At 45.9% G+C, this 71,930-nt stretch overlaps 1 protein-coding gene across 1 annotated transcript; it reads left to right on the top strand.

The window, feature by feature from the left end:
• Nucleotides 1–21,822: 21,822 nt before the first annotated feature.
• On the top strand, nucleotides 21,823–48,453 carry LOC120846563 (lamin Dm0-like). Its single transcript, XM_042287684.1, has 10 exons — nucleotides 21,823–22,354; nucleotides 25,931–26,042; nucleotides 26,864–27,013; nucleotides 29,738–30,034; nucleotides 35,316–35,553; nucleotides 36,765–36,958; nucleotides 38,831–38,935; nucleotides 42,525–42,644; nucleotides 45,588–45,692; nucleotides 47,567–48,453. The coding sequence occupies exons 1-9, from the start codon at nucleotides 21,888–21,890 to the stop codon at nucleotides 45,687–45,689; spliced, it is 1,785 nt and encodes a 594-aa protein (XP_042143618.1). The 5' UTR covers nucleotides 21,823–21,887; the 3' UTR covers nucleotides 45,690–45,692; nucleotides 47,567–48,453.
• The last annotated feature ends 23,477 nt before the right edge of the window (nucleotides 48,454–71,930 follow it).

Below are 71,930 nucleotides of genomic sequence, written 5' to 3'. Positions count from 1 at the left end.
TAGAAATGAAAAATAAAGCAACAAAAGCCTTTACCGGCTTTCGCAGTTCTTTGTAATGTGAAGTTCCAGCGCTTTTGAGGAGAAGGAGGAGAGAGTATGCCCTCCTCCTCTCCCCCTCCAATTTAGCTAGAGATTTGGCGAAGATTTCCCGCTAAATTTAGCGTGAAATTTATCGAAAAGTTCACCGCTAAATTTAGCGAGTTCAATTTCCCCGTTATACTCAGCTGGTTAAGATTCCCCGCTAAACATAGCTGGTTAAGTTTCCTCGCTAAATTCAGCGGAGAAATTGACGTCACGAGGGCTCAACGCCAATTCAGTTTCCCCACTAAATTTAGCGGGGAAACTGTAACGCCATAAAGCGACGCGCGCAGTTACGCCGACGCCGCTGAGCCCGGCATCGTCTGCCTGAGAGCTGCGCTCCAAAAGATACCCTGAAAAATTGAAACACGTTCTCTTTTTGCCCAAGAAAAAGACAACGCGCTCAACTACATTGCCCTCTACCCCCCCCCCCCCCCCCCCCGCGAAATGAGCCTTTGGAGTCTTTCTATGTCTCTCCACCTATTGGGAGAGACATATACACACGGGGGTCTAGGCCAACTCGTCGAAAGCCAACTCGTCGACGGCCAACTCGTCGACGGCCGATTCGTCGAATAGGCCAATTCGTCAGAGGGCAACTCGCCGAAGGAAAACTCGTCGAAGAGGCCATCTTGTCGCCGCTTTTTTAAAGCCAAATATATAATTCTTTTCTTTAAATTTTAAAGCAAATAATGTCCTATAATAATCCCTGTTCTGCCTTTTCTGTGTAACTCTTTCGTAAAAATATGTGTAAAATTGGCGCTCTCCTGCAAAAAACTGACCTTCAGTCTGCTCTTTCTTGTCGAAGGTAACAACTTGCCGCTTTCGCCACGGTGCAGTCGGGTAGGGTCACTACGTCGCTAGTGTATCACTGGGGCGCGTGTTAACCTACCCGGCTTATGAGTTGACGCCGCTTCGCGGCGTTGCGGCGGCTCATTACAAAATTGTCGACCCATCTGGCCCACCCATTCACGCCATTTGCGGCGACAGTCTGCGGCGGCTCATTACAAAATAAGTAATAAAAAAAGGTAACAAAAATACGATTCTGAGATGCCACATTTTTCAACTTGTCTAAAGGTTCTCTCCTGTCTTTGCCTTCTTGTAATTTTTCTTTCGATCTTGTAACCTAACAAAGGCGCTGACCCTAGTCCAAACACAAATAAAAATTTAGGTCAAAAGATCAAAAGGAAGCATGATCTTTTCCCTTGAACAGTCATTCAACCCATTCGACGAATTTCCCTTCGACCAATTTTCCCTTTCGACAAGTTGCCCTTCGACGAATTGCCCTAATACGAATTGCCCTATTCCACGAATGGGCCGTCGACGAGTTGGCCGTCGACGGGTTGGCTTTCGACGAGTTGGCCGGATCCCATACACACGGGCATTTCTTTTTTTCACATTTATTTACAACCACTTTTTTTTTACCTCCCAAGAATCAGCTATATGTGAAAAAACAGTGCTGTGGTAAAACGACTTATCTTGAAGTTTAAGGAGAAAGAAAGATAACAACAGAGCGTCGCGGGCGGCGAAGCAGCACGATCGAACGCTGAGGCGAAACTGACTCGACAAGGGCGCGGGCGGCCTCTTATGTAAGGTGAGTCCCTATCTCTAAGATTCGGCGGAGAAGGTTCGAGCGTAGCGCGCCCGGGTCGAGAATGAACACGCACTTTCTTTAACAACTAAAGCAGGGATAAATGATAGAAGTTACGTCTGGAACAAGAATAAACGAGAACTTTCTAGAGGTTCGTGATCAAGCGTTGCTTTCTCAGCCCTGCGCGCGGCAATGTCAAGTCTACGTTAGCCACTATTATGCTTCATTTTTAAAAATATCTGCTTGAGATAGGATGCGTCCTGCTGGGGTAAAAACAGGAAGAAGAAGAAAGGAAGACAATTACCATTTTCGAAGTGCTCGCAAAAAGCTAACTCACAAAAAGGGTAACTGAGGGGCAGATAACCTGGCTGGAATTCACAAATAAAGTGGCACAACCCTAGAAGTTGGACTACAAAAGAGTAAGTATCTTTTTAAAACAGGGTCATTAAGGTGAAAGAAACAGAAAAAAATACATCCTGTTTTCTAAGAGATGAGAAATGTGCAGCAACGAACGAGGAGGCTTGTGGCAATAACACTTTCACATATTATCACATCTCCTTAAGTGGATTTTAGGGTAGACACCAACTCATGTTTACAAACAAACTGGATCGCCCCTAGCGGACGCCACCGACGCCGCGCACGCGCGATAGAGTGTTGGCAAGAAGCTCGCCGTCGCCCATAAACAAACCATTGAAATGCAATGTTGGCGTCCGTGTGAGTCCCCCTGCTCTTTTTCGCGTTGGAATTGTTGATTCTACGACTTCGTGGCAATGTCTGACTGCATGAGCGGCCTCAGCGAAATTACCGAGGCTCGTTACACCGAAAAAGGTCGCGTGAATAATGTGACATGCGGCGATTCATTCTGCGCAAACGCCTCAGAATGTACGCTAAAGCCTGATTCGCATGATAAAATTCCGCTCGCAATTTTCAGTCGCGGCGTCGCTCGGGCTACAAGAGCGTGAACCATGGCTAAAATGGTCGACTCTGAAAATCGCAAGCAGGATACGACCAATTGAATCAGGCATAACAAGTCGGTGATGGCCACTGTAACAATGATCAACATCTCCTTGTGTCTACTGTTTACACCGAGCCGGTTTACCCCAGCCAACCTTCAAACTTAAACGTCTTTTTAGCCAGTTTTCTTTTTCCTTTTTATTAAAAAACCCGGCTGCCGGACTCTACCTATAACGGGCCTCCGACAGTTTAAATAAATGGATATTTATTGATTTAATAGCCGATTTACGCTCACATTTCGTCTAGCCTGCTAAATGTCTTTCATGTTTTTTTTTGTGTACTCGTGTCCGCGTCTATATGTATATGGGGAGTGAGATAAGATTGACAAGTGCAACTATAGTAACATTGTGAACGAAGAGGGGTGAGAGCATAGGCGTAGACTACAGGGGGCTGTCTCAGAATTGAAGAGGTCGTGTGGGCGTCGTATTTAAATCATTCAATAAGCGTAAAAACAAAACACAAACTGTATTTACACTAATAAATCAATCGAATATACATCATTACGGAGAAGTGTCTCAATCGGCATCTGTCGTTCGCCTCGTTCCGCTCGTGCCTCGAGCCTTCTTCCTTCTTCTCGTTTCTCGTGAGCTTCAAGTTCTTTCCAATCTGCAACAGGGGCATCGCGGCTCGTGCCCCCCCCCCTGTTTACACCCGGGGGAAGCCCCCCCCCCCCCCCCCCCGGGTTATGATTTTCACCGAGACGCTGTTAGCGCGAACATGACATCGGCGCATTTTCGCATTTTACTTAAAGATAGTATTAGCCAGCACGAAATTTCATTGCTTACATTATAGAACTCGTTGAGCTCTTTCCGTAGCATTCATAACGTGGATGAAATCATTTGGTTTCAAAGAGAAGAACTGAAAAAACCGGCGATCGCTTGATGGCGCTGTGTCGCGCTCTGCACCCCCTAAAATAAACCACTGATAATGACGGTGAAAAAAAAAATTACGCGGAAAAGCATCCCCCCCCCCCCCCCCAGAGAACCTTTCAGCCTGCCCCCCCCCCCCCCCCCCCCCGCCGAAAAATGGAAAGTCTACGCCGCTAGGAGAGAGTGAATCTCGGAGCCCGGTGGTGTCTTTGCATTCGATGCGATGACGAGTGAGATCAGTTTTTAAGGGGGCCCTGCAATCCTATTTGAGCGTCTACCTTTTTTGCAGTTTCCACGTCTCTTGGGGTTCGAGCAAGCCAGCGGGCGCGGAGAGAGTAATTAAAAAATCAGTGCGTGATATTTTAACGGTACGACGCGTAAACCTCCTCCACTTGCGGGGGCGACCCGCGGTGCCGAAAGCGCGCAATGTGTGACGACATCGTGACGTTTTAGGTCCTGGCCTTTCTACTGGTCGGAGCCGATAAAAACTTTTTAGTCAAAATACAAAATATAAGTGGCGAGAGCCGTTTCGATTATTTATAAAAGTAGTTGTTGTTCAGTATTTTAGATAAGAAAAGAAAGAAATTCAGTTTATAAAGTACGAAAACAAAAAATGACCCGTCGACATACCCACCACCAAGCGGTGGAAAAGGCGGCGCGTAGTAGAAAGGTGTAGTGGGATCAGGCACCGACGAACGGCGAGCGTAGAAAGGTCCCGGATGTACGCGACGGCGCTGCAGGCGAGGATCCAACCGGTTCCGAGTTCCGAAGGCCTTCGGCGAGCAGTTGTGGCTTGCGGTTTGGCCCTTTGACGGTATGGCGCGCGAAGTGGCTCCCGTTCTGATCTCAACATTTCCCCCGAGTTTGTTGCCGTTTTTTTCAACGAAGTGTCATGCCGAATTAGTGTTTAATCGCGCAGCAAATGCAATGCGAGCCGCCCTGGCTTCCCGCTTCATACAGCCTATCCAGAGGATGCTTTAGTGGCGCCCTCTCGAGCCGTCAACACGTAGTGCAGCCGCCTTTGAGCACTCGCTGAGCTCGCTACCCCTCATCTAGTTCATGGTCACTCACGCAACCCAGGACGTCATGAAGGAGGTTATTTTTTTTTTTTGCTTGTCTTTGTAATTTTAATTTGCCTATAACTTTCAAGAAATAAAGCGAAATTCAAGAAAAGAAAAGTTTCATTAAGTTACTACGTTCAGTGCGCTAAGGTTCGGTGCAAATGAAAAAGCACTAAAAAAGTCCTTGCAGTGCCCCTTTAACACTCTCACTGCGAAGTGCGATCCTGCGCACTTCGCAGAGCGGGGAGCCGGTTCTGCGAACATATCTTGATCGAACGACGTTTTGGGGATGTTTGGGAGTAGTTACCAAAAACAGGAGGTGAGCGCTTTCTCCGCTTCGCCGATTGCAGAAGGGACTGCCGTTTGCGCCTTTAGCATGATCGCGTAGCTGCCCGACATGTTTGCTCTATTTCGACCCGTGTCTATGCGGTTCTAACAGTCTACTCAAGAAATAATTTTAAAAATGTACTTACCCTACGAGAGTGTCGCGTGACCCTTGGGCGCAGCAACGCGCCGTGTGTGTAGTCCCCCTCACGGTGCTGGGTTGGCTGGGGTGACTCGTAGCGTCCGCAGCGGTCCACCATGGTGAAACACAGTAGGCAGAGTCTAAAGTCAAAGGAAATGAGCGGGAGTCACTTCAATGTAAAACCTATAACGCAGAAAGCATGCATCGGAACAAAAACCAAGTAAAAGGCGGACTTACACGTAAAAAAATGCAGTATACACTCTAAAAAAAAAAAAAAGAAGGTGTCAAAGGAGAGTAAGTGCCCCAACTTACTCTACTTTAACTCTCTCTTCATCAAAGTTACTCTTTTGCGACCACTTCCTTCGATGATACCCTCCGTTAACCCTCACTCGAACTCGAGAGTAACTGTAGCGAGAGTAAGTTTCTCCTCGCGATATCACGGGCTGTCAACAGATGGCGCCGCTATGGGGTCGGTGCATGTTCGACGCTGCTCGGCGCAGATTATTTTTTTTTTTTTTCCTATCCGCTTCCTTTTTTTGTTGGAGGAGGATGGGCAAGGATGTTTTAATAAGTAAGTTGGTGCGGCCTACCTTTCTTTAATTTTGTCAACGCGGAATTCAAATGTTTTTCTGCAAAGTAAAAAAAAAAGGTGCGGAATTTACGGGTGATTCTTTGCTGCTCCTTTGTGCATATGCGTCGCCAGCGATATGAGCTCATAGGGACCGCCAAATGGAGCCGCCGATGTCAGCGTCCATGCATCGCCCTCCCGTCGCGGCGAAACGCTTGGGACTTTTCGCTTTAGATTATTATGTTGACTCTATGATCTTGACAGAAAAGCTTCGTATCCTAACTATGGGTTTATGGACTGCACTTCGTGTCAGGTGAAGAACTTTTTTGCGATTGACTAAGTCAAGAAAATATTCTGAAATGTTGTTATACAAAGACGGCTTTATGACTTTACAGCACTACTGCTGTCACAATAAGACGCCGAATGCCTCCAACATGGCGCCAAGGCAGACGACAATGTTGGCTTTGACCTACAGTTTAGCCGGAAGTGACGTCAGCTGCAAGAAATCTATACTTAGAAGCGCAAGAAGAAACAAACAATTGAACTGTAAGAAGTAGTAGTGCAAACTCGGAGCGCTACTGGCAACTAAATTTTATTTGGAAAACAAGAACCTTTTTGCACACCAGTGGCGTAGCCAGAGGACGGCCTGGGGGGGGGGGGGGGGGGGGGGGTGTTCAAGAATCGGAACATTCCCCAAATTTCATGTTGTCCTCTTTACCTCTTCTTTACCGTTTCGCAACTTATTACGGCGAGGGGCCGTGCCCACAACATACCAAAGCAAAACGAAGAAAACGACGCTGTCCGTGGACTGGGTGAAAAACACATCTCCGGCTTCGGCTTTTGGAACAGCTAGCTCTCTCCAAACTCGGCCATTTTAGTAACCGAAGCTTTTCTTCAGGCCCGCAGATGCGAAAAGCTCAGCTCCCGACGTCACAAAAGCCGTGAAATCCTGACCTCGAAGAACACTGGCTTCGCTTCGGAAAATGCAGGCGGCTTAACTAAAGTTCCCCCACCCTTTGAGTGTCAAGGACTGGACGACAATTTCAGGGCAGCGCAAGAAAATCTCAAAATATCAATACTTTGACTTTACGAACCCTACAATGAGGAGGAAACGGGACGGCAAAATAGCAAACAGCTTAGCGGTTTTTTTTTTGTCCCGTTTTTTTTTTTTTTACGTTTTACTTGCCTGTACTCGTTTAGCTTCAATAATACACAAACAAAAATGCAAAAAAAGAACACACACACAAAAACATTCACATCTTTGAAAAAAAAACAAGAAAGGAAAGAAACAAGAGAGAAAAGCGACAGCATATGCGCTGTTGAAGGAGCTTTGGAACGCTCATAATCACTTGGTTTCAAAGCGCACCCATACCCATTTTCACCTCAAGAAAAAAGCAAGCTTTGCGCATTGTTCATATGCGGCGCGAAGTAGTTCTTGCGAGATTTGGTTGTCGGAGGAAAAAGCGATGCTTTTGGCGTTTGGAACGTGTATGTCTTGATAAGATAACACGTATCTAGTCTACGATTCACTTACATATATCTTAATTCTCTACATAAAGGGGGAAATCAGTAATACTGCGCGAAATGCCAGACTTTTTTTACTATGGTTCTTGAGGTGAAAATGGGTATAGTTGATTTGAAGCGAATTATGCGACGAATATCTGACGAACGTCGCCCTACGACACGGTAGCTTCGCGCGCGACGTGGCAGCCACTGTGCTGATGCCACGCGCTGAGCAAAAGCCGCCGGGCGTCGATTTTTTGCGGCGTATTCGTCCCATGGACTTCAGCCTTAAATCGCTGCAGTGGGTAATGTTTACATGCTTGCGTTTAGCATGTGAGTCGTGAAACTTCCTTTACGTATATAAACTTTCAAGAAAGAGTTCAAGAGCCAAGCTGTCGCTTGATGCTTTTTCAAAGAATGACTATTGACCTACAACTTCAAGCGTGCCATCAATATCTCCAACAGAGTCGGCACATTCACGTCAGGCAGCATCGTCCACCCTAGGCGGGAGCGATGTTGTGGCCAACGACACCGGCCTCTGTGTCGCAAGCCTCGATTTCGAGCTAACATCCAGCCTGTGCGGAGCATTCGTTTTGTTAAATGAACTTCCTGGGGAAGTACAAGTTTTGACACAGATGTGGAGGGACCCCACCACTTAAAGAGCTGCCCACACCAGCGAGAAAACGCGCGTCGCACGCCGATCGCGGGAAGACGCGTCCCGCATCCTGAACGCCACACTAGATAGAGTTCTGCCGCCGCGAATGTCACGTGACAGCACAGGAGGCCTCGCGCACTCTTGAAGCATTCGAGCGAACGAATGATTTCCCGCAAGATCTCGAGGATTCAACCGATTTTGCGCAACGCGTTTTCAACGCGATCGGCGCGCCGCGCGCGTTTTCTCTCTAGTGTGGGCGGCCCTTAACGCGTCTGGGCGGTACAGGCAACTTGCATTTGCCCAGAGGCCTTGTATCCTAATGTAACCCGCCTGCTGCAAATCGTGGCCACCATGTCCGTTAGCAGCGCTGAAGCGGAACGTTTGTTTTCGAGACTCCGAAGACTGGGACGTTGAAGCACCTGAGTGCTTAACGTCCCAGGGGCGCTTGCTACTCCGTTCTAAGCTGAGACCAGACGCTCCACCTTTAACGCGAGCTCGCTGGCTTCGGCAGTGCTTTGGTTGCGCGTGCCTGCGCGATCACACTTGTTTTTGCAAGGGCAGAAAGCTCGCGCTAAAAGCAGAGCTTCTAGTCTGAGCTTAGTCGGGAGCGCAGTATAGGGGCTGCGCTTTTGAACATTCACCGGAATATGCAAATCAGCACCGAAAGGGTACTCTCGCTTCTTTCTATCGACCGACGGCGGCTTCCACTAAATATTTAAACCACAAAAAATAATAGAAACTGGTATTTTTCTCTTTCACTTTCTGGTAAAACGACAACGAAGAACGGAAATAACCTAAAACATGACTATACAACGATAATTTCTGAAAAATGTGATCCGCGCTGGAACAATGAGCGTGACGCTTCACTAGCTCATTGCCCCAGTGCGCGTTGTAGTTTTTGTGTTTAATTGTATTTTAAACTTCGCTATTCTCTGTCACTTTTCCGTAGTTTTCAGTCGTTGGATACCCGAATGTTCCGCATTGAAGTGCACACACCGTAATTTTTCGTGACCCCGTCTGGACTTTTTTGTTCAAAGCCAATTATAATATTTTATGACTGCGTTCTTTCGTCGTTGAACAATAAATTTCCATTTTTTTAAATATTGTAAGAACGAGATGTGGCAAAAATGTTTGGATTTTTGTCGTCTAGGAAACAGGAAAATAGTAAACAAAATTGTGTTTGGACAGTTTCTTTTCCTCTCTTTTTTGTGTCTTTCAAACAGCTTAAGCAAAGAAAAACATCCCCTGCTAAAACTTTCCTGGCCATGCCACTGATACACACTTTATTATACCTGAAGCCAAATGAATCTGAATTCTTTATTTAATAAAAAAAGTGACGATGCACTGATGCAACTGTCATCTGTCTTTACACTGATATTGAACGCCTCAAAAACTTCCCCTCTGTTTTCTGTTCCTACTTGCCCGGGATCTGTGTTTTAGCCATCAAAGGGTCATACGAGCACTTATCACAGTGGACTGCCAAGTTTCCCAAAGGAGACTGCTTTACAGAAAGTTCATGCCCTATGTACGATCGCGTGGTGCGCACGGAAGCACCCGATGTCAAATGCCCCACAGGACTTGGCGTCAGTCGTGCAAGTGTTTTGGATATTCTTCTTTGTAATAGGTTTCCATCGATCACCTCCGCTTCAGTAGTCCCCGGAATAAGTGATCATGAGGCAGAAGTAGCGACTATGAAATGTTTGAATGTGCCTAGATATAGGAACCCACCCAAAAAGGCGTACATGTTCAACAATATGGTAGTTTAGGTTTTGACCTTATGAAGTTTTTGTCTGATTTCGAGGTGTAGAGTATGTCATGTGATGTGAATACCTTATGGAACATCTTTAAAAATAAAATAAAAGAATTTGTAGAAATTTATGCTCCAACAAAGATGGTCAGCGCAAAGCGCAAACAAGATAAGCCATGGATGAATTCAGAAATCAGACGTTCAATAAATAAAAATAAACGTGTTTTCGCACGGTATAAAAAAAGTGACGATTCACTGATATTGGGCCAGCTTAAAATCTTCAAAAAGATCTCAACGTAAAAATAAAAAAAGCTGAGTCAGAATATTTTCTCTCCCTTGATAGCAAACTTAAGGACTGTCCCAAAGAACTTTGGAAGTATGTAAAATCGCAACAAAAGGATGTGGCTGGTGTCCTCTCTCTTTTGGTTGATGGTAATCTAGTGACAGACGGTAGCGTCAAGGCAGCCGCTTTCAATAAATACTTCAAATCTGTGTTTTCAACTTTCGCACCTTCATCACTACCGCCGACGGTTGATAATGATTAGCGGTAAAATGAACGAACTCGCGTTCGATCACAATGGCATAAGGAAATTACTAGGCAATATTTATTTATTTATTGATACTGCTAGCCCTATCACAAGGCCATTACAAGAGTGGAAGGTACAAACGATAAAAAGCAAAGAGATACAATATGTAAATACACACAGTTCTCGCATTTCGCTTGGTTTCATAAAAAAATGCTGACACTTCATAGATAACTTCCCGTGCTGGCACGTAATCAAGACGATACACACGATACTCATTCAGTTACTCGCACATATCAAAACGTTTTCAATGCAGTGAAGGAATTAAGTTCGTAATGGATGATTATGTCACCGTTTCATTCGACAGTCTATTCCATTCCCTGACGGCTCTTGGGAAAAAACTAAATTTAAAGCAATCGTTTTTCACAGAATATTCTCTTATGTATAGACTATGCCGGTGCCTTGATTTTTCGTCTTTAAGAACTTGGAAATAATTATCTTTGTTTATCTTTACATATTCATTAATAATTAAGAAAATAAATTTTAATATCTCAAAATGCGTCCTAGACAACTCGGAAAAGCACCTAAGCCGGATGAATTCAAAATATCGTATTGAAGTCTTGCGCCAACATTATAGCATCATACGTATTACTAATATTTACGAAGTCGCTAGAGAGTGGACGTCTACCTGATGATTGAAAGTTTGGTAATGTGGTCCCAATACACAAGAACGGTACAAAAAATAGAGTCGAAAACTATAGGCCGATTTCCCTAACGAGTGAATGTTGTAAGATAATGGAACATATAATCCATTCTAATCTTATTAGTCATTTAAATATCAACAATTTCTTTTCCTCGGCACAACACGGTTTCCGCAAAGGGTTATCATGTAACACTCAGCTCCTAGAATTTTATCATGACCTTGCTTGTGCATTTGATAGATGCTGCCAAACTGATTGAAATTTTCTAGATTTCAGGAAAGCTTTTGACGTGGTTAATCACTCGCTCTTGCTTCATAAATTACATAGTCTAAACATCGATGTAAAAGTTTTGCAATGGATAGCAGATTATCTTAATGCTGGGAAACAGCGCGTCATCATGAATGGATTTCATTCATCATATGTAGATGTAATGTCAAGTTTACCACAAGGCTCTGTTTTAGGGCCCCCTCCTTTTTCTAATTTTCATTAATCATATCACGCACGGAATTTCATCGAATATAAGGTTGTATGCTGACGATTGCGTTTTATACTGAGAAGTGACCGATGACACCGACGTCCAGGCCCTACAGGGTGATTTAAATAAGATCACAGAGTGGTGTGACAAGTGGAAAATGTTCCTTAATGTATCCAAATGCGTCCACGTTCGATTCACTAGAAAACGTAAAACTGTCTCTGCCGTTTTTGAACTAAACAATCTTCCTTTGCAGCTTAGCACTGAGGCAGTTTATCTCGGGGTACGCCTAACCGTTGATTAAAGATGGAATAATCATGTGAAGTTCTTATGTTCTAAGGCCAGCGGCATGCTCCCTTTTTTGCGTCGCAATTTCAGAAAAGTGTCGGCTCATTTGAAAGAAACTCTCTTCTTATATTATGTCCTCCCAATCCTGGACTATGCTTGTATTCTTTGGGACCCACACACGCAAACATGTATAAATCATATTGAAAGAATTCAAAACCACGCCGCTAGATATGTGCTAAATAACTAAAATTTTTATGACGGTGTCTCTCAATTAAAGCTTCAACTCGGATGGAAACCTTTACAACTAAGACGAAAGTGCCTCCGTCTCAAGTTCATGTATAATCCTTATCACGGTAGCGTCGGTATAGATAAGTCGAGATACCTATTGGAACCTCATTACGTTTCCCTTAGAACTAGTAATCAAAAAAAGATCCGAGAATTTCGCGCACGGACCGACGTTCTAAAATATTCCTTTTTTCCGCGGACAGTTAATGACTGGTATGTGCTGCCCGACTCACTTGTAGAGCTTCCTACTGTACAATCATTTTTTGATGAAATTATATTATTGTAGTCGGTTCGATGTGTGACTTCTGCACGCTGTTAATCATTTTTTGTTTCATATTATTGCAGTATATATTGGCATGTTTCTCCTGTTTGACATGGTTATTTTGCTGTTATTCATTTTCTTATATTGTCAGTATATATGTTTCTCCTGCTTGCCTTGTTATTTGACGTTGCTGTTCTGCTGTTTCGTTTGCTTTTGTAAATTTCTTTCGTCCCCCCCTAGTGTAATGCCCATCAAGCGATGTAGGTACCAAATAAATAAAAAAAAAATAAACCGGTGTGGTCTCTTTCGGTCGTAGTCAGTCGCAAGAGTGTGAACGGGCATTAAAGGTCCGTTCACTCTCTTGCAACCGAGTACGACCGAGAGAGACCAGACTGGTTTTTAAGCCTCTTGCGACCTCTTAGGACCGGATGCGCTGCAGCGGGGCTGGTCCTAAGAGGTCGCAAGAGGCTTAAAAACCGCTCTGGTCTCTCTCGGTCGTACTCGGTTGCAACAGTGTGAACGGCGCCTGTAAAGACCATCGCCTGCGCGAAAGGCGCCACCGCCACGCCCCCCCCCCCCCCCTCCCCCCTCCACCCTCTGCTTTTGGCTTTGACGCTTTTTTTTTTTTCTGTATTGCATTCTTTTTGCGTATAAGTCTCTTAGCGCTCCTCGCGGGTTAGCTGTTTCCCGCCAGTTCATTTTATTTCTGAGCAACTGGCTCGCTGACTGGCTCAATTTCGCTGACCGTAAACACTGAAAATATATGAATAGAAGAACCGGGTTCATTCCATTCCCCTTCCATTCCGGGCAAAAGGCATATAATTCCCTTCCCATTCCATTTCCCTCAACGTTGCCGCAGTTCCATTCCCATTCCATTCCGGGGTCGCGAAAATTTGGAATGATTCCAGAATCATTTCAACTCCGGAGTGGCAAATCCGCAACACTGGTCGACTTTTCTTTGCGGGGGCTGTAAAAAAGGGTGGGTAAGGGGAAGAAGGAAGGGACGCTTTTAGTTCCGCTTTTGTAGAGGAGGGAAGCTCCACGAAGTTTTTGCTTTTGTTATCTTAAAGCCACCCCGAAGGTCGCATTCTTTTTTATTGTATAAACGATGCAAATTGTAGTCATAGACACGCAAAAAATACCGCATCGCGAAAAAAAATTTCCCCGCGAATGCGCGCGCCTTTTATTTTTGGCGTTTATATTTCCCGCGCTCACCTCCTTGCTTCCTTTGATCGGTGACGTCAAAAATCAGGAAATTTAGAAGCTATGTAGGCGACATTTCGATAACATTTAATAACGGCAATCGTAAAACATGTTTTTTAATGCAATGACGAACGCAATACGGCCTTTCTTTTTGAAATACCAAAAATCAGATTTCGGTGTGATGTCGCTTCCTGGATTTGTGTTCTCCCTCGGAAAACTTGGCGGAGCTCAAGCAGAGGCTTATCGCCGAGTCGGGGAAGAAACCGGTTTTTCCCCGCGCCGGCTCCCTTCTATCCCGCCTGCTCACCTCCCCCTCTCTTCGGGTCGCGGTAGCAACGGCGCTTTGCTTCACAGCGTGGTGCGGAGGTCCGAAAGAAAGTCGAGTCGCAGGACACCGCAAAATTTGACTCACTGCACTGGCGCGGATCGCGCGGGAACTTCAAATTCGGCATTTGGAAATTGTTTTTTTTTTCATTCACAAATGCTGAATTCCCAAGTTTTGAATTTTGAGGGTAATGTCCCGGCATCATTTTCAATGGTTTCGGATAATAAAATAAATTACGATTTTGATGTGTCAGTGCCCCTTTAAAGCGCGCGCAAACAATCTATATAAAAAAAGAGAGAACTGCCTTTGGTTTATCGTAATATCAGGACGTTCAATTTTGTTCAGCATCTCCCGTTTTGAGCTGTCTCTACCTATCGAGGAAGGCACTTACTAAAACTGTCTAATGCTAGAACGACAAAACCACACACGCATGCACATTTATATATTGAACATATGATAAATTCTTAAAACAGTCGGTAGTGTAGCGCGCGACCACACGCTCGGAGTTGGTAATAACGTAATCTCGCAAAGGTACGCCGGCGGCACTACCGATTTTAGCCGTCCCAGTGTTACCTCATTTGGCCACGGTGACGCTCTCTGGATGGCGATTGCCCCGACTTCGTTGCTGCGCGTCGTGGCGTACTCCGAGTTTAGTTTCGCATCGCGACTTGCGACCTTTTTTACCTTTCCGGCGAAGATCCAACGATCAAGCAAGGAGCAAGCTGACATACTTGCAGTCATTATGATCCCATTAAAAAAACCAGGAAGCAGACTCAAGATAAATAATCGTTCCTCTAGAGAGCTGTTTTGAGTGACTGAAGTGACGTGTGCTCATTTTACCTTGGTCCTCAGGAAACATACCTGCAATGGCTGTAACGTTTATCTTTGTGAATTTTTCTTATCATTCCTAAAAAGAAACTGCTGTCAGAAGATCTCACAACCTAATTAGACGTTTTACCCGTAATAGTCTTAAATCATATTAAACACTTTTCAGAATCGAAAAAAGAAAGATGCACGAAGTTTATAAATAACTTTCTTTCGCAGTTCCACACGCAAGACTGTGAACACTGTAAGAACCCTAGAAACACAGTGGGCATGCATGCAAACAAATGTGGCCATGAAGGAGAAAAATATTGAAGGTTAAAAAGCCTGGCAATTCGATCGAATAAATGGCCCGACCTTACCACTTCATTAAAAGGGAAGAAAATGTTAAAAGCTTGCAAGTACGAAGCCCGGTTCTTCGGCAGGAACTTCGGGGTTGCCTTGTAGCTGACTCTTCTTCGCCCACCTGACAGAAGCTCTTTATTAGCTGTACGGTCTACATATCTTGAAAAGATAGCCTCTGGAAGGTACCATCTAGAAGGCTTGTGCGTAGCGTATGGCGCTTGTTTTCCTCGCTTTCTTTGGCGACGCACACGCGCCTGCCCGGCTGTGGAGCAGCACACGCTGGGCTGTTGCTTGGAACGCCTTCATGTGCGCTTTGCTTAGGGTGATGACATCGGACCATTTGGTTCCTGATGTTTTTGCAGGCAGGCAGCCCGGGGGGGGGGGGGGGGGGGGGGGGGCCCAATGGCTCCCCCCTCCCCCCCCCCCCCCCCCCCCCCGAAATCTTCCTTTTTGCAGGGACCTCCTCTCTTTCCTCCGCTGACCTAATTTTGGTGATCAGCTTGTTTCCAGTCCCCTCGTCGCCATGTTGAAGACGATTATGGTGTCCGAGGAATGTTTTTTTTTCATGCAAGCTGCCTGTACTTTGACCGGTGTCGTACGCAGTTGCTCGTCGCCAGCTGATGCTCGTTTTTGTCGATTGAATATGTTCTTCACTTTTACATAGAACAGAAATAGACGCCACATGGATAACCTTTTCTCGTAGGGTAAGTACATTTTTTAAAATTATTTCTTGAGAAGACTGTTAGAACCGCAAAGACACGGGTCGAAATAGAGCAAACGTGTCGCGCGGGCAGCTACGCGATCATGCTAAAGGCGTAAACGGCAGTCCGTTCTGCAATCGGCGAAGCGGAGAAAGCGCTCAGTCCGGTTTTCGGTAACTGCTCCCAAACATTCAGAAAACGTCGTTCGATCAAGATATGTTCGCAGAGGAAGCTCCCTGCTCTGCGAAGTGCGCAGCAGCGCACTTCGCAGTGAGAGTGTTAAAGGAGCCTTGCAAGGACTTTTTTAGTGGTTTTTCATTTGCACCGAACCTTAGCGCACTGAACGTAGTAACTTAATGAAACTTTTCTTTTCTCGAATTTCGCTTTATTTTAAAAGTTATAGGCAAATTAAAATGACAAAAACAAGCAAAAAAAAAAAAAAAACGACCTCCTTTATGACGTTCTTGGTTGCGTGAGTGGCCATGAACTAGAGGAGGGGGTAGCGAGCTCAGCGAGTGCTCAAAGGCTTCCGCACTCTGTGTCGACGGCTCGAGAGGGCGCCACTGAAGCATGTTCTGGATAGGCTGTATGAAGCGGGAAGCCAGGGCGGCTCGCATTGCATTTGCTGCGGAATTAAACACTAATTCGGCATGACACTTTGTTGGCCACAAACGACAGCAAACACAGACATGTACAAATTACTCAAAAAAGCTAGTTAAGTTAAGTTACTGAGTAGGGACGCCAAACGTAATTTGAGTAGAGTAGAAATTACGCATTTGTAATAGTAATTGAGTAAACTACTAAATATTGTAAAAAGTAGTGAGTTACTTTGAAGTTACTTTCGAAGTTTCTTTTTGTATTTTTGTGGTAGCCTGATACGCCTGACAAGAAAATCGTTTTCAACAAAGAGGAGGTTTTTTCCGGCGTAGAAGGTCGGAAGGACGCGAAGGATAAGTGAACAAGCATCGTCGCTCGTACAGTTGTAGCTTGAAGCGGGAAGGCGCTCCCATGAACGGATTATCCGTGTCTGTGTTTGTGGGCAGGGGAGTCCGGCTTTGGCAAGGGAGTATGCGCTGTCGATGAGGCGACCATGGTAACAGGCTCCAAGCTGCGAGGTTATTCCAGTGGCCCCTACCCGTGGAACCCCAAACCGATTGAGTCAGAGCTCACTAAAGGCAGACAACATGAAAACAACAACAACCTTCGGAGTGTCCCCGACTTTCACGGTTGCAGTTGGAGGCGCGGCGCTTACGTGCATTACCGGATTAGGTCAATACCCGACCAAGGCTGTTCCTGCGTTCGTGCGCGCCAGTGTTATGTTTTGGCTACTTGTCGCCACCTTGGCCCAAGGACGCCTGTGGGAACGGGATGTGGGGAGGCCCTTTGCTCGTCACTTCATCTGTAGGCGTCTTATTTATTTCTGCGGTCAAACGTTTTGTGGTGAGCAAAATAAGCACTAGATTTTGAAAGTAGTCAGTAATTTGAGTCCAAGTTACCTAAAAAATGTAGTTAAGTTAAGCCACTAATTACCCAAATAAAGTTGTAATTGAAAGTTACCAAGTTACTCGGAAAAGTACTTAAACTACAGTAGTTTGAGTAGAGTAATTGAACTACGTCCAAGTCTGAGCAAACAAGGGGTAAGGATCAGTTCAGAACGGGAGCCACTTCGCGCTGCCATACCTCCAAAGGGCCAAACCGCAAGCCAAAGCTGGTCGCCGAAGGCCTTCGGAACTCGGAACGCTCGGAACCGGTTGAATCTTTGACTGCAGCGCCGCCGCGCACATCCGGGACCTTTCTACGCTCGCCGTTCGTCGGTGCCTGATCCCACTACACCTTCCTAGTATGCGCCGCTTTTCCACCGCTTGGTGGCGGATATGTCAACGGGTCATTTCTTGTTTCCATACTTTATAAACTGCATTTTTTTTTCTTATCTAAAATACTGAACATGAACAGAAACTACTTTCATAAATAATCGAAACGGCTCTCGCCACTTATATTTTGTATTTTGACTAAAAAGTTTCTAACGGCTCCGACCAGTAGAAAGGCCAGGACTTAAAACATCACGATGTCGTCACATAATGCGCGCTTTCGGCACCGCAGGTCGCCCCGTAGGTGGAGGAGGTTTCCGCGTCGTCCTGTTAAAATATGACGCACTGATATTTAGTTACTTTCACCGCGCCCGCTGGCTTGCCCCAACCCCAAGCGACGTGGAAACCGCAAAAAAGGTAGACGCGTAAATATGATTGCAGGGCCCCCTTAAAAAACTGATCTCACTCGTCATCGCATAAAATCTAAAGACACCGCCGTTCTCCAAGATTCAAACATCACTCTCTCCCAGCGGCGTAGATTTTCCTTTTTTCCGGGGGGGGGGGGGGGGGGGGGCAGGCTGAAAAGTTCTCCGGGAAGGGGGGGGGGGGGAGGGGATGGTTTTCCGCGCAATTTTTTTTACACCGGCAACTATCAGTAGTTTATTTTTAGGGGTACAATTTAGAGCGTATGTATATCGCCGTATGTCCGTCACTGTGTGCGTTATTTTGTTTACATGCCACTACTAGAAGCTCGTTATATGGCACGTAAACAGCGTCTCGGTAGGGATCATAACCCGGGGGAAAATGGGGGGGTTGTGCCCCCCTCCCCCAGGATGTCAACAGGAAGGGGGGGGGGGGCACGAGCCCCGATGCCCCCCGTAGTCTACGCCTATGCTCTCACCCCTCTTCGTTCACAATGTTACTATAGTTGCACTTGTCAATCTTATCTTACTCCCCATACACAGTAGTGAACAAAAAGATATGATATTTTGTTTCTTTTACAGAAGTATTGCTCGACGTCTAATGAATAGCCAATTATATTTTGTTTTGATATGGTACACCATAATGCAACCTTTTTAGCCACCAGGGGTCGGGTTTCAACCCCTGGTGGCTAAAACTTGAACTCACTCGGTGAAACGACGCAAGCTAGACAGAGGTTCATACTCTCGCATCAGGGAGATCAATTAGAGGGAGATGATGCGATACAATATATAGGAGCAGTGATGGAGGAGAAATTTCGGGAACGGGTACATGTGGAAGATAGGAGAACCGAAGGAAGTAGCAGTCCAGTTTGTGACATCGCTGATTTTGGACAAAGAGAATGGGAAAAGGCGGAACGAAGAGTCCCTAGTGGCACGTCGACAGGCACAGATGGTATCCCTATTAAGCTGGTGAAGAATTTGGGTCCTAAATCTAAGGCAAAACTAAGGGAGGTAGTGAGTACCATGATAACAAAAGGAAATATTCCAGATGAATGGAGGCTTAGTAGGATGAGTATGATATATAAGGGAAAGGGAGATAAGTCTGATATTAGGAATTATCGTCCTATAACAGTGACACCGGTTATTTACAGGTTGGTAATGCAGATTATAAAGAACAGACTGGAGGAATGGGTAGATTGCGAGGGCATACTGGGCGAGTTACAGAACGGGTTTCGAAAACAAAGAAGGTTGGAGGACAACTTATTTTCTCTAACACAGTGTATAGAAATAGCGCAAAAAGAAAACAGACAGCTCTGGCTGGCATTTCTGGATATCAAGGGTGCCTATGACAATGTGAACCAAAGAAACCTGTGGGACATAATGGAGAACTTAAACCTAGATGAAGGACTAACAGCACTATTAAGGAACATTTACAAAGATAACAAGGTGATTATAACATGGGAAGGAAAGGCGACAGGGAAAATAGAGATAAGACGAGGCCTTAGGCAGGGGTGCCCGTTATCGCCTTTGCTGTTTATGTTGTATCTGAGAGGATTGGAGGATAGACTAGAGAAGAGTGGGCTTGGGTTCAACCTTTCTTACAGTAAGCTAGGCCAAACAATTCAGCAATCCTTACCGGGATTGATGTATGCGGATGATATTGTACTAATGGCTAACAACAGGACAGAGTTGCAGGAATTAATGAGCATCTGTGGTAGGGAAGGAGAGGAATTAGGTTTAGAATTCAGTAGCGAAAAATCGGCAGTCATGATTTTTAACGAGGATGAAGTTGAGAGGCTGAAGATACAGAATATTACAGTTGAGAGAGCTAGTAAATACAAGTATCTAGGAGTATGGATATGTGATGGTGCAGAATATCTCAGAGACCATGAAAAGTATATAATAGGTAAGGGCAACAGAAATGCAGCTGTAATGAAAAATAGAGCACTTTGGAATTACAACAGGTATGAGGTGGTGAGAGAGATTTGGAAAGGGGTCATGGCGCCTGGCTTGACTTTTGGAAACGCAGTGCTATGCATGAAATCCGAAGTGCATGCGAAACTAGAAATAAAACAGCGCGGAGTAGGTAGACTGGCTTTGGGGGCACATTGCAAAACGCCAAACCAGGGAGTACAAGGAGACATGGGATGGGCATCATTTGAGAGCAGGGAAGCGGTGAGCAAGGTAGAATTTGAGGATAGGTTGAGGCTAATGGACGGGGAGCAATGGGCACGAAAGGTTTTCAGCTATTTATACATGAGGAGTGTAGACACCAAGTGGAGACAGCGCACTAGGAAATTAAGAGGAAAGTTTTTGGGCTATAGCGAAGATACGGAAGAGCAAGTCTCAGTTAAGAAGAAAGTTAAGGCCACAGAAAGAGATCGGTGGCTAGAGAGAATGCAGACAAAGACGGCTCTGGAAAGCTATAGATTAAACAAAAGAGTTATTGCCAAAGAAAGCATTTATGACAATTCTAGGGGAAGCTCATTGCTGTTTGAGGCAAGAACGGGTGTTCTGCGAACCAGAACATACAGAGTGAAGTACCAGGAAATTGATACAGTGTGCACTGCTTGTGGAGAGGAGGACGAGACGGCTGAGCACTTGATACTCTACTGTAAAGGGCTTCACCCTATGCCTACCGAAGACAACATAGATTTAATAAAGTCATTGGGTTTTAGAGACAGCGAAGGGAGAGTGGATTTCAAGACTGTAGAGATTACCAAGCAAAGATTAAGTGAATGGTGGCAGAAATCGAGAGAAAACTAGGTATTTTCTTATTCACTGATGGCAAGGGGGTTTCATAGCCTCACTTTCTTTGCACTGCGGAGTGAATATAGATTTCACATTTAAATATTCTAAGCTTAAATGGTAAAACAAAATGGCTAGGTGGCGTAAGCTACCGCCCGATCCAAAGGGCTCAGCCGTATTCATCCATCCATCCATGGCTAAAAAACGGCTGAACAACCGACCCCTTGTGTCAACATTGACAATTTCCTGAATTCCGAATGCACCGTGGGTGCCAACCGGTGATCGATGCAAAGGGTTTCCCTACAAAGTACTGATCAGCTTAGGTTCATACCGAGACATAATGTTTTACGCGGTGTCCAATTTTGTCACAACAGCCAGATTATTGACGACGTCCTCTTGCACTGCTGTTACCAGGTTTTCAATAAATATCGATTACAAAAAATTGATTCATATTTAAGTAAGCATCGGTTTCTACTCTATAAATACGTTAATGTAGTGTTCCATTACAGTTTTTATATCTGCAGTGCGAAAAAAAAAGAAAGACCTCCGCCCCCCCCCCTTCCCCCTCCCCCCGCCAAAACAATATCCTGGCTATGTGCCTACGCTTTTGTTTCTGTTTTGTTCCCGAGCGCGAGCACGAGTTGTTAAGTCAGTCGGAAAAAAATCTACAAAAGTACGAAGTCGTCCGTAATAAACACATTAATTTAAAAAAATAAAGTGTACTCGTCGATCGCGTTGGGTAGAGGAAAAACAAACGCTGAGCGCGTCTAGCGCCCGCGTTCAGACAGCAAACATAGCTTAGAGCGGGCAGAAGCGGAAGCAGGGCAGGCCACCAAAAACGTTTCTCCTGCTTGCCGATAAATGGCGCCCAACATTTGCCGAAAAGGCCCATTGCTGCATTGAAACTCGAGCCGTAAGTTACGTGCATAATTGCGTTCTGATCTGAGGTTAGTAGGTCATTTTTAAATCTGCCTCACCGATACACCACGTCAGCGGCGGCGGTGGCGGTGCAAGACGCTGGTATAAAATCGAATAGCGCTGCATCATTCGTAGCTTTCACAGCGCAAGACAAAAGAACCAGGAGAACCGTTTCTGTTAACATGCAGCACGTTGAAGCTGCGAATGACACTGCGTTATTTGGTATACCAGATGCGATGCATGTCTCGTTCCAATCGCAGCGCTATTCGATTCGGTCCGCACACCCCTAGAATGATCTGCTAAAAATTGAGAGCCAATCAGCAAATGGAGCATACACGGATACCAAACTAACCCATTGATTGGCGCAACAGGTCACGTGGCCCTTTTCGGCGGCACTCCGACATCTCGATTTCTATTACCCGAGGCATCGGCGAACACATTGCGGGGGACAGCACTTCGACTGACGAAGTCTGCAGGAACAGTTGGTATCTCGCACGTCCGCACAAACTCCGAAATGACGTCGCGGAGCGTCCACAAACAAGTCGTGACGACCACGACGACGACGACGTCGTCCCAGTATGTTTCGCAGCAAGACCGCGCGGACAGCCCGGCGAACCCGGGTTCGCCTCGGACATCTCGCTCGTCGGACACCAACGCCGGCGGGAGCCGGGAACGCTCGAGCTCGCCGCTCTCGGCGTCCAGGGTTGCGAGAATTCAGGAGAAGAACGAGCTGGCCCACTTGAACGACCGGCTGGCTGCGTACATCGACCGCGTTCGTCACCTAGAGTCCGAAAACAGCAAGCTGACCAAACAGATGACGATCCAGGAGACCCAAACACGGGAAGTCGCCAGCGTTAAAATCCTGTACGAGCGTAAGCTTGCCGACGCACGCCGCACCGTCGACCTGACCGCAAACGAGAAGGCCAAACTGCAGCTCGACGCCAAGAAGTGGCAGACAGAGGCCGAGACCCTGCGAACGAAGTAAGGAGCCCGCCCATATTTCTTTTTCTTGAGGCAATTTCTAAACCCTGCGACTTCGGCGAGCGGCTGTGGCTCGCGGTCTTTCGTTGTCTGGCTTCTAGGCGTCCGTCGCTCGAGCTGTCTTTTCGAAGCGGGGCGGTTTGTGTGACCGCCAAATCTTTAACCGGCTTCGTGAGCCTTGGAGGCAGAGTCATGATAAGCTAGCTATTTAAAGCTAGACATGATAAAACTTTAAAGCAACTAGAGAAAAAAAAAAGAGCGGGGCATAAACGATTTGTCACAACTTGCCGGGTTCTCCCCCCGCCCCCCTCCCCCTTTTCTTTTTTTTTTTTGGTTCATCGCGGGTTCTGTGTAATTGCTTCTTCGAAGCCGCTTTTGAGCCGAGTACAAATGCTGTGATGACCTGACAGCTTTTACCTTGGAAAGAATCCGTTGTAGCCCACACACCTCGGGTAGTGTCAGTTACAAACGGAATGAATGGAAGCGTAACAGCTCCACTTAAAAGTGCAGGTTTCATTGATGATTCAGTCGGCCGGCTGTTGAATGACGGTTTTGCCGACCTTGACTGATAGGTGGCGGTGGTTCGACCGGATATGGCGTCAGTGTCATTTCCGCCACGCCTCTTTTCAGCGTAGCACGTTCCGTTTTCTTTTCTTGTGTGTTTGTCTATGTTTCGCAATGCGCGCAAGGAACATAAGAGTGGTAGCTCTAGGTTTATTTCTACATTTTTATTTATTTCCATCCTTACGTAGCAGCCACGCTTGCGAAATGGCTAGACTGGCTAGCAGTTTTGAGATGAACTTCTCCGGAGCAATGTCCGTGTGAAGTGGGTGGAATTCCCACTTGTCGGAAAACTCATAGTACAGTCCGGAGCAAAAGTTTGCGGGGCACGGGAGCGCGTGCCGAAATGCATTGCCGCGCCGTGAGACGGTGCTCCGCCGCATTAAAAAGCCGCGCTTTGCGCATGCGCGCCCTTCGTGATCGCAGTCATGTCTCTTTCGCTCGTTTCTGTCCGACTCACTCCTGATAACCTGAGTCGGCGCCAGGGGCGCAAGTTGATGTTTCGCTGGCTGTCATGCCTCGCGTCCTCTTCAGCTGCCTCAGCAGCCGCGCTGGGTGACTGAGCGCCTGGTTACCCCCCCTCCCCCTCTTCCCCCTACGCGACTTCCATGACAAAGCGCGGTGGCTGAGGCGGCTGAAGCAGACACACAGCATGACAACCAGCGAAGCGCTAACTCGCGCCCCTGGTGCCGACCCCTGGTATCAGGAGTGCGTCGAAAAGAAACGAGCGAAAGAGACATGATTGCGAGCACGAAAGACGCGCATGCGCAAAGCACGTCTCCTTAATGCGGCGGCGCGCCGTCGGACGGCGCGGCGATGCATTTCGGCACGCGCTCCGGTGCCCCGCAAACTTTTGCTCCCGACTGTACATGACACATTGCATACTGCATACAGAAGAGTACTAAAAGAAGCTATTATCTGGACTTGTGTAAGGTCCGCATCGGCACTTCTCTTTGTGCTATATATCACAAGGCATTCCTTTTGTTAGCAGTTAGCGATAAGTTATCTGCGTGGGTAAGGTTATTACTACACTGGCCGTGAAGTGGTTCTGGTGTCTTCGATCGTCTGCTCGGCCTACGAGTCTGCCAGCCTCTTTCGTAACCAAGTAAAACAAATTCAAAACCTGTTGCTCGATCTATGGAAACCAGTTTTGGGAGGTTCCAACAATAATTATTTGTCCTTTTTTTATTGAGTTTCTGACCTTTGTTTTACTCTAGCTCTGACGTTTCGAACACCTGCGCTCTACCAGCTTACAAACGGGGTTGTTGATTCCTTGCCATTGCATCTGCCCCTAACAAAGACAGATGTGGCAAATGCAGTAAACGGCTGATGTTTCAATGGTCTTTCAGAATTCATTTGTAGTGTTCCTGTTCTGTTTGTAATGAAGCATATAAGTGTACTCGTACTAGGCTCTCCAATTAACATTGTGATTTCACCCAAAAAGTTTTGTCGTGCACAACATTACAATAGTGAATTATTACCCAAAATAAAAAAAAACAATTATGAGGGATATTGGACAGCCCCCTCCCAACGTTTTTATCCTCTCGTATATTTACCTCATCTTCCTTGGTGTGCTTGCACTGGTTATTGCTACAGCTTTCATTGGACAACTTCAGGGTGTCTAGTGACCGGGAATTGTCGGGGAAATTTTAGTTACTAGGAAAAATCGGGGAATTGTCAGGGATATTGTAAAAACGCGAGCCCAGTCAGAGAAAATGTGCCGGAAATGCCATCGAGTGTCTTGAGCATAGACTTGAGGACTTGGGGGAAGAAAAAGAGGCAATGGATTCTGCTTGGAGCTGAGCGCGGGCTCTGCTCACCCCCTGTAGAGTGCTACCCGATGCAAAGGGAACAGCTGACAAATCGAGTCCAAGGCTTGGATTGAACTGAGGGCACGAATCTAGGCTAGATCCAGTTAGAGCTACTAGATTTAGTAACAAAAGGGAAAGCCGCGGACTCCAATTCAATCTAAGCCGAAAGTATGGAAAAGTGTGCATCTGGCGGCTATGCCGTCATGCTGCCGTTCGGTTATTTATGTGTGTGGTTAAGCGTCGTGCTTTCATCGTGTTTCCGGAAGTGGCCCCTTTACTGACGATGTCGGCGGCAAGAAAGTGCTCGTTTAATCTGGACTTTACGAGCCCAAATATTTCGGAATATGCAAGTTGGGTGAAGCCCATGCAAAATGATCCTCAGTGTTCAATGCTCAATGCCTTGTGTTGTAATTATCTTTTATATTTACCCGCCTCTACATTGGTCAGGGAATTTCACCTGAAATTGTCAGGGAAAATCTGGAGAAGTCGGGGAATTTCAAAATATAATTTGCTAGACACCCTGACAACTTTCTTTATAATTGAAGTGTAACGGCAGGTGTAACTGTAGACGCACTTCTTGCAGTCGGGGCTCGCTGATGACTTGCATTTTATTGGGTTTACATAATACACTTTCAGTTTTTTTTCTTTTTAAAATGAGCCCTATTGATCTGAAGCGAAACTGCGACAAACACGATTGAGTGCTTATTGGACTAGCTTTGAGTTGTGTACTGTGGTCACCTATCCATCGGTTTTTATCACATAACATGACCGATTTCAGATTAATACTCTTTGGAAGTGATGCCCGCTATCCAGAGCCATCTTTAACCGTGTGTTTGAGGAAATGCCAACAATCCTGCAAGCAGCCACTTCTCGTAGTTGGAGTAGGTCTGGTCACGCAAACACTTTCAAGCCTTCAGTCTAGTTATACGCAGTTGTTTGGCACTCAAGGCCCGTTCACACACTTGCGCTTGACTTGGACCGACTGAGACAAGACCGGGTTTTAATTAAGCCTCTTGAAACGGCTTACGACCGGATGCGCAGCAATGCAGCCGATCGTGAGCCGTCGGAAAAGGCTTGAAAACCGGTCTTGTCGGACTCAAGCGCAAGTGTGTGAACGGGCCTTCACACATAAATGTGCAAAGCAGCCTTTTGCCTAACATCGTTCACTGACGTGCATTTGCTTGCAACTTTTTAACCCCGTCAGACTCGCCAAACGAAAACGCGAGTGGTCCGCAGCTGAGCAACAGGTCACATCGCTCGAATCTCAAAACGTTGACCTCCAGGGACGTCTGAATCAGGCCCTTGCACAACTCAAGGTAAGGAAAGCGGCCAAACGCTTGTTTTTACGTTAACCGTCGTTTGTCTGCGTGGTCGGCTTGCTGAGTTTTCCGACGGCTTACTTTTCGTTGTGGTGGGAGGTAACTGGCGCTACGTCTACCAAACTTCTGGACTGGCCTTGGTTTGTGTTAACATTTTGGAGCCACAGCCTTGCGTGGAAACCTTGCACGGACCTTAGTCGCTCGTGTTGGCATTGGTCACACGGTAGCATCGTTGTGGTAGAAAATGTCTGGGCAGAGTGCAGCTGTTGATTTGATGCAGTAGTGTGGAGTGGAGGAAGTAAATGGTGTAACACCGTATCATCCCCCTCCCTCAACAGGGAGTAGAGCAGTAAGTAGTGTAGTAACATCCCCACTTCACTATCACCTCTACTGTGTAAGAGTGGGGCTGCTCATTGAGGTAGGAACTGTGTATTAGTGCTATTGCACGCTCGTTGCCTTGAACAAAGCATCTAAACCAAGCTATCTTTTTTATGGTCTTAGTTTTCAAGCTTAAGCTATGTGAGAGTATGTGCATGGATGTATATATTCCTCTTTCTGGAATCTTCTTTGCAAATTACAAAGCTCTGTGTAGAAAAATTTTCAGTTTTCTAGACTCCGGGTTGTGCAGACATAGATATTGTACATTTCAAGAAAGGCCAAGTCTAACTGCAACTTTTAAATGAAAGAGTACAGTTGCTGACCAGGTGGCAACGGCAGCACTCGTCTTGGTTGGTGACCACAGTCTGTGCCATATCCCGGCCCACGGTCCAGAACGGATGCAAAGCCCTTTAATTTTGTTTTGTTGGTCCACTTTTTAGGATGCGGAGGCAGAGCGGGACGCGATGGCGAAGGAGCTTGAGAAGCTCCGCAAAGAGCTGGAGGCGGAGATTCTGCGGAACGTCGAGCTGCGGAACAGGGCCAAGACTCTCTCCAAAGACCTGGATTTCCGGAAGTCCCTCTACGAGAAGGTGAGCATCAGAATGAAACGTCCCAGAGTAAGCGTGGTTCCCTAGGACCTTTCTAGAATTTCCGGACAATGGGGAGCATGTGGAAGGAGGACCCGCAAAAGATCTTGAAATTTCTTTGCATGTGAATTTAGAAACTTCAGTCTGATCGGCAACTGTGTGAATTCAGTGGGCAAAGTATGCAAAAGACTGTGTTTTCAAAAGCGTTCTGCTTTCTAATGTTAGTGATGTGATGCCATAAAATCCTGTGAAGATACCCTCCTTCCGACGGGTAGCCCATTCGATTTTTCTAGCTAAATATTCATAGTGGAAAAACTCCAACGACCGCACGCGGATCGCGCGGTCGATGCGATTTCCGTTGACAAGAATCTCATCAACTGCGCGATCCGTGGGATTGGTACGCGTGGCAAGCGCATTTGTAGTGCGTTTCTTCGTTTTTTGTCTGCAATATGCAGAGATAAACACAAAGACAAGTGTTCATCACGACACCGGTTTCCGTGACTGGCAAGTCTGGAGCAGACTACTGCACGGTCATTGCAGTATGAAACTCAAATCTGCTGCATCCACAATCTACGGCAGTGGTTCTCAAATGGGGGTCCGCGGACCCTTTGGGGTCCGCGAAGCCCTGCCTCCTGGCGATAAAAGTTGTCTTTTTTCAGATTAAGAATAAAGCTTCCATTTCTTGGGTGAGTTTTCTCGTGTATACGTCAATAAGAGAAATCCACTTCACACTAGCCCTTAGTTACATCCATTTATTAAATCACTATCATAATTAATCAATAACTTTTCCTTCCCCTCACCGCGAATGGGGTCCTCCATCATATCCGCCGATCCACAAGGGGTCCGCGAAACACCAGTGGTTGAGAACCACTGATCTACGGTATCCTTTCCCGTGACAGAAAGTTTGTAGCGAATCCTCGCGTTTTCATTGCATCGTGAAACGCAAACTTGCCACATCCGTGATTCGTGGTGACGCTTTCCGTGTAGCATGTTTTATAGTCCTGGTGTTCGTCGCTAACTTGATAAAATTGCTGTGGCATCCCCAAGATAGCCCACCCCATCTTTCCAGAAGTTGTCTCTATTTTGGGTGAACGTCCACAAGGAATTTTTTGCTATTTGATGTATCGGCCAGAGTGGTTCACAAATTAATCGAAGAATGCCTTAATTAAACGGGCGATAGAACAATGCGTTCCATCGGCCGTTCATTCGTACCCAGCTTTTATGCGCTCAGTTTGCTGGATCACGGAGCGCATACTAGTTCAGTGAAAACACTATCATCGTACCGTGGTACAATTTCGGTTTTGCCCGTGAGTCAAAATTCGTATCAACATAAATATTAACAAAAACAATTTTCTTTTACAATCTTTTTTGAGACATGTCCGTCCAAACCAGGTAGAAAAGAAAATTGCCTATGTTTAGTGTCCCTTCAAAAACGTACTCCGGCAATTTTTTTTTTTTTTAGCTACCCTAAGTAACTATTTTTGCAATCGCTGGCCTCTACCCTTTCCGGTATGCCATTCAGTGTCGCGAAATTAAAAAAAAAATGACCGCATCTCCACGTGGTGAATGATATTGATTGGGATAAAGCTCTGCTGTGCGCTGATGATACTAATATTTTTTTATTGCTCATAGTTAGTGTTGAGTTGCGGGTTGCGTTTCGACTTCATTGTTACTGCTTTGTGGTCGGTGAAATGCGGGGCCAGTGATTCTTCTAGCAGATCAGCTTGGATCCGCTAGAAGCCGTGGGAACGGATCTCCACCGCTTAAGTCAACGGTCCATGTCAGAAAGAGAATATATGGTATGGAACGTAGTTATATACGCATTTGAGCATTTCACCGCAGCGCCCTCTCGTCTATAAACGTTGAGCCAATGCATGCAAAGTTTAACGCGATTATATACGCATCTGACCGCAGCGCCCTCCTGTATAGACGTTGAGCTGCTACATGCAACGTTTCATCCATGACAAACCCCAGCTCTTGTGTTACTACCACATCTCAGAGCCCCCTACTTGTCCCGCAGTCGTGGCCGAGTGGTTAATGCGATGGACTAGAAATCCATTGGGGTCTCCCCACACGGACTCAAATCCTGTCGACTGCGCAAACATTGTTTTCTTTTTATGTGAGCACAGACGCCGGCCGGACGGACGGACGGAGAAGGCTAGACCCCAAGGAGCTTCGCCCCTAATAGCTATTGTGAAATCGGCAAATAAAAATGACTCCAAAACCAAGATTCAAATATACCCTCGCTTTTCAATGCCGTGACATTAGGGGAAAGGCAGGCTTGCAGGTTGAGCGGGCAGTCTAGGAATTGACTGTGCCCAGCGTTCGTTCTGTGCTGCTGGACAAGGACTGGAGCCAACTTCCAAAGCATTCCTTTGACACCATGAAACTAATCTGTTGGGAATAGTCTACAGCCCAAAGAGCAAACCCCTGCCTTCCCCTGAGGTCACCTCTTCATTGTGGCCAGTAGACTCGCTTTGAAAGACAAGGTGAGGATGACAATTGTAAGTTCAATAGCGGAATTTTTTTTTTATTTTGGCACAATATTTGGGTTACTTTTTCAGTGATCTTTTTTGGCGTGTTTAACGAATTTCCAGGCAAATCTGGCACTACGACGAAAATGCCAGAGGACACCTTCAAGGAAACGACATCCATGCCCCCCCCCCCCGCCCCCCCCCCCCCCTAAACCTTTCCTTGCCCTGGCTTGGGTGCCATTGCTCAATGCAGGAGCTCCAGGAGGTGCGCGTGGCCAAGCAGACGGAGACCACGGAGATCGACGGGCGGCTGAGGGAGGGCTACGAGCTGCGCCTGGCGGACACGCTGGTGAAACAGCGAGAACTGTACGAGTCGCAGATGCAGCTCGACCGGGAGAAAACGCAGAACATCTACGAGAACAAGATGCGTGACCTGCAGAGACTGCTCGAGCAGAGCTCCAGCGATAGCTCCAGCAAGATGGAGGAGATGCGAGCGTACAAGTCGCGCATCGAGGGACTCAACTCCAAGATCTCGGAGCTCGAGTCGCAGGTCAGGGACGTCTTCCTTTTTGTGCAGAATTCGTTGGGGTTAGGGTGTTAAGAATAGATTTCGCAGGCTCTATTGTGCAAACAGACCTGGGGTCACAGATTGCATCCAGCGCAAACTTCTAGCACAAAGAAATCGAAATCGCTTTGCATTGAATTCTTCTTTAAATTGAGTTAGGTAATTGGCACGACACGGCATCACTTTCCACACTATGTTTGGCGGGAAGATGGACGTCGGGTCAAATCACGACAATCGTGCGACCTCAGTTTCTCTGCTGAATTTGGAGGAGAAATATATGTTGGGAGTCGAAAATTTCTTCACATAAATTTTTCGGGGAAATGGCGTGCGAGTCCTCCGCAGCAGTTGCTCAAGAATTTTTTTCGTCGAGTTTATTGAGCGCGCTACACCTCAGAGTTAGAGCCATGTAGAGTTTCTAACACAGAAACAAATTCTGTGTTGGAAACTCTGCATAGTTGTAGCTCTGAGGTGTACTGCACTCAACGATGTAGAGATGCGGAGAGCTTCATCAGCGGATGAAGCAGAGGCCGGATTCTCAAAGCGAACTTACGACGAAAAAAATGCGTACTACAAATTTGAGAGAAAATCCGTATTCTCGAAACGAAATTGTCGTAACTTTTGCGCAGGTTACGACAAAATTCTACGACAGCTCCGAAGCTGTCTTACGCCCTTTCTATGATCAAATTAACATGGCCGACAACGTCACTCAGTTGCTCGTTCGCAACGACCCAACGGACATTTCTTTTTCTGCCTGCTCTTCTTGCGCGTCCCGACTTCAAGCAGCAAGAAAAAAATGAAGAAGTACTTGAAACCGACCACGACGAACATGAACGCGGGATCCACAGACACCCGGAAAAGGCAACAAAGGCGACGATCCCACCGACCAAGCGAGCTCGGCAGAATATATAGGCCTAGCAGGCACTCCGACCCGTTCCGGCGCAGCATTGCTCAGACGGTCCTTGGCCAAGACCGTCTGCCCACGACCGGCTGGCTTGCTGAATGGAATATGCCCGCGCGGCCCTTGTGGACACTGCCGTTTGATAGCTTAACTAAATTTCAGAGGTCAACCGATTCCCCTCATCATCTCGATCACCTTGTTTTCCGAGGCAGCGGTGACGAACGCTGTCGTCGAAAAGGGACTCCTCGATTCTATCTCCTTGTTTTGTGTTTTATAGAGCTCAAATAAACGCCGTATGGATTACCTTCGCAACACGGTTTGTACACTTCCTTATTAGTATGCCATTTTTAACTGTCGAGCTGTATATCCGTTTGTGGGAGCTACGCGATGCCGGTCCAACCTTTCTTTTCCGACTGTCATGTCAGTGTCGAGTTGCAATCGTAGAAGATCGGTTCCGAAGCGCTTACCGAAACGCAATCTGAATCCGGCACTTCGATCAAACGTATTGCTGACACTCTCGTAGTTCAAACGTATTTTTTTAACGTCGGCTCGCTCCTGCAATTCCAAGGCCGCGAGAAACGCCGCGGCGGTTTGTTTTCTTCTACGTCTCTTTGCAAACGACTGGCACGGGGCTTTTACCAACGATGACAGTTGTGTTCACTTTGTAGCGATCGAGTTTGTAGCAGTCAACGAAGCGTTTAAATCGTGTTAGCGTCGATATACCACTGCACGGACACGAACCCCAGACAAGCGGTGGTGGAAAAGTCGCCCGTGTTTATGAGAATCAGCTTGAACACTACACATTTACACACAGACAGGACAGGACATACACAGAGATGTCTATCAACGAGTGGTTAGCCTGTGTTTGTTATTAACAATCCAAGTGCTCCGAACTGTGCCTAGCTCTCTAATTGGTTGTTCGTTTTGCCGAAGACGCCGTTGCCATAGCAACAGCACCGGAAGTCATCGCTTCTCCGTAAGAGGTCGTAACTTTCCTCCTCTCACTTAAGAATGCGTTTGTGAATACAGTTCTCGCCTCATCTTACGATGATCGTAACTTTACGAACTTCGTAGCTAAGTTGTCGTAGGTAAGAGGTTTTTTATGAATCTGGCCTCAGATGAGCTGCACTCGTCCTTAACAGTTTTCCGGGGTGACGGGTTATGCTCGTCCAAAATGGTCGAGTGTCGACAGTGAGCATACATGGGAACCAGGTCCAACTAGCCCCCCCCCCCCCCCCCCCCCAATTGATCAAGATCAATGGGGGGGGGGGGGGAGACTAGTTGGCTGAACATCTAGACTTTGAGTTAACAAGCGCAAATGACTAAGGGAAGGGGACAGGACAGAGTGCTCACTTACAACTGTCGATATTATAGAGCGTGTTGAGAAAGACAAGGTGGAAGTGAAAAACAATAGAAAGTTAGAAATAAACTCTGAGCTGCTATTAAGACAAAATATTTAGCTTTAAAAATCTAAATAAACATTTTTTTTAAAGAATATACTTTAAAAAAAGTTGTAATGGCATGGATAATGAGAGTAGCATATCCCATGTCGGCGCGCTACAGTCCATGCCAGGCGTCATGAGCATTTGATTCACTGTTGCCTTCAGGATAGACTTTCTAGCCGCACAGTGAATAAACTGCTCATGACGCCTGGCATGGACTGTAGCGCGCATTTTCTTCTTCTCCTCTGGGTGCCGACATGGGATATGGTGCTCTCGGCATCCATGTCATTACAACTAAATATTCTCTCTTAGTGGCAGCTGAGAGTTTATTTCTATCTTTCTCTTCTCCTTTTTCACTTCCACCTTGTTTTTCCCTACATGCTCTATTAAACTGACAGTTGTCAGTAAGCCCACCGTCCTGTCCCTTTCTTCTCAGTCGTTTCAGCTTGTTACTAAGTCTAGAGTTGATGCCCAACATTTTCGGTACTCAAAGACAGTTCAGGTGCGGTGCCTCGACCAAGTCTCCAACCGGTGTTTTAACAACGTCCTAACAAATGACCTTAATTTCCACGCAATGACTCGTAGAAGTTTCGTCGCCCTCCACGGTCGTGGCGGTGTCGCAGCAGTCGATTTTCAGTTCTTCAGTTCACGGAAGCTTGCCAGGGGCGGCACAGCCGCGCCATTTGGATACAATCACAATTTCCTGCGCCTGGCGGTGCCAAAAGCCAGAAATTGGCCGTGATTGTGCCGCGCTGCTCCGAAGATTACGGCGACGCTACGTTTAGCGGATGGCGAAACCTCAGTCGACAACCTTGGCTATTTCGCTGCCAGGTGCTGCAAGCCGCCACCCGATTCCTTGGTTCAGCCATATCTGTCAATCCATCCATCCGATGGATTCGGTGTATCATACATCCTAGCCATCGTACTGCTGCGTCATACATTGTACAGTCGGGGACAAAAATCCCCAGGACGCGCGAGCTGCGACTGAAACGCATTGCTCTGCCATCTGCCGCCGGACCGCCTGGTTTCCAGATCACACAAAAGCGCATGCGCGTCCTACTGAGTCTGCAAGCATGTGTGTTTTTCCGCTTTTCTGCGGCGCGGCGCCGAACTCGGAATCGGGCGCGTGGTGCCGCTTCGGAGATAGCGCTTGCGGCTGACGAGCGTCTGCTACACATTCCAAAACTGGAGATATCGCCTGCGGCATTGTGCTGCATTTCGCCGTGTCAGCGCATCTTGCTTTATAACCAGCTGGGCTTATCGCTCAGTTGAGCAGCCGTGACGCCCTGCTTCATAGTTGCCATGTCAGTAAGCGCGGTGAGCGCTATCTCCGAGGCGGTACCACGCGCCCGATTCCGAGTTAGGCGCCGCGACGCAGAAAAGCGGCAAAACACACACGCTTGCAGGCACAGGACGCGCATGCGCTTTTGTGTGATCTCGAAACCAGGCGACCCGCCGGCGGATGGCAGAGCGATGCGTTACAGTCGCAGCTCGCGCGTCCTGGGGACTTTTGTCCCCGACTGTATATGTACAGTTATATTGTACGCATACAATGTAGCATCTAAAATTTGTTGCCGAGTCTTGCCCCTCCGGTTTTAATTACATTTTTTCTAAAATAAATTTCTTTCTCTGAGCGATTTGAGATATATTTCGCACTAAAGTTTAATGCAATTCTTTCCAACACTTGTAGTACCAACCTCATTGGTTTAAGTTGAACTCGTGTACAACTGGCCGAGATGCTTTGTTAAAATTTAATTTAATTACCTTAAAGAGCAACTGAAAATAAAGTTTTTTGTTGTTTTATTTCTAAGAAGGTGTGCAAAGATTTTAACGTTGAAAAAATTGGCATCTTTTGCTTTTCACATTGTTCATCTTGTCACAAAGAACGGAAAACACACCTCCTTCCTTCGAAATGTTGCGATTCCGCCGCGTAATCGAGAGGTAAAAATTAAAATATCCCGCGACCTGCAGCCGCGAGCGGTGGCCATAGGAAACAGGTTGCATGACGTGAATGGGGTGTCTTTTAGAAAGATGGCAAGTTGTGCGAATACCTGCTCGATAAAAAGTCACTTTTTTTTATAAATCTTGTTGTTTCAACATGAATATAAATGTGTCAAAAACCTGGTATCATCGACAAATCTTTTGTTATACGAAGTTTTAGTGGCGCCATCTATCCTAGGTCCACAAAACCGTCAGCTCTATCTGCTACCGCGAACAGCCGCCAGAAGCCGGAGGGGGACAGAACCGGAAGTGGATAGCCGGACCCGGATGAAACCTTCATCCTTTCACCATATTGCTCGCGTTGCGCTGGCTGCGCCCGCTAGCACGTGGTCACGCGGTCGCGAGCGAATGAGTTATCGCTGCCCTTTGATGGCTCTAAAGAGGAAGCTTCACCGGAACCCCGCGTAAACCCCATTGACGTCACAGCGCACGTGACTAGGAAGATGGTGAAGGAGTTTAGAGGTGCCGAAAACCTGAATCTTTGTCCATTTTTAAAATAAAAACTGGGACATGCAGGCAAAATCGGTTTTTCTTTACTTCAGATAGGTCAAGACACGAACTCCCAAATGATTTAAGCAAAGCATTGAAACTGTTGCAGAGCTCCTTTAAGTAAAATTATAACATGCCTGTGAAAAAAAAATTTTTTGCGGAAATAATTTTTTTAATGCAGTATCGACGGTGTGAGATGCGATTTAGTTGGTAGTCACCTTGTTTCCACTCGTTTGTTCTCGGCATTTCGAGCGTCTGGAGAAGTGGATCGGCTTGACCATCACGTTAAGGTGGAGAGAGTGAATGACCATTTCATGATGTCGTGGTCTTTGCACGCTGTTGTGAATGAGAAGCTCCCCAGGCCAGGGCAGGAATCGCAGGACGACTCCTGGTAGGAAGATTGGGAAGAGACCGTGACTTGAGTCTTCCGCCGCAGAACCTGTCCCTGACGGCCCGTGTGCGAGACCTGGAGCGTCTGCTGGACCAGGAGCGGGAGTGGCACGGCCGGGCCCTGATGGCCAAGGAGGAAGAGGTCTCCCGGTTGCGGGCGGAGATCGAGGACCAGCTGCGGGAGTACCAGAACCTGCTGGACATCAAGGTGGCTCTGGACCTCGAGACTGCCGCGTACCGCAAGCTCCTGGAGGGCGAAGAGTCCCGGCTGCACATTACGCCCAGTGAGTCCGTAGAGTTTATGTGAGAATCTCGGGGTGGGGGTTCGTGATGGGAGCAGAACGCGGCGAATTGCGTAAGCGGTGGAGTAAGTAATCCCGAGTGAAATGAGAAAAAAAAGCTACAGAAGGGCGGAAAATGAGAGCAGACAATAGGTTGGCCGGGCTTTTGCTAGTACAATCGTTAGGGCGCTTGTAAAATTTTTGTTGTATAGAATGTCATACGTCTGTGTTTTTCTTTGTGCAAGTACGAAACAAACCTGAAGTAGGTGCAGACCTTGCAACTGATGCTTTTTTGCTTCTTTGTCTGAAAGCGTTGCCAGTGATCTGGGCCCTTGGGGAACAGCCATTCCAAACCGGCCCAAATCCATGCGACGTTTCCCCGTGGAAAATTATATTAACTCTTAAAAATGATCTAGAGGAAAGGGTTCCATGCATTTCGGCCACTTTGGAATGTGGTGGTCCCGATAAGGCCACGTTGCTGGTGTCGCTTTGTTACACAGAAAGAACTTCAAAATGAGCAGGGAAACCTCGCCCGTCGTGGTTCCTTTACGCAATGCGTAAAAATGATGTTGGCGACCCTTTGGGAGCAACTCCGACTCGTCGCAGCGAAAGAAACTCGCCTCACCTATCGCCCTATTTTTTTTCCCACTTTTTAATCGCCCTTGCGGAGACTCTTTCCAGGCACCGCACCACCACCACCCAGAAGACAAGGCTTGCACATTACGTTGTCTGCTCTTTTCACGTAGGATCCCGGCACGGGATTGTAGGCGCATACGTGGGATCGCCGGTTTTCCTTTTTTTTTTCTTAGAATCAAAAGTGCTGCCGTCAAAACTGCTAGTGTAGGGGGCACATATTTGGGAACGCAACGTGAACTGTAAAACGCAAAGACCACTAGCGTCCGTAAAAAGTAAACTGCGAAAAAGCAGCATTGTCGTGGTGGTTCTGACGACATTGCTCAGCGCGCATTAACGGCGCAAAACCAAACTCCATACAAAGGACGCTGCCTTTAATTTTTTTTGCGCCTCCTTTCTTGTGCGCAATGAGACTCCTCGCTTTTATGCCCCTCCCCTTTCGTGCGAAGGGACGGATTTTGTCAGACTCGCTCGTCGTGTAGCGCAGTCAAGGGCGGGCAATGGAGGCGAGCGACGCGTTAACCGTGCCGCACACACGCGATTCACCGTGCGAGATGCGAACGATATTTTGTCCCTCTCAGGCGCATCTACCAGCGGGGCTGAGATGTACACCAGTCCGCTGCTCCGAGGCGCCAAGCGCAGGCTGACCTTCTCCCACCGGGAGGAGCAGTCAAACTTCGACGTCCAGGTCTCCGCATCCGCCAAGGGGGACCTGGAGATCTCGGACCACTGCCCAGACGGAAAATACGTCATCGTAAAGAACAAGGGCACGAAGGTTGGTAAACGTCGCCCTCTTCTGCCATCTAAAGCCTATAGACGTCTCCTGGGTAAGGCCGTGGTGCCGAATTTTCGACGTCTTCTGAAGGGCAAACGCGGGGGCATAGGGTGGACCCAAGTGCTGCGACGGCGTTTAGCCGACGGTCAAGTTCTAGTCGATTAAAGACAAGTCTTCGTCAGACGCTGATATGGCACTTGATCAGTCAATGCCCCGTGTTGCCTCTTTAGGCGGCGTTTAGAATTCATAACTGCAGCCTTGTTATCTAGGAGCTGTAAGGCCAATGCTTGGAAGCCTGTGACATGAAAGGGAAATCACGTTTGAATTGCACAGAGCCTAACACTGTCTTGTCGGAAGTCGGAACAGAACCAAAGGCTGAAACAAACTCAAGCGGATATACTCGGAAGTGTGAGGTCACAGCACATTTGATGGCGACACCGCGGAGGCGCCAATTGTTTGCTCGAAGAGACGCCAAAACATAGGGCCAAAACGACGGGGCTCGCACGATGACGCGAGCCCTGTCAAACAGGACCGATCCGGGTTTCCTTGTTCTCCCGTGCCTATTCAACGCCTGTGGAGAGCGGGGCAACTGAAACGGTCAGGTTGTGATCCGTTGCCACCACAAGTGGCGAAACTCGCAAACACGCCGTCAAGAAAAACGCGACATCACTAACGCAGAGAGGCTCGTTACAAACCTGATCCTTTTAGTTGCCCCCGCAGGAGTTGCATAGGTGCGAGAATAAAGGAAAATCCGGTTCAGCAAAGTTTGACAGGATTTGTGCGCTTGTAGCTTGCCTCAGTACTTTCGCGGAGCGGCGCTGCTTTTAATTCAGAGTGACGTGACGACATTCGGTTTAATTTTTCTTCAATAATATGTTGGTGCTTTAAGAGCAAAAAATTTGTGTCTCTGGTCTAGCACAAACGTGGTTGACATTTCGACAATAAAATAGGCGCTCGAATATCGTCGCGCTATGTACTTGAAGCCGCTTGATATACCCTATTGGCTCGTGGCATAGCGACATTAGGACTTCAGGTAAAACAAAGTTTAACACATAGTTGATTTCTTCTGCATTCTTTCCCAAGCTAAAGTAATCGTCGTGTTCGTATGTCTATACAGTGGGAAGTAGTCGCTCCGTAGACAGGAAATTTAGCCAGTGCAGTACGGCCACCAGCCTGGGGTTTTTTAATGTGCATCACGCAGTAGTGACACAAGGCTGCACGCCGGTATGGTGCTCATTCACATTAGAACGGACAAGAGTGAATTGAGCACGTGATCCTTGAGCTCTGCGGCACGAATTTTCGCTGCACAAGCTGCAGTACTTTCATTCTCTATGCTACTGTTTCCCTGCCCCTCTCCTAAGAAGCACGGGCATTGTTATCTGTAGATTGTGTTGTCGTTTACTTTCAGTGTTTGAAATTCCATTTCTATTTTCGTTTGCGTTGCTCGCAGACGTCTGCAACGATTGAACACATTCGCAGTTAGCTTCACCAAGGCAAAGTTTTTTCTCGAATCTCGACAAATTGGAGCAGCCTGGTATGGGTGGTGGAAATAAAACAGACGCTTCACTCTCGGTTAACTGCGAACATTCCACGGCATTTTGACATCTCTAAGTGAAATAAAAACCTGTGCAAGTTTCCGGAGAACAATTTGGTGCTCGACTTTGCTTTTCGAATTGCGGTACAAGATTGCCAGCTCAGCTGGCCACTCGGTTTGCGAGAAATATTTGGGATGCTCTCCTTTTCGGGCTCGAGACTCCAAGGAACAGGCTCCACTCCCCGTAAGCGACGGTCCAACCGCGCGTTAGCTGATCCTTGCAGGTGCGCCTTCGAGATATATATATATATATATATATATATATTTTTTTTTTTCAGGAGATTCCATTGGCTGGCTGGCGGATTGACCGGAGGTCCGGCAACGATGAGTTCACCTTCCGGTTCCACCGGACCCACGTAATCCAACCGGGAACCACCATCACGGTTCGTTGCAGTTCTTGAATTGTTTTTCTTCGTCGAAGGCACTGGTTCCATTTGTTTCATAAAAGTAGAACGAGGCTTTCGTCAGTTCAAACTTAGTCTTTCATAGAGGGACTGGCGTAAATACCCCCTGGCTTGCTTTTTTATGGGCGACATTTTTCGAAGACTCAGTTTTTCTTTAAGTCCGACCACAGGCTGCGCTACCGTCCTTCAGTGTCGGTTGAGCAGCGCCCGAAGCGCCTCGTCCCTGCACTTGTTGCCTTTGCGCATCTGCCATCGTCGGCTACACCAATCGCGTGCAGTGGATGCAACGAGGTCCCACTTTTTTTTTATGTTTGCGATTGGTTAAGTTGGTGATGGCGTATCCACAAAGACGAGCGGTGTAACGGCGCGGTTTTGGCTTTGCTCGATTGTCTTCGTCGAATCGTCGCGTCGGCTGTGGTAGGACTCGCAGTGAAACGGTGCATACAGTGGTCTCGCGATAATTCAACCTAGAAATTTTCGTACTCACTTTTATTTCGGACAAATTTAAATATTTTGCTTTTCCCGCTATGTTTTGATGCATTCTTAAGCTGCTTAATTCAAGTGGAGCTTTCGCTTAATTCGTGCCATTCGTTCATCGGGAGTGGGCCTGGCCCCGTTGAGGGCACTCCTTGCCAAGCACCCGTGTGCTGCGGAAAAGCAGTACCCGCGAAGCTCGCGGGCATTGGTTTTCCGCTGTACGCGGATGTTCGGCGGGGATCGCAGGCATTACAGTCCTGACAATCTGCTTTTATTAATCGTGTTTATTTATTTATTTATTTTTGTGGAGGATTGAGAATAAACAAAGAATATTTGTGTCTATCGAGCTGATTTATAAATTCGCTCGGTGAGGATGGCTGGGCGTCTGTTTGGGCTTAATTTTGCGTCAAATCTGTCGTTTTCTTTTGCCACCCCCATGTCGGCATTGGACTTTCTGAGGCCATGGTTCACGGATATAGTTACATTAAAACTAACAAAGCTTAGAAGGGGACAAGTGAAGGTTGGGCACAACCTTCACGAGTTCAGCTGAATTTTCGTTTAAGCATGGTAAAACGGTAGTAAAAGGTAGTGATGGGCCAAACTTTTGCCGAATCGAAAGTTTGGTGCCGAATTTTCGATTCGATACATTGTTATTAGGCTTAGCGTTGATATTTAGTTTTTCTTGGCAAAAAAAGTGTTTTTTTTCTTAACCTAAAAAAGACACCGATACAATTATCTTGTAGAATGTCATCTTGTTTAGTAATAACTGGGCTTATATGCATTATATGTTGTATTTGTGTGTTTACTGGCAATTTTAGTGACTCATTGCAGGAGTGGCGTGACAGGGAGGTTGGGTAGAAGCGAGCGTGGCGCAGTCACGAATCACGCTACGAGTTTCGGTTTTAAGGTATCATCAGCGCAGGCCGGCGTGTGTGTGCACATTGCTAAAATGAAAGCAATAACGCTGCGTTCTTGCTTTCTCTGGGAGCCACCGTTTTGTGTGGGAAAACGAATGCAACGGTTGCTGAGTCACTTGGAGTCGGCTTTGCATGAAAGTGTGCGTCCCATATTCACAACGTCTCGTTTTTAACCTTTAAAATACCGGTTTCTGGTGTTTAAGAATACACGAACGTTTCGGAAGATGGGGAGAGTGAATGTAAGATGTGCAATGTCGAGCATTGCAGTTCCGTGTTTAGTTTTATGCAGACACATGAAAATTGCGAGATAACACTAATTGAAGAAGCAATATTTTGTTGTTTGAGTTGAAAAAAGAATTGTTATAATCGCGAGGAGTGCTTTAAAGTAATTGTGGGACAATGTGTCTGTTTCAGAATACACGGCATCATTCGTCACTTGCGCAGTGGACTGCGTAAATTACTGGTCGATCTTCTATTCTTGAGGCAGAAAATATTGAAGAGGACCACGCTCGATCACAAACGCAGTTACCGTGTTGCCTACCCCACACCGCGGCGTAACCGCTGGTTGTACTACGCTGCACGATGGTAACCGCACGACTGCACAGCGTCCATTTGCAATCCAAGGCTCCGTCGCGTTCTCGCGCGTGCGCAGACATTTTCCGAAGTTTTGCCGAATCTTTGCCGAACTTTGCCGAATCTGAAGTTGAGCAGATTCGGTCCATCACTAGTAAAAGGCTCGAAGAAACTATCCAATAATCGGTTTGAAATTATTCTGCCAAAACCGCTATTGGCTTTGAGCTTGACCAATTCTTTATGCGTGCGCCTGCTTTACATTGGCCTGGGTCGATAAAAGTAAAATCTGTTTGGTATGTGTAGCTATTCCTATAGCAAATTGCTACTTTGCTTTGATTCATAAGCCCATAGTGCTGGTAGTGGAAATTGAAGTATCAATAGAAACCCTACCATAACATTTTTTTCGTCCTAGTAAACAGACTAGGCAGACACCGTAAATCCCAGAGCGAGGGGAAGACTGGCCAAGGAAGACCGGACGAAGGACAAACAAAAAAACTTGGGAGTTTAGTGTGTCCTTTGTCCGTCCTTTCCCTCGCACCAGGATTTATTATGCCCTTCTGAAAAAAGCTGAAGCGCCTTAAAAAACAGTTTGGAGCGGTCTTCTACTATAGCTTTTTGTCCCATGAATTCAGTCATCGCGCTTTTGGACTGAAGTAAACGTAAACCTCGTATATTTTGAAATGTGTGTGCAGCGATTGCCGAAGGGCATGCGGCGAGCCTTGCCGCCACCTGTTATCCGTCGAAGACATTGCGACGTTATAGTCGTCCTCCCCGCACAGTGCCGAGCAGAGTCGTTTGACCGATGACGTCCCTTTTGTTAGTCTCGCAGCGAGAACTGTTACTTGCCACCACTTGAAATAACGTCCGTTGTTTTTGACAATGTAGGACGTCCGTCACCAGTGTTGCAAAATCTTCAAAAAAGATTGCTCGCCGCCCACGGGCATCAAACCCGGGTTCGCTCCGTGCGGAGTTGTTGATGCCACAGCATCAACAACCCGCTCTATACCGGAGGCTTTTGTAGCACCCACCGCACGCGCTATCTGGAAAAGAAAAAAAAATAGACGATAACAGAAGACCGTTGTAGCAATGTCAATGCCAAGAGCTCGTGCAGGGGAAAGCGATTTTACGCTATCCGGAACAAAAAGGATACGAGCGTTTTTCAAAACAAAATAATCGTATGCCTATTTCGTTTTGTACGCTTTTGTTCACGCACCCCACGGTGTGTGAACGCGACGCCGGTGCCCGACAACTTCGCCATGTCGTTTCGTGGCTGTCGCTGCGACTCTACTGTGGATCAGCGCGTTCTTCTTGAATTTTTTTCTATCCGCCTTCACACTCTCCTGCTCTCGGCATGCAACGACGGGCAGGGCTACGTCGAAATTTTAATTAGCGATTTTGACACTCCTAGTAATAAGATCGAAAGAAAACTTGGACATAATTTTTAAAATGCCTACATTAAAACATTCATTTTTTTTTGTTTTTCTTCTCTTAAAGAACTGTTTTTAGCTTCTCTTTCAACCAGCTTGCCTACATTCTTGCGTTAGTATACCTCCTTTGCGGTGAGATGACCACTACTCATCCGAAGTTGGAATGCTGTGCAGGTATGGAGCTCCGACGCCGGTGCAGCACACAGCCCTCCGTCGGACCTGGTCATGCGCAACCAGCAGTGGCCCCACGTTGAACCGATGCGCACAGCCTTGCTCAGCGCTGATGGGGAGGAGGTGAGCGCCTTCGGTTTAGTGTTTTGCCATTGTAGATGGGCTGCAGTATAGGTGTAATTTTCTTGTGAAGTTGCTCGTTCAGTTACCACCTTTGAGAGGCCTCCATCTGTTCGAAAACGGTCCAGTAAAGTTAAAATTAAATCAAGTCATCTAGAGCTTTCTTTTGAAAAGCCTATGTATTGCCCGCACTTTGATTTGGTGTGAAAACCTGTTAAGATCCTTTTTGCCTTTTCATTTATATACTTTTAAACCCTTAATGTTTTGGAGCCTCTAATTTTTGCGAAATACGTGAATTGTAAAATTGGTTTTAGTGATTTTAGTTTAGTGGTTTCTATAGGTAAATTCCAGCCTTAAGAAATCGCGAAATTTAATGGTCGCGAATATGACCCCGCAGTCCAATTTTCGAAAATTCGGGGCCGCGAAAATAAAGGGTTTCACGGTACCAGAAGGGAAAATAGTTATTCATAAGACACTTGCATGTAAGATATCATCGATGTGTGAAATTAAAGGGTACACGCTTTGTTTTTCCCTTTGAATTGTGGTATTGTGTCCTTTTTTGGTGAACACTGCTTGATTTATCTTTGATTCGACACCAATAATAACCGTTTGCACGTGTTCATGCTGTGTCTTTCTTCAGTCGGCATGTAGTTCAGAAGTGGCTTTTACAATGAGCTCTTCTCGACACTTCTATTGCCGTGTCTGGTTGCTCTTCTGAGGGGCTGATACTTGCTTTGATTCTGTCTATCTCCATATAGTGCTTTAAAACTTTCTAGTTGTCCCTGGGCTCTATTTGCAGGGGCGGGACAGCTGCACCAATTGTGCCATTTTGATACATTCAAATTTCCTGCGCCTAGCGGCACCAAAAGCGTGAAACTGACTAACTACGCTACGCTCTGCAAAAAATCGCGGTGGCGCTAAATTTAGCAGAAAGTGAACTCTGTCGACAACCTTGGCTATTTCATATACCAGGTGGTGCAAGCTGCTGCCAGATTCCTTGGTTCAGCCGTATCTGTTCATTTATCCATCCATCCGATGGATTCAATGTACACATCCATAAATCCTAACCATCGTGTCGTTGCATCATACATCATACATGCTATGGTGTATTGTGCATGTAGCATTATTGATCGAGAGTCATGCCACTTTAGTTTTAATAAAAATTTGTTCCCCCCAAAAATTTCCCTGTACAATTTCAGGTATTGCACAGTAAAGTTATATTCACATGTAGTCTAGCGACTGGGAAAACCGGGAATCGTTAGGGAAATTTTAATTACCAGGACAACTCGGGGAATTGTTAGGAATACTGTAAAAAAATCGAGCCCAGTCAAGGAAAACGAGCCGGAAACGCCATTGAGTGCCCTGAGCAGACTTGAAGACTTGGGTGCAGAAAAGTGGGCAATAAAGTTTGCTTAGAGCGGAGCATGGTCTCTGCTCACACGATGTAGAATGTGCTACCCGATGCCTATTGGAACAGCCGTCAAACCCAGTCGAAGCCTTGGATTGGGTTGGATTATTTTGAGGGCACGACACTAGGCTAAATCCAGTTGGAGTTACTCGATTTAGTAACAAATTGGAAAGCCACAGACCCCAATATAATCCAAGCCGGAGGTATCCAAAAGTGTCCGTTTGGCGGCCGTGCTGCCATTCTGTTAGTAACAAAGCGTGTGTGGTTGAGCATTGTGTTTTCATCGTGTTTCTGGAAGTGGGCTCTTCACTGACGATGTCCGCGACAAGAAAGGGCTCATTTATTCCAGGCAGGACGAACCCAAATATTTTTTAATATGAAGGTTGGATTAAGCCCATGCAAAATGATCCTCACACTGCTCAATGCTCAATACCTTGTGTTGTAATGTTCCTATATATTTAATCGCCTCTACAGCGGTCAGGAAATTTCTCCTAAATTTGTCTGGGAAAACCTGAAAAAGTCAAGGAATTTCAAAATAATTTGCTAGACACCCTGTATTGAATACTTCCCAGCACTTGCAGTACAAACCTAGTTTATGTTCCAGCAAAGTGAAACGCTGCAAAGAAAACTGCTATGGTTCTAAAAAAAACCTCGATGTTAGCACCTGTGCACGCGATTCTGCATTTAGGGGATGAGCTTTCGTAGGTGTACTCACGGTCGTACACATACGGCGGTCACCTTGCGGAGCGGCTTCTTTGCTGCGGTAATCCTATGGAAATGACCCTCGAATTTCTTAGGTTGTCATGTTGAAGCTCTCGGCCGCATTGAAGCTCTCGGAAGCATTGAAGCTCTCGGAAGCATTGAAGCTCTCGGAAGCATTGAAGCTCTCGGAAGCATTGAAGCTCTCGGAAGCATTGAAGCTCTCGGCCGCATTGAAGCTCTCGGCCGCATTGAAGCTCTCGGCCGCATTGAAGCTCTCGGCCGTAATTGAAGCTTTCGGCCGTAATTGAAGCTCTCGGCCGTAATTGAAGCTCTCGGCCGTAATTGAAGCTCTCGGCTGTAATTGAAGCTCTCGGCCGTAATTGAAGCTCTCGGCCGTAATTGAAGCTCTCGGCCGCATTGAAGCTCTCGGCCGCATTGAAGCTCTCGGCCGCATTGAAGCTCTCGGCCGCATTGAAGCTCTCGGCCGCATTGAAGCTCTCGGCCGCATTGAAGCTCTCGGCCGCATTGAAGCTCTCGGCCGCATTGAAGCTCTCGGCCGCAGTCCCGTTGCTCGCGCACGATACGAATGACACACTCCGCTGCACACATTTTGAAAATTACCTGCAGGCAGGCCGCGGGCACATTCGAAGCACCTTTAACACATATGCATGCTTCGAACGTTTCTGCAGATGATTTTTCTATGACCCACGTGACGAGGCAGTGCATTGTTTGCAAAGTCTATTTTTTATCATGAATTAGCAGTGTAACCGGAACTCTAGCGCTTCTGCGGCATGTTACGGCTGACGAGTTGATGCTCACTGTCGTTGCGCCCCCAGGTGGCCTTTCGGGAAAATCGGCGGCGTCAGTTCAGGCGCCTCTCGGAAAGGTCGTCTGGCGCGGGAGGATATTCGACGGGGCGTGAGCCCTTTTTCCAATAGCACGTGAGTACCTCTTCTTTCCTTCGGTTTCTTCAATGGGGCATGGCTTCTTAATTTATGCAGGAAAGAAAAATTAATTAAAACAATTGGAAACTTTTTCTAACAGCATATATATATTAAAACTGGGTTCCGGGAGGGTTTGCCGAGAGTGCCCCAGCAAGTTTGAATTCCGGTCGGGGTGGTTCCTTTTTGAAAGCTTCTCCCGGTGATCGAAATTAATCCTCAATTCTCCGCAGGGGCGTGACGATACCCTTTGTTGGTACAGCACGCGAAAGCGCGCCAGATAGTTGTTCTCCATTTTAAGACTTGTTTTGGCAGAACCAAGCAACTAATTGACGCGTGACAATGAGGTGAACGCTCGCTTTTATATGTATTGTTTACATTGTAGGCTTGTTTACTGCTTCATCGCATTCCAGGGGCACTAAATCATGTTCCGCGATAGTCTATGACCACTACCTCAATCTATGGGCTCTAAGCGTGCTAAGAAACCAAACATCACATCCATGCGTGGCGATTCCTCTAATGAGATCGGTATTAAAGGTTGATTACCCTGGAACTATTACGAACACCAGAGGCCACCGTCGGAGAGGAGCTTATTTTTTTCCGACTGTGCCCTCTGGCGTGTGATAGTTCTGAGATAATTGGCCTTTGATATCTATTTTAATTTTTTTTAATCTGCTACACATAAATGTAATTTATTTTTAAGTAAGGTTACTGCTTGTAGATTGAATTGGCACCTAGACTACCGTAGAAAGTGGTTTAGCGCCCCTTTAATGCCAGAACCAATAGGGGTTCATCAAGTTTAGAATGTTTGATACGCCCAGTTTTGGAGGAATAAAGCAACACCACCTATAGTGTTCAAAGCCCGTGTTCTAGTATTTCGACGTTGCAGCGAGCTATTGCTCGGGTCTAGTTGCCGAGCGGGCGCTATCCGGGCGCGATACCTTTGCGTGGACTTAATCCAAGGAGGCTGTTGGCAGGCCTTGATTATTTTGGTTCGTGCTGTCTAAACAGGCATTTCGGTCTCCGCAGCAGCGGACTTACACGCCTCTGGCGGTTGAGAGCATTCTAGTCTCCCGAACGCCGGACGGGGCTCTTTTCTCTTCGTTGACTTTTATTAATTGAAAGTTTGTATCGTTCGGACTGTTTCAGCAGCCCCCTCGAAATTCGGATTAACGAGCTTTTACTGTAATAGACCGATCTGGCCGGACAGTACGACTTCACTGCATCGAGTGAACTTTGTCAGCACAGACGACAGCTTCTCCGGAACTCTGCCCGTGCGCAGCGTCGAGACGGCGCGAGCCCTCCCCTGCACCGCCGTCTGCCTCCCGCCAACTAAAGTTCTGACGGCGTCGCGCATGTGCCGAACACTTGGAGAGATCGGTCGGTTAGGGTTGTCCTTGTTCTGAAAACGCATTGGTGTTGCGAAGGCTCGTTGCACGTCGTGAAATTCACGAACTTTCTAGGGCCTGTCATACCTGAGCCTCATCGTCAAACGAGGGTTAGCTGCATTACCTAGAGCAGATGCTTCTTTTTTTCGTCTTCAAGATTTTGCTTTTGCGAAAGCTTTCAATAAGCCATATTCTGCATTTCTTGGGCTGCGAGTGGCTATCGCGTTGGTGTTGGTGCAGCGATGTTGGACATAGTGCATAGCAACATGTTTTAAACTTTTTGATTGCTCTATAATGCATGAGAGCATGCATTTCTTGTCGGTAGGTGTTACTTTGGCCCATGTTCTGCCGGCGCTTTGCTTCCGGTTATATACTGCCACCATCCCAGGAATACCGAGGAACTCTAGTCAGGGCAGTCTTTCGTAAAAATAGGTTACGTGAGTTTTCTTTTCACACATTGACGTTTGCTTTTTGCGGCCTTTGCAGGATTCCAACGACCCCAACTGCTGCTGCGTGATGTAAAGAAGAAAGAAAAAAAATGAAAAAGTCATCAGAGTGGCGGAACCTTAGTGCCATTTATTTTATTGGTTATACTTCTTTTTCCTTTCTCTGTAATTCTCTTACCCATCTGTATGTGACTGCCGTTGTTTTATCTCTAGAAAGAAAGAAAGAAAAAAAAATAGCTTAACGTGTCCCCACATCACCTGTCTAAAGCATTTCTGTAACCTGCTAACTTCATATTCTAACCCCTTTGTGTGCGTGCTTTTGTTGCTGTCGTTTCATGACGGATGTAACCTACGTCATGTTATATTAAAGTGCTGTCTTCTTCGTAGTGTAGTGCTCGTTCGTTTAGTTTTGTGGACAGGGGAACCACATTACTTGCAGCAAACCTTGCGTGGTGTTTGCTATGATTTTTCCAAACTTTTTTCCTGTGTTTGAGGTAAAACCTCCAGTTTTTAAACCTTAATCGCTTTAGAAAAAGGGTGTAGCTGCAACATCACTGCGATAGGTTTTGGGAGGACATCATTCAGCAGCTCTGGCAGCAGTTTCTGAAGCTCTGGTTTCGCTAAGAATTTTTGGCCAGTTTTTTGGCAAGTCGACTCCGGTGTGTTGCAATTGTAAGCGCAGGTCGTACCAAGATCAACATAAGTACCTTGTGAACCATATTTCTTAGTTTGCCAACTGTACCTGTGAAGTGCTTTTTACCAAAAAAGCAGGTTGCTTTTTTTACGTGGGCGACACGGGGGTTAATTTGTTCTACGGCACACGCGACTTTGTCCTGCAGTTTATTGGAATGTGGGCAGTGTTTTGGAGCACTTGATTATGGATGTCTTGACTTTGATTGTTGTCTTCGGAAATGTCTGTTCGTTTGACCTCGCAAACAAAAAAAAAAAGATTACCTTTTTTCACAATTTTGTTTGAATTTATTGTGTGTTACATCGAGGCACCATTATTATGCTTAGTTTGTAAGCTGCCCAGTTGAAACTTCTGCGTTTGGACAGTTTAGTGGTTGCACTGGTTGTTGAATGATGTATGTTAATCAAAAACATCGCAGGCAAGGCTAACGTGTTGTTTGGGGTTAGTCTCTAGATTTTCTTTGTCAGGGGAATATGGATCTTCTCAATCATTTCCCTCCACTCGCAATTTTCTCAGTTGCAGTGTTCTCGGGTGTGCACACTTGTACGCAGTCGTTGATGTTAATAATTGCCAAGGTAATTGCACTGCCGACACAAATACCATTTCACCTCCTCCGCAATCATGGCAGTGAGTTTAGATCCTAATTTTTTTTGCCGAAGTTTCTGGTTACACTCTGTGTGAACTGCTCGATGTTTTGCCCGCTAGATTTTTCTACAAGCTACTTAATACAACGTAACTATCGAAGTCCTTCAACAGAAACCTTTTTCGACTGTTGGACGTAGAGCCCCATTCAGTTTCTCTGTTTGACATGGAATGTGCAGTTTTTCTCCTTTCCAACTTGAGCTGGACCACAGCAGCTGCTACGAGCCATTGGAGAAAATCCAGTGCTGTATTGGCTGGGATTTCTCGTAGCATGCACTGCAATCCATCATTGCAGTGCATGCTTCGAAGGTGTAGAGTAAGAGCTCATCTCTTGTATTGGGTTTGTCTTTGTTTAGTTGTGTAGCCTCTGCAAGCGATTTTTTCCTTTGTCTTGGATCCCAGTGAAAGTGTTCACTACTTCCAAACTCGTTCGTGTCAAAATGTGCTTCCTGGTATTTTTTCTGTGGGTAGCATTTTTTAATAGAAAGCTAAACCTATGGTGCCAGTGTCCACTGCCATGCCTCACCCTAGCGTGCAGTTGAGTCCTATTTAACCGTGCATGAACCCGCTACATGAAGTTTCATATATTATCAGTTTCCCAGAGTATTCAATATTTTTAGTCTCGCAAGACGTGTTGGCGCTCCTCAAAAACAAAAAAGTGCCTCAACGCCCAGCCTTCATGTGTCCCCGTCCTACATTGACCCCGCTTTTGTTCAAAGTGTTACTTTTTCGGGGTGCCTTTTTCATAAGTCTCGTGCTGGTATATGACCCTCGCAAATTATTCGGCAGTCTCGGAACTGTCGTTCTTCACTTTTACTGCACAGATTCGCAATTAAATGTTTGTTCATTCGTACATTGTCTTTGTCACTTTTTGCGGCCAACCTGCTCTGCCTCAGGATTGTCCATGTGCTTGCTGCGTTAAATTGGTTCTCAACTATCGGACGAAGGTCTCTGCCAAGTGGTTACCCCCGTACACTGTGTTGCATTTCGCCAAAAACGTGATGTAGCTCGGAGCATGTGGGCCAAAACTTGCACTATGGAACCTGGGGACCATGGGTCCGATCCACTCCCCTGCCAGTTTCTATTTGGATCAGCTTGGCACCGGCGTGCGGTCGTGTATCACCACAGTATGTTGCCCATTGAAGATCCCAGGCTGGCAGCGGTACTTCACTGGCTAAATTTCTCGTCTACAGCAGAAAGCAGACGCCCGCTGAGGCTTATTTAACATAATTCTTCAAAATGTGAGAAATCTTATTTCTTTCTGATTGTAATACCAATGACTCGTTCAGGACCTTGTTAGACCCCTTGTCAGACCCCTTCCTTTCATGTTGTGGTAGGCCTGTTCAAATCTTGATGAGCTCAATATTGCTTCAAATACCGTACTATCCGGTTCGATCATTGCATAAAACATTGACGAAACTTGTCAGTTGGGCTTCGAATTGTGCGGAGGAAGTTCGCCCACGACGGTAAACATTACAATCTCGCTTCGCTGCAGCACACCCGCGTGCTTGGGAAGAAGCAACCTTCGAGAGAGGGACTGTGCTTGCACATTCTCGTTAACCTTGTGGTAAAAGTTTACAAGAAAAATCGCTATGGTATTGTAAATCGCGATACTGTGGTAAGTCGCGTGCATTGGTGGTTGTGATTTGTCTCAAGTCGTGCCTTTTAAAATCGGCTTAGTCAATTTTTTAATATTTTATTTCAGAATTTATTAGATTATGTACAGCTTTCGAAAGCAGTCCTGTCCTTTGCGGGAAAGCTTCGTAATGGCAGGAGTCTCCCGAACACGAAACACCGCTCTAGATATGTGATAAACAAACTGCGCATAGGAAAGGTTCAATCTGCTATAGATTAAAAATTCCGAAACAAATATTTTGGTATTTTGAAACTTCTCAATTTCGTGGCACACCTCTACTACGAGGTGACCTACAACCAGGGTGTAAGATAGGCAAGTGGGGAAACAAGAGCCAAATAAGCGATCAGATTGCGTCCTCCCTCGGTTTTATCCCTATCTTTTTTTCTTTCTGTGGCGCCATCTATGTGGAGCACCGCGAACTTTCCTCCCGGTGGGCGACTGGCTAAACTGACGGAGAGGGGTTTCTCGCGGATTTTGAATGGGGGACTGTCGTGCTCTTGGCTTACTTTGCATGCTTTGAAGGATCCACGGCAGTTTATTCATATAAATTGAATATTTCATTCAATTTATGAGTTTTTTTCTCACTTAATAGTTCGGGGGACATCCACAGAGTGGCGCGATCAGAGTAGATCGGAGTGGTGGTGGTGGTGGTGGTGTTTCAGCGAGTTCGGTAGTAAGTTTCGATGCGCAGCGCTACATTGTTAGCAAGTTATCGTTTTGCCTTGAGCTCGCTCGGATCTAGACAGCACTGCGAGCTTAGAACTGCAAGCGTTAGCGAAGTAACCGCGCTGAGGACTGGATTCGTGTTTATTTAGTGCGCACGTGAGATATGTAACCATTAAGCCAGATATAATTTTTGATAGATTTTGGCTGCATTACATGTGTGACCGTGCGTGACTGCTATGACTTTTCTCAAGGCATAGGAGATGCAGCGTGCTTATTATCTTCACTGAAACCGAGGTTGTTTCATCTGACTGTCTCTAAAAGGGAGTTTGTATCATTAAAGGGAAGCTATGTAGGTTTTTGAAAAAAAAATGAGTAAGAAGTGAATTCTAATGTATTTTTACCCTGTGAACTCTCATATCCAAACCATTTGCTGCGCAAGTATAGTTACACGCGAGAAAACGCGAAACGCAGTCGCTGTACGGGACGTCATCGACGGATTTTTTGGCTGCCCAAGGCGGGCGAGAGAGGCGGGGCTTCAGCCCTATTTTGAAATTGCTCTTTTTGCTCTTATGGCTCTCCGGCGCGTCGCAATGAAACATAATCGTGATATATGTTATTCTAAAGGACAAACGAACGCCATACAAGTGTTTTTTTTTTCTCTAATGCAGAAGTACCCCATCTTCCCTTTAAAAGGGAGGTGCATGTACAGTGGCCCAATTTTTAAATAATATCAAGTGAGCGTCGATCGCCGGGACGGCCAGCGCTGTACCGCAGAAAAATGCGGCGTCACGGGAGAGATGAAGTGTGTGCGCACAGAGCTCTCTCTGTTGCGACCGTCGTCTGCTAGGCTATTCCGTGGACCGCACACAGCCCCTGTTCATTATCTGCCGGCATAGCTAACCGCCTTTAAGCAAAGATCTGAACACGAACAGCGCTTGCTTTCGTGATAGTGCTCAGGCGTGGCCGTGGCAAAAACCGCGTGTCATCTCAAGTTTAATTTGCTTTCTTTTTGTTGATTTTATGTTTGCTAACAAAAATTAAAAACACGGTGACGCGACAATGCAACGATGCATTAAACTATATACCGCAGACAATGCTATACGAGGCATCAAAACCAATCCAGTGCTTTGACCCCGACACGTCACATCGTGCTTCCCCGTGCAGTTGTACTCAACGGGAAGGCCACGTGACTTACTTTTAGCGATGGACTGGACAAGATGGCTCGTAGCGTCGGCTGCGGTACAACACAAAGTGAAACGGAGTATAGACAGGGTCTCCGCTTCGGCTTGATCATTTGTATTATTAACTGCGTTGTTGCTGTCGTCATCTAGCCTGTGTAGCCCGGTAGTCAGTTTTCTTTGACCAGTGGGCGCGCGCATACATTTTTATGCCTCCTCAAGAGCCCATAAAAACACGGGAACGTGTTGTGAGAATGTCGATGGGCGGCATGACGCAAAGGGATATAGAAACAAGAGTCGGGATTACACAGGCTAACGTCAGTAGGATTTTGAATGCATTTCAAGAGCAGGGGCGTATCGGCGATGCACTTCGACATTGCAAGCGCCCTGATACGGAGCAGGGGCTGTGAGCGGTCACCGGAATAGCCTAGCAGACGACGCTCCCACCAGAAAGGGCTTTATGCGTACGCAATTAATCTCTCCCGTGACGCCGCATTTTTCCGCGGCACTGGCCGTCCCGCGGTCGACGCTCGCTTGATATCATTAAAAAATTGGGCCACTTTACTATTAGCCTATTGTGCGCTGGCACTGGTCTGTTGGCTCAACTGGGTCCTTCGTTGAACCTTACAGTTTAATCAATATTTTTTTTTACATGGTAAGAATTACTTCTGGTGATGACTACGGAACAAATAAACATTTTGTGTACAAAGATTTTGTGTGTCCATGATTATTTGTCTTTGTAATCATAGACATAAAATTTGCGTTTCAGAAAGCTTTACTTGAAGACCTCTAGCACGTAAAAAAAATTCTGGCTTCTCATTAAGCAGATCTTTTATTCCTACAGAGGAAATGGAAAATTCGACACGCATCCAACTAAGTCAGCTTTACAAAATATTTCCCGTGAGTGCCCAGGCACCGCATGCATCGTTTCGGCAGCCCCCTGATGCCTTTGGCGTAGAAAGAACTGGGCCGCTGCTGGAGCCACTGCAGGACCTCTTTCTGTAGCGCATCGTCTGTCTGGATTCTTTTTTTCGCGTGCACTTTACTTAGGGTGATGACTGATGACATTTTAGGTAGGTAGAAAACGTTTATTGGAAGCCAAGAACTACGAATAGAAAGATTGTAGTACCCGATGCCGCCAGCACGCGCGCTCACGAGAAAAATACAAATAGCCGCTTACAAACTACCGCCGTAGCACTCAATTCCCAGCGCTCGTGGCGACCGGAGACGCGCTTGCTCGGGAGCAGAAGAGGAACAAAAGTGTCAGGAGCAAAATGGTCACTTGTCATCACCCTAAGCAGAGCGCACATGAAGGCGATCCAAGCAACAGCCCAGCGTGTGCTGCTCCACAGGCCGGCACGGGCGTGTGCATCGCCAGAGAAAGCGAGGAAAACACGCGCCATACGCTACGCACAAGCTTTCTAGATGGTACCTTCTAGAGGCTTTCTTTTAAAGATGTGTAGACCGTACAGCTAATAAAGAGCTTCTGTCACGTGAGCTGGGCGAAGAAGAGTCAGCTGCAAGGAAACCTTGAAGTTCCTGCCGAAGAACCGGGCTTCGTAATTGCAAGCTTTTAACATTTTCTTCCCTTTTAATGAAGTGGTCACGTAGAGCCATTTAGTTCGGTCGAATTGCCAGGCTTCTAAACCATCAATATTTTCCTCGTTCATGTCCTCATTTGAATGCATGCATGCGTACTGTGTTTTTAGGGTTCTTACAGGGTTCAGTCTGATGTGTGGAACTGCGAAAGAAATTAATTTATAAACATTTATAAACCTTGTGCATCTTTTTTTTTATTCTGAAAAGTGCTTAAGTGATTCAAGACCATTACAGGTGAAACGTCTAATTAGGTTGTGTGATCTTCTGAAAGCAACTTTTTTTAGGAATGATAAGAAAAATTCCCAAAAATAAACGGTACAGTCATTGCAGATATCTCCCCTAAGGACCGAGGTAAAATGGGCACACATCACTTCAGTCACACAAGACAACTCTGTAGAGGAATGATCAATCGTTGGATCCTCGCCGAAAAGGTAAAAAAGGTCGCAAGTTGCCAAGCGAAACGAAACTCGGAGCACGTCGCGACGCGCAGCAACGAAGTCGGGGCAGTCGTCATCCAGAGAGCGCCACCATCGGTTGATAATCAGCGCCAACGTGGGCAAATGAGGCAACACTAGGACGGCTAAACTCGGCAGCGCCAGCGGCGTAAGCTTGCGAGATTACGTTATTACCAACTCCGAGCGTGTGTTGTCGCGCGCTACACTACCGACTGTTTTAAGAATTCATGAAATGTTCAATATATAAATGTGCATGTGTGTGTGTGTGGTTTTATAGTTCTAGCATTAGGCAGTTTTAGTGGGTGCCTTCCTCGATAGGTAGAGACAGCCCAAAACGGGAGCTACTGAACAAAATTGAACGTCCTAATATTGCAGTAAACCAAGGGCAGTTCTCTCTTTTTTTAAATTGTTTGAGCGCGCTTAAAGATAACAAAAGCAAACACTTCGTCGAGCTTCCCTTCTCTACAAAAGCGGAACTATAAGCGCCCTCCTCCCTCTCCCCTTATCCCTCTTACCCTTAGCCACCCTTTTTTTACAACCGCTGCAAAGAAATGTCGACACGAAAATGGTTGCCGCCGTCGAAGAAACCGCCTCTGCGCCTGCGCGCCGATGGTCTTGGCTGTAGAGTTCCGGGTAGCGGAGGGGTTTAGTGGAGGGGGAAACACGAGCGAGTTTTAGTAGACCGTGTTTCCCCCTCCGCTAAGCCCCTCTGCTACCCGGAACTCTACAGCCAAGGCCATCGGCGCGCAGGAGCAGTGGCGGTTTCTTCGTAGAGGAGGGGGAAACACGGTCTACTAAAACTCCCTACGGTCTACTAAACGCGGGAACGGAATGAGCGGCGAAGTGCGCAGCAGCGCGAATGGTTTCGTAACCGCCGCGAGGCCGCTATCGCCTAACGTTCCACTGCGTCGAGCACTTCATATTCCCTTGAGAAAGAGGAGCAGATCGCTCGCCTGGAAAAGCCACCGCCGAGAACAGAAGCTACTGCTCCGCTGCTCTTCCTTCTTCACCAAAGTAGAAAGGCTGAAAGTTTTGCCAAGTGAACGTTTCCTGGCCCAATTTTGGTGATCAGCTTGTTTCCAGTCCCCTCGTCGCCGCGTTGAAGACGCTTATGGTGTCCGAGGAATGTTTTTTTCGTGAAAGCTGGCTGTAAAGTTGGCCGGTGTCATAAGTAGTTGCTCGTCGCCAGCTGATGTTCGTTCTTGTCGATTGAATATACTCTTCACTTTTACATAGAACAGAAATAGACGCCACATGGATAACCTTTCTTCGTAGAGTAAGTACATTGTTTTAAATTATTTCTTGAGTAGACTGTTAGAACTGCATAGACACGGGTCGAAATAGAGCAAACATGTCGCGCGGGCAGCTACGCGATCACGCTAAAGGCGCAAACGGCAGTCCGTTCTGCAATCGGCGAAGCGGAGAAAGCGCTCAGTCCGGTTTTCGGTAACTACACCCAAACATCCACAAAACGTCGTTCGATCAAGATGTATTCGCAGAGCAGGCTCCCTGCTCTGCGGAGTGCTCAGCAGTGCACTTCGCAGTGAGAGTGTTAAAGGAGCCCTGCAAGGACTTTTTTAGTGGTTTTTAATTTGCACCGAACCTTAGCGTACTGAACGTACTAACTTAATGAAACTTTTCTTTTCTCGAATTTCGCTTTATTTTAGAGGTTATAGGTAGGGTTCGGCGTTTTCGGTTTCAACCAATAAAAACAGATAAAAGTACGCCGAATCCATTTTCGGAAATTCGGTTTTAACCGAAAAAGGTCAGTTTTTAGGCTCAACATTTTCGATTGAAACCGATAAAAATATGTCGCATTCATTTTCTAAAATTACGTTTTAACCGGAAAATCTCACTTTGACCTTGTAGTCGTACCGCTGAGCTGTGGCGAAAAAATGGAACGACAGTGTCTATCGAAATGTGCCCGAATTTATGGAATACATGTTTTGGTTTGAATGTGCCACATCATCGATCCGAACGTGAAGTCTGAAATGCCCCCTGACTCCCCATATACAAGCGTGTTTTTTAACTCGTTGTAAAGAAGACTGACTTGATTCAAGCTCTGCATGTTATGTTGTGCTTCAATACGTCGCACCGTGTATCTTTTGGTGGTCACAATTGGTTGATGGGCCAATTTTGGCTCAGGCAGCTCTTCATATCCTCAGCCTGCCAGTGTACAGTGTTAGCGTTGTGAGGGCATTCTCGAAGCTCAGGGTTATATTAACAGGGAGGAAGGAGTGCGGATCAACGAGGAGAACTTGGGAATGTACATGCGTGTGTACTAAAATAAGATCACGTAATCCTGACGTACAGACGGTAAAGTTCCATTTTTTTGGGGAAATAGGCTTTATATCTGACTTGTCTGTACTTCTGTTTTCTTCTTGTTTCTTCTACAGTTGCACACATTTGCCAAATAAAGTGTCCATTTCTTTTTCAATGTATCTGTGCCTTTATTCTTTGAATGATCAAACATATCAGAGCTAGAAGAATCATCTGATCCGGTGACCGTTGGTGTTTATTGTATATACACTGGAAAACGCCGATAAAATTTTGTGGGCATAAATATAAGCCGAAAAAAGCCGAAAATTGAATTTTAAAATAAACACCGAAAAAAGTACGCCGAATTTTGAAAAAAAATAGAAACCGAAAACGCGGAACCCTAGTTATAGGCAAATTAAAATTACAAAAACAAGCAAAAAAATAACCTCCTTCATGACGTCCTTGGTTGCGTGAGTGGCCGGGAACTAGAGGAGGGGAAGTGAGCTCAGCGAGCGCTCAAAGGATGCCGCACTCCGTGTCTACGGCTCGAGAGGGCGCCACTAAAGCATGTTCTGGATAGGCTGTATGAAGCGGGAACCAGGGCGACTCGCAATGCATTCGCTGCGCGATTAAACACTAATTCGGCATGACACTTCGTTGGCCACAAACGGCAGCAAACAAGAAAGTAAAGATCAGTTCAGAACGGGAGCCACTTCGCACTGCCATACCTCCAAAGGGCCAAACCGCAAGCCAAAGCTGCTCGCCGAAGGCCTTCGGAACGCTCGGAACCCGTCGGATCCTCGACTGTAGCGCCGGCGCGTACATCCGGGACCTTTCTACGCTCGCCGTTTGTTGGTGCCTGATCCCACTACACGTTTCTAGTATGTGCCGCCTTTTCCACCGCTTCGTGGTGGTATGTCGACGGGTAATTTCGTGTTTCCGTACCTTATAAACTGCATTTGTTTTTTTTCTTATATAAATACTGAACAAAAACTACTTTTATAAATAATTGAAACGGCTCTCGTCGCTTATATTTTGTATTTTGACTAAAAAGCTTTTAGCGGCTACGACTACTAGAGAGGCCAGGACTTAAAACGTCACGATGTCGTCACACATTGCGCTCTTTCGGCACCGCGTGTCGCCCCCGTAGGTGGAGGCGGTTTTAGCCTCGTTCCGTTAAAATATGACGCACTGATATTTAATTACTCTCTCCGTGCCCGCTTACTTGCCCGAACACCAAGAGACGTGGAAACCGAAAAAAAGGTAGACGCTTAAATATGATTGCAGGACCCCTTTAAAAACTGATCTCACTCGTCACCGCATCGAATATAAGGACAACGCGGGGCTTCAAGATTCAATAATTACTCTCTCCCAGCGGCGTACAATTTCCATTTTCCCAGGGGGGGGGGGGCAGGCTGAAAAGTTCTCCGGGGGGGGGGGGGGGGGGGTGCTTTTTTGCGCAATTTTTTTTCACACCGGAAATTATCAGTAGTTTATTTTAGGGGGTACATTTTCCAGCGTGTGTATATCGCCATATGTTCGGCGATGTGTGCGTTAATTTGTTTACATGCGACTACTAGAAGCTCGTTACATGGCACGTAAATAGCGTTTCTAGTAAGGATCATGGCCTGGGGGGTGGGGCCTCTGCCCCCCCCTTCCCGGATGTCATTAGGGGGGGGGGGGGCACGAGCCCCTGGGTTTATCAGAGTTTATTTTTATCAGATTCCCATTTTTTTTTAAATTCGGAGTATATTTAAATGCGTTCTTATAATTGAAAAAAATAAAAAAACAAAATGAAGTCTGGGAACCATCACCAATTTTTCTATAGGACAATGGGACATGGTACCTTAGAGAACAAACCCGTTTTTTGACTAGCTTTACATATTTCAGAGGAAGCTTATATGATATCTCCTCAGGGCCAGTGATCATATAAAGTTTATTTGTAAAACATCGCCTTTTTTTCTTTTTTTTTTGTTATTGAGACGTCGCAATTTTGAGCTTTCTGATGAATACGAATCGACGGAAAATGTACAGGAAAGTTTATTTTTTATTTTTTCGGGTTTATTCGTAAACACTGAACCCATACGAAAGACCGCGAGGCAAGTAAATTCTAAAGGAAAGAAAGACGGAGGTTTGTCGACTCTTATGTTTAATTCCCGATCGACCTCGGAACTTTTAGCGACAGATCGTCGATACTTCTGAGAGCAATCTATGTATAATATAGCCATACAAAATATAAAAGAATGTTTAGTATTTACAGGCAAAAAGTTTGTGAACATTCCCAAACATGCCATTACAGCCCCAATCTTTATTTTTTTTCTAAGTAGATATTTTAGAGTACGACAGATCCAAATTGATGCCACATACAGCCCGTGACATTGTCTTGCAAACAAAGTATTATTTATATATTGAGAAATAAACTATGAAAAATTATGAGTTTTCAAATATCGTACAAGCTCAGCACGCTGTGAATAAAAACAGATCTCTATATTCTTTATTTTATTGCTTCACATTCATTTCATGTATTCCTTTGAACACGTGAGGAGGAAATGTTGTTTCAAGTGCCAAGCTTCTAAAAGGGTAGAGCCAAGCCCGGATAACAGTTTGTTTGATCACCCGCATCCGATCCACATTCACGAACTCTTTTATCCGCACCCCAACCGCATTCGCAATGTTCTTACATTATTGCATCCACGTCCGATCCGCATCAGCATACATTGTACCCGCATCCGAACCGCAAAATTTGGAACCTCGTCCGACACCCAATCCGCGCATTCATGTTCGTCAATAATTCGAGCATGGCTAAAAAAAACCTTCAGCCTTTCCACTCTCGTGAAGAAGGAAGACCAGCGGAGCTGTACTCGATACACTGTGTGCTTCTTCGTCGACATCTGTTTTTCGCGCTGTTTCCTACAATGAATTCCCACCAACGCGCCCAACTATCCATTCTTCTATTATAACTGGAAAGGTTGGCGCCATCTACGAGCGACGGCGGATACCATACTGGTTGTGTGCTTGCCGCCGTCGCCTATAGATGGCGGTAGCTGTTGAGGTAGGTTTGTGTCGACATGCGGGATACGATCCTGGGGAAGAAGAGCGTCAGGGCCGTTCGCTAATTTTTGCACAACGAACTCTTCGAGTCAAGGCTGGGTTGCACACTTGTGACTGGCGCCATTTAGACTTGGAACACTGGCATTTTCGTATATTTCCTGTTTATGTGGCGCATCATTCTTACTTCTTGGCTTGAAAAGCTTTCGGCAATATCGTATCTTATAAACAAACTTATCTCATAGATAATACGCACACTCGGCCGAAAACTTTTGCGGGACATGGGAGCGCCAGCCAAACTAAAGCACTGGATATAATGGATTCTACAAGTACCGCCATGGACTGATCGTGCCGCGCGCGTTCCGACTGGCCACAGCCGACGCGCCGCCATTTCTGGCTTAGAAAACATTGCAGCAGACGACGCTCCGCTCTGGCTCAAGGCTGGCCTAGGGGTGCTCGGGCGGAGTGTCGTCGCCAAGGAAAATTCCGAGTTCAACAGAGCAACTATAAAGTGTTAAATGATATTTAGTACTTTACTAAAATAAAAAAATGACTGCACTCTGGACTTCTAAAACTTGTTTAGTTACGCACCCTTTGAATGGTTTAAGACATTCCGATCGACAGTGATTTTACTGCCTCACTTGGCGCGCTTTTGTGGCGCGCTTCCTCGGCGCGAAGTCGCGATCACTGTGGTCGCGATGCCGAGCTGCTGCACTCTTAAAAAAAAAAAGAGTCGCTATGACTCTCTTTGGGGGGTATTGGCACGCCGCAGAATCGACTCCAGTCTGTAGAGTCGCTCGACTCTTTTTTTAAAGAGAGTCGCCACGACTCCTTTGCGCGCTACAGATTTGACTCCTCCACGACTCCAGTTTGTAGAGTCACTTGACTCTTGTTTAAAGAAGAGTCCTGCGACTCTTATCACACTAGAGTCACGGTAGTGTATGGGCGACTCCAGGTGACGTAGTCAACTGCGACTCTTTAACGACTCTTATCCAACGGAGAAAAAGAGTCACACGACTCCTTCCTGGTAATCCCCGTGACTCTGTAACAAGAGTTGTGAGGACCCTCCTTTTATGAAGAGTCCCCCGACTCCTATCGCAAAAGAGTCATGGGAGTGTATGAGCGACTCTCCGAAAGGTAGTCAGTGCTTCTCTCACTTTGTCTGGAGTATAGCAGCCCTAGTCAAGTATCAGTTTGTCGAACAAAGGGAGGCATTGTGATCGCTAGGAGACTTCTTGCCGCCTGCGAGGTTCAACTTGAATTACTCTAAAACAAGGGTAGTGACATCAACTGTGGGAAAGTATAAAAGTTGAAATGGAAACTTTGATTCAACCTAAAAGAAGCGGTAACATCAATTGTCTGCAAGTGTAAACGTCGAAATGCAGAACTGATATATTACAATTTCCTGTAATGAAACATGGAAAAATGAATGATGACGGTCTTAACGATGCTGAACTGAATGCTGCTCTAATATTTATCATGAAACACAACAGAAGCTTTCAGGACAGCATTGTTTTGTTACATTGGAATTTGCACACAACAAAAAAAAGTAAAAGTTTTTTTTTAATCGGCAGCTTAACTTTCTATTAGTTTGGTTATACTTATCATTTACAATAGGTTGTATATCTTTTTTGTCACATGTCTATACTATTGGCAAGAGCTGGTGTGAAAAGAGCATGTTCTGTTGCTTTATGCCTGCTTTGAGTGGGCAGGTGGGTGGCAATAAATTGCAGGAATCTTCAAATTTAACAATAAAGATAGCTGTTTTCTCTCAGCTCATATCACTGCCATTTGTGGAAATGCAACTTCATGAGTCCTACCATGCAGGCACTGCAAACCAAGCCACAAGTATTTAAAACAATTACTTTATTAGAAATTAATGTGATACACATTGGTTCAAAAGCCTGCTTCGGCTTATTACAGGGGTTTTATCACAAACACTAAACAAATAACATCATAAGAAATAATACTAATACACAAAACTGGTATAACTATTAGACAAGAACGAAAATAAATTACAATGACAAGTTTTGTGAAGGCTTGCTTTGCCTGCTTGATGTTGAGGATTAAATTAGAATTTAAAAAAAATTACAAGTTTCCTAAAAGCTTTGTTTGCCTACTTGCTGTTTTTTCAAAGCTTTGTTTTTCTTTTTGCAGTTTCTTCTTCTATGGTTTGAATCCTCATATCAACAGATGCACAAGAAAAAAAATCTAACAGAAGTTTAGATACACATTGGAACACACAAACCTTTGTATTATAGCTGGAATATTCACCAAATACATAGGGAAAACATTAAAAGAGTAACCAATATTGGTAATTCTTTTTCCCTGTTCTAGGAATGTGCTCCAAGTGCTGTCACAACTTTCACAGCTCTTAGCGAAATCTTTGTATTTTTCTACCGATGAGGGTGCTCAAACACAAAAAGTGTGCTTCGTCGATTCCCCCCACATACTGACCTTTCTATGCTCAGTACATGGCTAATACCCGAGAGATTCCTGCTGAAAAGTCCAGGATGTCGATTGATAGGTCCTCGCAGACAACGCACATGCTGCCAGATGTCCATGGGTGCTTTCCAGTGAAAAGTAACGCCGGGTTCCCGAAAGTCTTTACTGGGTGGGTCCTGGGAAAAAAGAAGCCAATGATAAGAAATAAGTTCTGGAAGTCAGACGAAGTTGTAGGTGAGCAAAGTAAAATTGTCGAGGACATGTTAAGTGCCCGCAGTGTCATAGATGGAAAGTCCATGCAACAGAGTGAAGGCAAGTGAGGCAGACGCCCATTGCTGCCTTTCTATATTTCGCTTTCCCCAATTTTCACTTGATTGTGAAGCATTTCGTACAGTGGAACTAGTGCATCAGGGTGTCTACCAAATTACTGATTTCAAATTTCTCGACTTTTCTAGAATTTCCCTTGGCTATTTTGATAAAAACTTCCTGACCACTTCTGGGTCAAAGGATCATAATTCAGAAACATTATTCAGCATAGTTGGGCCAATGTGCAACCATCAAGCTTTGTTTCGTATCACCGTTCCACTCTCAGTGGTCATTTTCCCTGATGAAGCCAACTTTTTGACGATTTCCCTGAGAATTTCAGGTTGGTAGACACCCTGATGATGTATCAGGTTACAGATGGACACCATAAAAATGCAGACTATTGCATTCAAAATTATTTTAGCCATCAGGAGGAACCTAAAATATTCCCATGGAGAGAGATAGAGAGTGGAGGGGCGGGGGAGGCTGCTGCTGCTATTGTCTGCTTTTTCCTTTTAAAATAATATCAATTTCAGGCTCAAAGGGAGCATAAATAATAAATCAGTAAGTGCACTGAGAGCAGTTGAAGCACAAGGGGCACGGTCCCTACTGAGGAAAGAGGGGAGGATACCAAGTCTAGCTGAACCTGTTCTGCAGCACCCTGCATAACCTAGTTGCTAGGCAAGACTGGGGCTTATCTACTGAGAGTGTCTAGTACAGTCAAAGAAAGCATTATAAAATTCTTTGCTGGGCAAGGTGCTTCGTGGCTGCAATGAAAGAAAAGAGTACATTAAGGCAGGGACGAAAGGAAGGGAAGACTTTTTTTCTGAATAAACTAGTTGGTAGTGAGTGCTTGTTTCTTCCTTTCTCGTCCCCGTCTTATTGTGCTCCCTTTTGAGTTGTAACGAAAGCAAGCCACGATGGAATTTAGAGAGGGCTTAAAGCTTGCTTTAACATCTGTATGCATGTGAGGGAATGCTTCATGCACAAGGCCTACTACAAGGTAGTAATTATTACGATTTCCATCATCACTCATCAACAATAAAAAAAAGAGTACATAATGGATCTCTGCACTACAAAGTCTCTTATAACTTTTCGTGTGCTGTACATTTATAGGCGTCTTTTGTATGCAGAAATGGCGGGACACTAAAACTAATAGTAATTTGTTTATCATCTTTGCTTAGATTAATGTTTCTAAAGTTTGGCAGGAAAGACCCGCCTTCCAACATGAGCCCGAATCTGGTCTTTGGTTTGTTTTTGAAGTCATGGCCAAGTACTCCTAATAAAATATTGAAATAACCAGTTGAGAAGACAGCAGATGATACTTATCTCACTTGGTCTCCAGCTTTAAAAAAATATGTTTACAGATTGGCATAGCGAAGACGCCCTTTCAAACACATTTATCTTAAACAACCATAGTTACTTGTGATTTATCTTCAGCATGAGTAGTTACATCTACCACGCAAACGGCACGGCTTTCCTCTGCTCTTGTCCCTTCCCCGATCTTGTTTTCTTTTGCGAAGATTGGCATTGATAAGAATAGCGGAGGCCCTGACGACAGCAAACGGAGCTTGTTAGTGGTTGTCCCCACCAATTTAATCATAACAGTCTAACCCTCTTTTTTAAGAATGCAAACAAAACGATGCTCTCCCACTGAAAAAAAAGGAGTAAAGTGGATTAGAGTATGACCATAGCACCTCTATACTCACAAAGCCTGCCAGTTCGACGACGGAGTCATAGAGTGCCTGGTCACAGATTTGGAGCATGAGGATTTGGTAGCACAGAGCATTAAAGAGCCATTCCTCGGGGAACCTGGAGGTCAGCACACAGCTTTTGCAGTGGCGAGGACCCAAAACATACTTTTTTTGTGTTTCGCGTGCGCTGCAGTGAGACTCTTCTCCGTTGTATGCCACTCCACCTTTTCCATTTCGGCGACCACTCCTCGTGGCAATCTGCCAGGTTTCGTCAGTATAAAGGAGGCTATGGTACGACATATTCTGGTGCTCTGTAGCGGGGCACCATCCTGCTGTGTAATCTTTGGGCAGCCCCTTTGTTCACAGAACTCTAAGAATGTAGAGATTATCTATCCTACCTGTGACATTATCTGCAACTCACAAATTTCAGTGCTGCATTGGATTTTTTACAGCAAGGCATGCAAGTGAGTCATGTTTTTTTTTTTTATCCGCAAAACTTTCAAAAGGCCGAATTGTTTACCTCGGCAAAAACTGCACGGTTCGGGGCACAGCCACGCAGGCGGCAAGACGCTGACACCAAGAGGTCCCGTTCTCTTTCCCTCGCTGGCTCTTGTGGTACCCTTGTCTGCGTCGACTGAAAGGAAAGTCCCTTCAGTGTCGTGCATACTTGAGCCTCCACTGAAGCAAAAATGATTCCATATGAACCTACTTGCCATTAAAGACCAAAGTTCACTTCACTCTTATTTTCTACCTACCTAATACAATGGTTTGTTAACAGGAACACCACCGTTAACTAGAAAACTCATTCGTAATGCAAGTCCTACGTATTAAGGAATCATGTTCAAGGTCTAATTAAACAACAAGCATGGGCACTAAAGACACCCTCTCACATGGGTGGGCATTAGTGGACCCGATTTGGCTAACATTTGCGAGGCCTAGCTTGACAACATAATAAATGACATTGTTTCTGGTCACATTATTTTTTTTAGATGCCTTGGCGTTAGTTCTGACCTTGGACTGGTTTTGAGCGCACCAATATCATGTTTGCAACTTCGCCATGGGAACCACGAAGTTCTTTCAAAACTAAATAGCAAGCTTTAAAATAATATAACAAAAAAAAGTTGTACAGATGCACGAATATAATTACCATTGTCTATGCCCTACCTGCTGGCACCTGTTTCCAGAAAAATCAACAAATACCAAAGTAATGCACATAATATACATCGTGAAGAGGCCTGCCGAGAACCTGATGAAATGCCAAGAACGCATGAACTGTTAAGTTTTCCGTTCACTGCATGGTTCTCTAAAGGCCCGTTCACACTCTTGCGACCTCTTAAAACTGGGTTCCTTAAAACCTTTTACAACGGATGGATAGATGGACGAATCCGGCTGAGCCCTTTGGATCGGGCGGTGGCTTATGCCACCTAGCCATTTTGTTTCACCATTTAAGCTTAGAATATTTATATGTGAAATCTATATTCACTCCGCACCACAAAGAAAGTGGGGCTATGAAACCCCTTGCCATCAGTTAATAAGAAAATACCTAGTTTTCTCTCGCTTTCTGCCACCATTCACTTAATCTTTGCTTGGTAATCTCTACAGTCTTGAAATCCACTCTCCCTTCGCTCTCTCTAAACCCCACTGACTTTATTAAATCCATGTTGTCTTCGGTAGGCATAGGGTGAAGCCCTTTACAGTAGATTATCAAGTGCTCAGCCGTCTCGTCCTCCTCTCCACAAGAAGTGCACACTGTATCCATTTCCTGGTACCTCGCTCTGTATGTTCTGGTTCGCAGAACTCCCGTCCTCGCCTCAAACAACGAGCTTCCCGAAGAGTTGTCATAACTGCTTTCTTTGGCAATAACTGTTTTGTTTAATCTATAGCTTTCCAGAGCCGTCTTTGTCTGCATTCCGTCTAGCCACCGATCTCTTTCTGTGGCCTTAACTTTCTTCTTAACTGAGACCTGCTCTTCCGTATCTCCACTATAGCCTAAAAACTTTCCTCTTAATTTCCTAGTGCGCTGTCTCCACCTTGTGTCTATACTCCTCACGCATAAATAGCCGAAAACCTTTCGTGCCCATTGCTCCCTATTCATTTGCCTCGACCGATCCTCAAATTCTATCTTGCTCACCACTTCCCTGTTCTCAAAAGACGCCCGTCCATGTCTCCTTGTACTCCCTGGTTTCGCGTTTTGTAATGTGCCCCCAAAGCCAGCCTACCTACTCCGCGCTGTTTTATTTCTAGTCTTGCATCCACTTCGGATTTCATGCATAGCACTGCGTTTCCAAAAATCAAGCCAGGCACCATGACCCCTTTTCAAATCACTCTCACCACCTCATACCTGTTGTAATTCCAAAGTGCTCTATTTTTCATTACAGCGACATTTCTGTTGCCCTTACCTATTATATACTTTTCATGCTCACTGAGATATTCTGCACCATCACATGTCCATACTCCTAGATACTTGTATTTACTAGCTCTCTTAACTGTAATATTCTGTATTTTCAGCCTCTAAACTTCATCAAAGTTAAAAATCATGACTGCTGATTTTTCACTACTGAATTCTAAACCTAATTCCTCTTCTTCCTTACCACAGATGCTCATTAATTCCTGCAACTCTGTCCTGTTGTTAGCCATTAGTACAATATCATCCGCATACATCAATCCCGGTAAAGATTGCTGAATTTTTTGGCCTAGTTTACTGTACGAAAGGTCGAATCCAAGCCCACTCTTCTCTAGTCTATCCTCCAATCCTCTCGGATACAACATAAACAGCAAAGGCGATAATGGGCACCAGTGCCTAAGGCCTCGTCTTACCTCTATTTCCCCCGTCGCCTTTCCTTCCTATGTTATAATCACCTTATTATCTTAGTAAATGTTCCTTAATAGAGCTGTTAGTCCTTAACCTAGGTTTAAGCTCTCCTGTATGTCCCACAGGTTCCATTGGTTCAATCACATTGTCATAGGCACCCTTGATATCCAGAAATGCCAGCCAGAGCTGTCTGTTTTGTTTTTGCACTATTTCTATACACTGTGTTAGAGAAAATATATTGCACTCCAACCTTCTTTGTTTCCGAAACCCGTTCTGTAACTCGCCCAGTATGCTCTCGCAATCTACCCATTCGTCCAGTCTGTTCTTTATAATCTGCATTACCAACCTGTAAATAACTGGTGTCACGGTTATGGGGCGAAAATTCCTAATATCAGAATTATCTCCCTTTCCCTTATATATCATACTCATCCTACTAGGCCTCCCTTTCCCTTATATATCATACTCATTCTACTAAGCCTCCATTCATCTGGAATATTTCCTTTTGTTATCATAGTGCTCACTACATCCCTTAGTTTTGCCTTAGATTTAGGACCCAATTTCTTCACCAGCTTGATTGGGATCCCATCTGTGCCTGTCGACGTGCCACTAGGGACTCTTCGTTCTGCCTTTTCCCATTCTCTTTGTCCAAAATCCGCGATATTACAAGCTGGACTGCTACTTCCTTCGGATCTCCTATCTTCCACATGTACCCGTTCCCGAAATTTCTCCTCTATCACTGCTCCTATATATCGTACCGCATCATCTCCCTCTAATTGATCTCCCTGATGCGAGAGTATGAACCTCTGTCTAGCTTGCGTCGTTTCACCGAGTGAGTTCAAGTGCTCCCAAAACTTCTTAGCTGCGTTTCTATCTTTCTTGCTTACATTACTCACCCATTCCTCACCCTTTCTCTGAATTTTCGCATTGGTCAAACTGGATGCCTCTCGGCGACAAGTTATAAAAGTGTCCCATTTCCTCTTTACTTCCGTTTCTGAATCCCCACTGCGCTTAGAATACCTGTGTTCTCTAGAGGCTTCTTGACGTTTTTGTATCGCTTGCTTCACTTCTTTGTCCCACCAGCTTCTTGGTCTATGTCCTTGCTTCCCCTTTCGTTTACTCTGAACTTTGTCTAGTTCCTGAGCAAAGAGCCTGGTTAGGCTCTCATAGGTCCAATCTGTATACCGTTGCTCCGAAACTGCTTCCTCTATTCTTTCAGTAACTATTTCCAACTCATTGTCGCTGCAGAAAGTTTGCTTTGAATTATGTTGTCTAGTTTCAGCATTTACTTCTCTGGCAAAATTCAGCTTAAGGCCAACATGAGCCCGAATCTGGTCTTTGGTTTGTTTTAAGTCATGGCCAGGTACTCCTAATAAAATATTGAAATAACCAGTTGAGAAGACAGCGATGATACTTGTGTCACTTGGTCTCCAGCTTAAAAAAAATTATTGGCATAGCGAAGACACCCTTTCAAACAGATTTATCTCAAACAACCATAGTTACATGTGATTTATCTTTAGCATGGGTAGTTACATCGACCACGCAAACGGCACAACTTTCCTCCGGTTTTGTCCCTTCCCCTATCTTTTCTTTTGCGAAGATTAGAATTGATAAGAATAGCGTAGGCCCTGACGACAGCAAACAGAGCTTGTTAGTGGTTGTCCACACCAATTTAATCATAACAGTCTAACCCTCTTTTTTAAGAATGCAAACAAAAAGATGCCCTCCCCCTGAAAAAAAAAGGAGTAAAGTGGATTAGAGTATGACCATAGCACCTCTAAACTCACAAAGCCTGCCAGTTCGACGATGGAGTCATAGAGTGCCTGGTCACAGATTTTGGAGCGTGAGGATTTGGTAGCACAGAGCATTAAAGAGCCATTCCTCGCGGAACCTGGACGTCAGCACACAGCTTTTGCAGTGGCGAGGACCCAAAACATACTTTTTTCGTGTTTCGCGTCCGCTACGGCGAGACTCTTCTCCGTTGTATGCCACTTCACCTTTTCCATTTGAGCGACCGCTTCTCGTGGCAATCTGCCAGGTTTTGTCGGTATAAATGAGGCTATGGTACGACATGTACTGGTGCTCTGTAGCGGGTCACCATCCAGCTGTGTAATCTTTGGGCAGCCCCTTTGTCCACAGAACTCCGAGAATGTAGAGGTTATCTATACTACCTGTGACATTATCTGCAACTCACAAATTTCAGTGCTGCAATGGATTGTTTACAGCAAGGCATGCAAGTGAGTCATGTTTTTTATCCGCAAAAACTTTCAAATGGCCCAATTGTTTACCTCGGCAAAAACTGCAGGGTTCGGGGCACAGCCACGCAGGCGGCAAGTCGTTGACACCAAGAGGTCCCGTTCTCTTTCCCTCGCTGGCTCTTGTGGTACCCTTGTCTGCGTCGACTGAAAGGAAAGTCCCTTCAGTGTCGTGCATACTTGAGCCTCCACTGAAGCAAAAATGATTCCATATGAACCTACTTGCCATTAAAGACTAAAGTTCACTTCACTCTTATTTTCTACCTACCTAATACAATGGTTTGTTAACAGGAACACCACCGTTAACTAGAAAACTCATTCGTAATGCAAGTCCTACATAGTAAGGAACCATGTTCAAGGTCTAATTAAACAACAAGCATGGGCATTAAAGACACCCTCCTACATGGGTGGGTATTAGTGGACCCGATTTGGCTAATATTTGCGAGGCCTAGCTTGACAACATAATAAATGACACTGTTTCTGGTCACATTATTTTTTTTAGATGCCTTGGCATTAGTTCTGACCTTGGACTGGTTTTGAGCATACCAATATAATGTTTGCAACTTTGCCATGGGAACCACGAAGTTCTTTCAAAACTAAATAGCAAGCTTTCAAATAAAATAACAAAAAACGTTGTACAGATGCACGAATATAATTACCACTGTCTATGCTCGTACCTGCTGGCACCCGTTTCCAGAAAAATCAACAAATACCAAAGTAATGCACATATTATACATCGTGAAGAGGCCTGCCGACAACATGCCAAGAACGCATGACCTGTTAGGTTTTCCGTTCACTGCATGGTTCTCTAAAGGCCCGTTCACACTCTTGCGACCTCTTAAAATTGGGTTCCTTAAAACCTCTTACAACGAGAGGACACACTGGCACCATCTATTGGGTAGCAGTGTAAACTCGGCGGTCCGGCATATTTACTATTTCTCTTGCGCATTATCCTTTCTTTCTTGGCTCGAAAAACTTTTGTCAACGTTATAAACAAGCCTTTCCTACAGGTATTACACACGTTTGACCTCGGCAATTCCGTGAAACCTTCGCTCTTGTAAAATGCAGTTCCAGGGTCAACGCATAGATGGTGCCAGAATGCCCCCAGTGTGTACCCTCGTCCTAAGAACTTTTAAGAAGTTTTAACAGATCTCGTCTCTCTCGGTCGTACTCGGTTGCAAGAGTGTGAACGGGCCTTAAGACTCAAGTTTTTGCCAACTGTGTTAATTTTCTTTGATCTTGGAAAGTGCTTCCAAGACAGCAGTGCCCATGTATCCTCCCGAAATTGCTGGTGCATGCTTGGGACACCCTCGGAAGCTTCTGCCGTTGACATTGGAAACCTGTGGACGCACACATACTGCTGTTCCATCCTCCAGCCAAGGCTACCCGCTTCCGCTTGCACAGCTTTTGCAGTTAGTTCATGCTGAGGCGAGACGAGGTATAGTGGCATTTGCACATTCAAGATATCAAAACCCACCCCATGTCGCTCCAAGCGGCATGATGATGATACCCAAGAGCTATTTCGCGTATGGTCTATAAAACCTATATAATGCACGATGCTGAACCTTCCAATTTCTACATAGTTTAGAGCCGAGAAGGCGGACATGCAGCAAGGCACGCACCTGCAGTTGCATCCACTTGACAGGTGTAATGGGCTTCCCTCCCACGGCGCCATACTTTGTCACGCCTGGAAGGTTGGCCTGTCACACTCCTATTGACCAGGTCCTCGCCCTTGTAGAGGCACTGGGACAACAGGATCAGCAGCGCGAGTCGAACTTGGCCTTGCCTATGGCCCTGTCAAATTTTTCTTCTGGTCGGGAAACCCTGCCTCGGAGGTAACGCTGCAAGTGTAAAGATAATCATAAATAAATAGGTGATCAAGCAAGTTTTAGTACAGGTATAGTGCCTGGACGTATTCTCCATTGGTGCACTTGCCATCTTGTTCCTCCCATGTATTAAGAGTTGTCCCAAGGAAGCAATAATGATGTTACAAAACCGAAAGTGTCATGCTGCCGAAAGTCTGCAGGGTGTCTTCAAACCTCTAGTGAATAAGACAAGCAGGCACAAGTGCCGCTGTCATCATGGCGTCCCAACTTGTTACTGTGAAGTGACTGTGGACTGTCGAGGCACCGTAAAGAATGGTGCGGCAAACAGACCTGATGGCTAACCCCACCTGAAACCCCTTGACGAGTTTGTGCTAGTTTCGTAAGTGGCATCAAAGCGCCTGAGCGGGAGGCCCAGGCAGGACTTGGAAGCAAATGGCAGTGTAGCCCTGAAATGAGAGGCACTTGGAAGTGAGGGGCAGCACGGTACTCACTCGTGGCACGCGTCTCTCGCTTTCAGACAATTAAGGCTGGACCGCATGTAAGCGATTTAGTGAGCAACGAGACGAGCATCGGCAACAGCGACGGAGATTTCTCACTGTCGCTTGTAACGCTGCTCGGTCCTTGAATTATTAGAAAACGTCGCAGTGTGCCTCATCGTGCGGCTGAGCGATAGCAAAAAGGGTCGCCATCGCTTGTCCCGTCGCTCCCTTCATGGTTGTCAGCACTTGCAAAAATGTGAAGTGTGAAATTTATGTAGGGCTTTGTTCATGCCGGCTCTCAGACTGCTGGCAGAACTTTGGGTTTCAGTGAAATACGACCACATGGTTTCTCACTCTGCTTATGTACTGAGGAGGAAAGCTGACGAGGAAGTATTTGAAAAATCAGTTCATGATCTCTT

Source organism: Ixodes scapularis, unplaced genomic scaffold (genome assembly GCF_016920785.2).
Source record: "Ixodes scapularis isolate PalLabHiFi unplaced genomic scaffold, ASM1692078v2 ptg000137l_1___fragment_3__unscaffolded, whole genome shotgun sequence".
Taxonomy (NCBI): Eukaryota; Metazoa; Arthropoda; class Arachnida; order Ixodida; family Ixodidae; genus Ixodes; species Ixodes scapularis.
Note: the sequence above shows the minus strand (reverse complement) of the source record. Positions and strands in the feature narration are given on the sequence as shown.

Bases quoted from the DNA above. Each gene is read 5' to 3' on its own strand.
- LOC120846563 (XM_042287684.1), top strand. From the start codon at position 21,888: ATGACGTCGCGGAGCGTCCACAAACAAGTCGTGACGACCACGACGACG. The intron at 26,043-26,863 runs GTAAGGAAAGCG...TCCACTTTTTAG, and splicing joins AGGCCCTTGCACAACTCAAG to GATGCGGAGGCAGAGCGGGA. The intron at 35,554-36,764 runs GTGAGTCCGTAG...TGTCCCTCTCAG, and splicing joins CCGGCTGCACATTACGCCCA to GCGCATCTACCAGCGGGGCT.